Source organism: Notechis scutatus, chromosome 2, assembly GCF_049901735.1.
Source record: "Notechis scutatus isolate UNSWTSFEM ecotype Mainland chromosome 2, rNotScu1.2, whole genome shotgun sequence".
NCBI classification, from domain to species: domain Eukaryota; kingdom Metazoa; phylum Chordata; class Lepidosauria; order Squamata; family Elapidae; genus Notechis; species Notechis scutatus.
The window spans coordinates 93,576,306-93,648,394 of NC_142010.1; the positions used below are offsets into that span (position 1 = coordinate 93,576,306).

Here is a 72,089-nt window from a genome sequence, read left to right on the forward strand (position 1 = left end):
CCCAGCCCACCCTGCTGGCCTGTGGAGAACTACAATGCTGATCCAGCCCTTGAAGAAATCCAGTTTGACACCCCTGGAATAGAGTAACCAAAACCCAAAGACCTTGTTCTTTTCTTGTAGAAAAATTTGAATTTTCACATGTCACCTCCAAAAACAAAGAAAGGCACATCGTGATTCTTCCAAGCAAATTTCTTTATCATTCCACATCTAAAGGCAGAATCTTGCCAACTAAAGCAGACTATCAATCACAGAAAGTATATCCTTGGGAACTATTAGGGAGAGGCTGTCTTCACCCTTTTTCTCTCATACAAACTATCTGAACTGAGTTGTTTCTTATTCCTCTGGATTCCCTTCCTCCTAGAAATCCATTACATTCCATTACATGCAGAAGGGCCTTGGTAATGCTTTCATAATTAAATGGGCCTTTAAATGTGCAGCCATAAACACTTCGTTTGTCAACTCATTTAAAAAATAAATAAAGAGAATATGCTTAAATGAATGGATCACATTACAGCTTCAGAAAATAGAGCACAGACTTTTCCAATCAGCTGGTTAACATAGTTGGAAGGCACCAAGGGGAGAATGCTAGTACCTAGATAATTGCAGAGGTGGTATTCAGCAGGTTCTGACCAGTTCTGGAGAACCGGTAGCAGAAATTTTGAGTAGTTCAGAGAACCGGCAAATACCACCTCTGACTGGAGATTTTACAGTATTCTTACCCTGCCACGCCCACCAAGCCATGCCCACAGAACTAGTAGTAAAAAATTTGCATCCCACCACTGGATAGTATTAATTTACTACAAATATAGAATTCAGTCTGCCATTCAATGTTGAAGTCTGTCTCATTCTTAACCTTGCACTCGTTTTATTTCATGTATTTTGTTTCCAGTTTTGTTCTTAAAGAAAACAATTTCATGAAGCAGGTGTGAGGAAGTAAATGTACATTCTACCCTGTGATCACTGGATTGGTTCTGCTTGTGTCAGGAAGAAAGCGGCATAGAACTTAATATTCAGTGTTTAGCAATTTTGCCTTAATAGAATAACATTATTTGCTCACTGATGGTACCTTAGGAAAGGGCTTTGGCATGATGACATCCAACCAACTGACAAAGGAAGTGGTTTTGCCGCCTTGATGTTTTTTGAACAAGTGGAAACTTACAGCCAAGTTCTGCCACGTCATTTAATATTATGAATGTGATTCTTTAAAAATGATAATACACAGGGAGGAAAGAGATTGAACATTGTGAATTTCTGTGTATGAATTCAGGAGGCCAAATGATTTTTTTTAAAAATCTATATCAGTGAATATCTTCTTTGTGCTTACATAATTCCAAACTCTTTTCCTTTTTTTTAAACATGTGGAACACAGCTTTTTTAAATGAATAAGTTTTATGTATTAGCCTAAGATTATACAGATTACATTTCACTTAGTGACAGTTCAAAGTTATAATGGCACTGAAAAAGTGACCTATAACCATTTTTCACCGAAGACTGTTTCACACTGAAGCATTCCCACAGTCATGTGATCAAAATTCAAATGCTTGGTAACGGGCTCATATTTATGACAGTTGCAGTGTCCTAAGGTCATGTGATCACCTTCTGTGGCCTACTGACAAGCAAAGTCAAATTCACTTAGCAACCATGTTACTAACTTGACAACTGCATTGATTCACTTAACAACTATGGCAACAAAGAGTGTAAAATGAGGCAAAATTCACTTAACAAATGACTCACTTAGCAACATAAATTTTGGGGTCAATTGTGGTCATAAGTCATGGATTACCTGTGTAGCATTTATCAACAGAATTACTGTAAATGAATGAGCAAGCCACTTGGTTGTATGTTTTCAAGACTCCAGAACACAGAATGTGTCCTGACTTGATTTACTTTGGAAGAAGAGACAAGTGTAGATATTTTCAGATATAAAAGTTGTGCATAAAAGATGCTGACTAAATATTGCACTACTTTATATTTGATTTGCAAAAAGAAATCCCTGCATCTCCAGTTAGTACTAGGTTAGGATTCATAGTTCGCTGTATAATTCTGCTGATATTTTCTACTCCAGAGCCCATAATGTATTGTTATACTATATCTAAAGACTGAATATGCTCATTTTCAAATTGATTTCTCTTCTTTTATCATTCAAGAGTGAATAATATTCTCTCAATTAATTCCTACTGATGGCCATTATCATTGTTTCAAGTTTCCTTCATGAAATTCAAGTCATTGGCCACCTTATAACAAATCATAGTCCTATGTGTTGGAACCTAATGTAGTGGACATAATGAAAAGTTCCTGCTTATACATTTTTTCCCCATCCTGACAGGGAAACTTTCCTGTGCTAGGTACAGTCTTCTTCTCAAAATAATTGACTATTACAGGTATTTTTATATATGCAAGGAGGAAGAAAATAAATAAGCAGCATGGAGCAGAAATGCAGAAGACCTGGCTCTTCCTCCAGGTGTTGGGCTAGGATGGAGGTTGAGTTGGAAGGTGGTTTGGTCTGGCACCTGTGGGGGAAGTGTAGTTGTGTTTTTATTGATTTTTGTGAGCTGCCTAGAATTATTATATGAACTTGGAAGCCATATAAGAACATAAATAAATTACAAATATAGCAATACTGCACTATGAAAATACAAAGTGTGGGCAATGCATGAAGCTTAAACTGAATTCTAGGCAATAACATGGAGTTGTTATGCCCATTTGTCAATAGCATTGTGTGTTCTGGTTTTTGTTTAGCTTGAATCAAATATATTAATCTCTGCTGCAATATGGTCTTACTAGCATTTTATATCTGGCTGTACAGTATCTGGGGAAATAGGAGCTCTGTTTCTTCTCAGCAAATGGCTTTTGATAATGGTATAGGAGTAAATACTGGAAGGAGAAAATGGGCAGCAAGGAAGAATTAACTGAATTCAACTACACTGGACATTTTGGACCTACTCTATTGATTGAACTAAATAAAGTGTGTTGCTATGCTATTGAAGAATTTTATTAGTGTATAAAATAAACGGATTCAATATAGGCAAACAGAATGGTTCACCAACACATATTCCTGTATGTCTTGAAACTTTGCTTCATATTGATTCATTTGCTTACTCAAAAGTAGGGATTCAATTCACAAAAGGAGTATCATACATTAAGTGCTGTGTTCCTAAGAGTCATTCAATATCAGCCCTAATTCATGCATTTAGATAAGGATGTACTGAAAGAGTTAGTGGAGAAGCAATATAAATTTTCTTTGTAGAACACATGGCCTTCTTTACAAGATAAACCCTCTCTTTTCTTGCCTGTTCAGATAATTGACTGCTTAGAAATGAGGAATAGGAGCCACTAGACAAGGTCTTAAGAAAAGCCATCAGCACTCTGAAGTGCCACCCTAGACTGCAGCAAAGATGCCACAACTTTAGTCTTGGCTTTTTTTCAAGTTGGCTTTTGAAAACTAAGTATATTGAACCATAAATTCTCATCATCATCAAGCCCTTCATCCACAGAACTATATTGATATGAGAACTATTTACCAAGGAAAATAAGTGGATGTTGAATGTTGCAAATAAACCAGACAATTGAATAATTAAAAATGGGCATTGGAAGAATATCTAAAAGACAGTGAAGAAGATGCACTAAGACTAATATACTATGAAGACTTATAGAATACTGGAGAGACCAAAGTGGCTTACAGAGAAATATCAAATGCATAATAGAAAAGAGACATGGCAAGACAAACTATTACATGGCCAGCACATATAAAATAGCAGGAAAAGCAGATAGCAATAAGATCTAGCAATAGCTAAGAAGAGGAAAATTGAAGAAAGAGATAATTATGGCGGCACAAGATGATGTCTTTCAAACAAGTGCATACAAAGCCAAAATTGAGAAGACAGCAACAAACAGAAAGTGCCACCCCTGCAAAGAAGCTGAATAAACACCTAATTAACTGCTGCAAGAAAATCATACAGAGTGGCTAAAAACAATGTCATGATAAAGTAGCAACAATGGTGCAATGGAATATTTGCAAGGCAGTATCATTTGATCAGATGGCTGATTCCAGAAGGTTTAATGTTCACATGACAAGAACAGAGACATAGAATTGACTCAGTTGAGAAAGCTGAATTATTTTACACAGAATATTTTGGAGGGAAAGAGGAGGAGGCAGAAAAAGAAATGTCACTAATTGAATTCCAAGAGGACCGCCAAATAGCAACTGAAAAAGAAGAAGGTGCAGTAGGTTGAAAGGTGGAAGCCAAAAAACAATGTGAACCAAGATCTACGAAACCTAACTAAAAAATATAACCATGGAAGAGAAAAAACTGATTACAATTAACATAAATGGACTTAACTCAGTTGTTAAAAGAAGGAAAACTTTCCATAAATTAGAGAAATTAAAATTTGATATAATCTACCTACAAAAAGTACATATTAAAAAGCAACATGAACAATTGCTGATACAGCCAAAATTAGGGGAAATATTTACTTCTTTGACACAATGCAAGAAAAGAGGAGTGGTTTTATACATTAAAGATATTATCCCAGCGAAATTGATCTATACCGATGATGATGGAAGATTACTAATGGTGGAAATAATGGACAATAATATGAAAACACTCCTGATTGCAATCTATGCCCTGAATGACAATCAAGAAGAATTTTATAAAAAATTACATATGAAAATAATTGAACTGGATTATGCTAATATAGTTATGATGGGAGACTTTAATGGAATTGTAGATAATAAATTGGACAGAAAACAGCACAGCACAGAAAACAACAAAGCAAAACAGAAAGACTCTCCCTAAATCTTTTTTTAAAATGATAGATGAAATAAATTTAAAAGATACATGGAGAGAAAGAAATGCTAAGACTAAACAATACACCTTCTATCCAAATAGACATTTATCATGGTCCAGAATAGATATGATATGGATGTCAACAGAATTGTTAGCTAGTATTCAAGAAATAAATATTGAAACAAGTACTTGGGCAGATCACAATCCAATGACAATTAAATGGAAAGTACAAAGAAGAAGTTCTAGATGGACATTAAATAATACTATATTAAAGGAAAAAGGCTTCACACAGTGGATGGAGAAAGAACTGGCTTTTTCTTTAGAGAAAACAAAAAAAGAAGATACATCAATGCAGAACGTATGGGATACAATGAAGGCATATGCCAGAGGCTTGATAATAGACTATACAAGGAAAAGAAATACCATGAAAAGACTAGCCTCTAAGGCAGGCTTGTCCAACCCGCGGCCCACGGGCCGCATGCGGCCCAGGTCGCCTCGTAATGCGGCTCAACGCCCACCCCAACCTTCATGAAAGATCCAGCGAGGAGGAGGAGGAGAGGCAGGGGCGAGGCGGGGCGAGGTGAGCAACAGAAAAGGCGGGCAGCCGCAGCCCAAAAGTCCCGCCCCGCCACCTCCTGCTGTTGCCGCCGCCACCACCACCACTGCTGCTTCTGCCCCGCCGCGGCTGCTTCTGCCCCGCTGCGGCTGCTGCTGCCGCCGCCGCCGCAGCTTCTGCCCCCCCCGCCGCCGCCGCTGCTTCTGCCCCCGCCGCCGGCACTGCTGCTTCTGCCCCCACCGCCACCGCTGCTGCATTTGCAGGAGAGGTAGGCGTGAGGCGGGCGAGGCGAGCAACAGAAAAGGCGGGCAGCCGCAGCCCAAAAGTCCCGCCCCGCCACCTCCTGCTGTTGCCGCCGCTGCCGCCACCGCTGCTACTTCTGCCCCCGCCACCGCCGCCGCCGCTTCTGCCCCCCGCCGCCACCGCTGCTGCTTCTGCCCCCGCCGCCGCCGCCGCTGCTGCTTTTGCCACCGGCGCTGCTGCTTCTGCCCCGCCGCCGCCGCCACCGCTGCTGCTTCTGCCCCCACCGCCGCCACCGCTGCTGCATTTGCAGGAGAAGAGGTAGGCGCGAGGCGGGCGAGCTTTCTTTCCCCCTCCCCCCACCCCGCAAAATTTGGCTGGAAAATTATAAAATAAAAAATAAATAATTTTAATAATATAATAATAAATAATAATTTTATTTTATTTTGTTGTTTTTTTAATTTAATTTAATTTAATTTAATTTAATTTAATTTAATTTAATTTAATTTACTTTAATTTAATTTAATTTAATTAATTTAATTTCACCAGGGAAGGTGAAAGGTTGGACACCCCTGCTCTAAGGCATTAGAGGATGAGTATAAAGGACTTGAAAATGCCACAGAAAAAGGATATTAAGTTAAAAATGGATATAATTAAACATAAAATGGGACTAATAGAAAAAGAAGAACTAGCCCAGAAATCAGAGGTGCAAAACAGAACTACTTTGAAGATGCAAATAAACAAGGTAGATGGTTAGCATATAAATTGAGAAAGGAGAAAGAATCAAGGAAAATATTGCAATTAATAGATGACCAAGGCCAAGTCTGCTATGGTAGTAAAGAGAAGAAGGAAATTATACGAGACTATTATGGGAAACTATACACACAAGAGAATATTGATGAGGAAAGAGTTAAACAGTACTTACAGAATGCTAATCACCCCAGATACGTAAAGAGATTGAAACAATGTTAGAAAGCAATATAACGATGATGGAGTTAACTGAAGCACTTAAGAAGCAAAACAAAGGAAAGGCACAGGCCCAGATGGACTTCTGGCAGAATTTTATAAAACACTACAAGAATCGTTGAACCTTCCATTGCTAGAAGTTATGAATGAAGTTATGTTAAAGAAGAAGATACCCAAATCATGGTCAGAAGCTTATATTACACTTGTCCCAAAAGAGGAGGTCGATCCATTACAAATTAAGAACTATAGACCTATTTCCTTACTAAACGCAGATTATAAAGTTTTTGCTTCAATATTGGCAGAAAGACTTAAAAAATACTTGAACAATTTTATCCATCCTGATCAAAATGGATTTCTGCCAAAGAGACAAATTAAAGACAATATGAGAGTAATCTTGGACACTTTGGAATACTACGAGGCACACCCTGAAAAACAAATGGCTTTGATATTTTTAGATGCACAGAAGGCATCTGATAATGTGAATTGGCAATTCATGTTATTACAGTTGGACCAAATGGACTTTGGTAAAAAATTTATTCAAGCAATAGAAGCTATATATCATAAGCAAACGGCAAAGGTAATGATAGAGGGAGAACTGACAGATCTATTGATATAAGAAAAGGAACAAGACAAGGGTGCCCACTATCACCTCTGTTGTTTGTGTTAACCTTGGAAGTGCTAAACAGAAATATTAGAGAAGAAAAGGGTATAAAAGGGATGAAAATTAAAAAGGAAGAATTTAAGTTGCAAGCATTCGCAGATGATCTGGTTTTTCATTTTAGAAGACCCACTAGAAACAGCATCAAAATTGATAGAAAAGATAGAGGTATATGGAAATGTGGCTGGTTTGAAAATAAATAAAGATAAAACAAAGATCTTGACAAAGAATATGCTATCAAGACAAAAGGAAGAACTGGCGGATGTATTGAAAATTCAGGTCACGAATAAGATCAAGTACTTGGGGATACATTTGACAGCAAGATGTAGTACACTAAAAGAGAATAATTATATCAAACTTCAGCAGCAGATAGCGCTAGATTTGGCGCAATGGGAAAGTTTACAACTGTCATTAATAGGGAGAATATCAACAATCAAGATGAATATATTACCCAGAATTTTATATTTGTTCCAAAAAATTCCAGTTAGGCTTGGAAAAGATTATTTGAAGATTTAAATAAAATTGTGTTGAAATATATATGGCAAGGTAAGAAAGCGAGAATAAAGTGAAAACTTTTGCAAGATGCCAGAATAAGAGGATTTGGTTTGCCTAATTAGGAGTTGTACTACCAAGCTACAAATTTGATGTGGGTTAAGGAATGTAACATTAATAAATACTAGATTGTTGATATTAGAAGGACATGATCTGTTGTTGGGGTGGCATGCTTTTCTATGGTATAAAGGAACTAAAACACAGGGGTATCTTAGAAGACATTATATACGGGAGTCTCTGTGGTTAAACTGGGAGAATACTAAAAGGCAATGTTATTTGAAAATTCCAGAAAATGCACAAACAATGTCAGCAATGTCAGACTATTGAAGCATTTTCTTATCCTATAATATATAAAAAGGAACAAACAGTTAGATATGGTGAAATATTGAATGAAAAGGTGAACTTAAACAAAATGATTGTAGGATAGATTTGAGGTGATAATATGAACTGTCATAAAACAAATTAAGTAAAATATGGATTATTTCGTAAAACATGAATGAATAAAAGTATAGTCAAATGATTTATTAACAATGATATTAATGTATTTAATATTTGATTGAAAATATGAGAATATATACAATGTAATCTATTGTAGTGTTACATAGTACAAAGTGCTACATAGTATAAAGTACTCTATTGTGTCCTTGCAACATAGAGAATGAAGTATCTTTTTAATGCTTTACTATAGCTTAACAAATATTTTGCTTTGTGATATTTTGAAGGATCCAGTCTATTATTATGATCACATGGTTCTCAAGGCTCCTGAGATGACTCTTCTCTTCCTGTTTTTAGGGAATAAGGCATAAATATCCAGATTCCCAGAATGAGGTTCTTGATGTTATCTCAGCCATGAGAACAAACTGTTGCTGGGGTAGAGCTTGTATGGATTGAAAACCCGTACTGGGACTGAAATGTTTCACAGAACAAGAGGGACAATTTGTTTCTTCCTTTTCAAAGGATTTGAAAATATCATTGCTATGTCCACAAAATATTACCTCACCCAACAATGGTTTTGAAATTTTCAAATCTAACTTTTATTGCTTTATCTGTGAGAAAGCCACCTTAGAACACTGTGGGTTATGGCTTGTCCAAATGAAATTATTCTCCATTTCTGATTCATGGAGGTTTATCCCAAAAATCAGTTCCCTGACTTGCAGCAACTCTCTAGAGCAGGGGGGTCAGATTCACATCGTCATGGCGGCATGGTATGATGTATCTGGATTTTTTGCCCCTTTGCTAAACCGGGCGGGGGCATGGCCAGCACGTGACGCATCAGGCCCACAGGAGTTTGACAGCTCTGCTCTAGAGTTACAACATGGCAGTGCTGTAGAATGAAAGTCAGATCTCTTGCAGATACTAAGCTGGCTTTCAAAATAAAACCATTTTGGTCTAGTGCTTCGAACTAGAAACCAAAAGACTGTCAGTTCTAGTTCTACCTTAGGCATGAGTCGGCTGGGTGACTTTGATATGTTTGATGTGTCAGTATCTCAACCAATCCACCTCTCAGGGTTGTAGGTGGGAGGGAAATAGGAAGAAGAAGGAATATTAGGTATGCTTGCTGTCTTCAATTATTTTATAAAAGTAAGGTGAGATCATTCTTTTTTTTTAAAAAAAAAGTTCAACATACAGATGTGTTCTCTTCCTGCTTTCTCAGATACAAATCCTCTTAATGCCTCTGCCACATTGGTAGTTTAGTATAGAATATAATTTCACATTTCCACTGAAAATGCACAATGTCAGTAAATAAGGAGACTTTGTAGAAAGTAATCTATATCTTCTAAATAACTGTCAGTTGTAGAGTCAAATCTCCTGCAAAGAATAGATTGCAGTTTTTTAGAAGTCTCTACCAATTCAGAGAACTCTTCTAAAAAAAAAACAACCTGTTATTTCCTGTATAATTAAGTTGAAACTTCAGAAAAAGTTACTGAGCTCTCCCATTTAATTTTGATAGCTTAAATTTCACAGTTAATGACAACTGAATAATTTTCACAAAAAGGTATTTGTGACTCTTAAAGAACAGCTCAAACTGAGGAGTTGCTTGGAAACAAACTTCTTTTTAATTACCATGAATCAATCAGGTCAAAATATCTCTCCTATTTCTGAAATCTTTTGGACTACAGTCGCAGAAATCTCAGCCACCAATGGCCATTCTGAAGAGAAATTCTGAGAATTTTACTTCGGTGCATATGGGGATTCCCAAGTTAGAAAAACCTACTCGCTTCTGTTTCTTTTTTTAAAGAAATGTTTTTCAGCCATTTTGGCATTGTTACCCACCCTCTGCAGAAAGACATGCTCAGAAAAGAAGCTGCATGATACATACCCACTCCAGTCTTCTTTTCACTTTTATGCCAAGGAGTCATTCCTAGGGAGTCCAGCAATAAGCCGTGATTCAGGATGCTTGGGATGGACTGTTCCGATTATTACAAATGAATCTGAAGGTAACTTTGCTGAAAAACAGCAGGTTTGGGCTGTCTGGCTTTCCCTGTTCGTCTTCCTTCCTCTTTTTGTCTGCGCATTCTCCCCCAGTGTAAGTTTTTTACACTAAATGAAAGTGATACTTAGGCAGGCATGCCTTGCTTGACAGAAGAGAGGGGAGGAAGAGTGATGTTCTAGTCTAAGCAAATTACGCAGCATTACAGCACATACAAAACCTATCAGAGGTCAATTCCTCAATCAATCATTTGGGGTCATCAAATTAATTTTATCTGGAAATGGCAGATCTATCAAAACATGCTTTGGCAGTCATCTTGTTCTAAAGATATAACTTAACAATATAGAAGTTGCAATGTAGGCTCACACAAAAAGATGCTTCCTCTTTCACGGAAATTGTACAGCTTCAGCTAAATTTTCCAAATATTTGAAAAATTGCAAGGACTATGGAAAATTTTTCCATGGATTGTTTTACTGTTAAGTGGTTGTGACTTAATTTTGTACCAATATACCTGAACCAACATAATCAATAGGTATTATGGATTACAGCACAAATTCAGCCCTACCAAGTATATCTTCCCTCAGAAATAGTTGTTATAATTAAAGAGCACAACTAAAGAGAAGCTGTGTGGCCACAATAAAATTGGATTCATATAAACCCAGCTACCCTGAAATTAAGATTCTTTTGATAGATAGCAAAGTCTTGCAACATGCTAAGACATGGTTTTGGATAATGCGTGAACTGACATTATAGGTTAAATAGCTTACCAATATCAAAGACTTATATACAGCTTCACAATACTTTTACAGCTCTCTAAGCAGTTTAGAGTCAGCATATTGCTCCAACAATCTGAGTCCTCATTTACTGACCTGGGAAGGCTGAATCAACCTTGAGCCAATGAGAATCAAACTGCCAAACTGCAGGCAGCCAGCAGTCAGAAGTAGCCTGTACTACTGCTTTCCAACCACTACTACTGCTTTCCAACCACTGTGCTGGTGATACATGTGTGCAGGAGTGCATGGATTGCTATTGTGACAGGGTTGGTTGATGCCTGATGTCCCATGGGGTGCAATTGGTTATCAGGGTATGACTCTGGTGCAGCAGGTGGCTGCTGTCACTTACACGAGACTATTGTAGTGCTCACATGGCTAACAATTGCTGAATACATGAGGGGCTGTAGGAGCATGTCACAAATGCAGCATGGCTGTATTGTGGCCTGTTGGCCGCCAGCTCTTCCAGCAGCCAAATCAAATGAGGCAGTGGCGTGGGGGTCAGGGCCAGCATCAAGGCAACTTGAGAGCTCCAAAGAAGAGGGAATGGAGATGTCAGAGATACAGAGGCAGAGCCTGAGCCCTCATCAGCCCTCAGATGGAGAGTCAACAACCCCCAGGTCTGGAAGTGGCTGACGAGAAAAAGGACAAACAGCTGGGTCCAGTCCCTGATGTATGGATGCACAGAAGGCAGAGGAGAGCAGTGGAAATCTATGGCCCAATCCTTAGGACAGAACCACCGCTGCTAGTGAAGCTCCACCATAGCTCTGGTGATAAAAGGCAGGGGCGGAGATGAATAGGGGTGGCAGACAACTATTCATCTCCCTGCTGTTAGACTGCTGTGACACTTTTTGCCAGGGCTGCTGGAACTCCTTATAAACGAACCATTGATTTAACTAGAGGGTTTGTCCTGTTGGGGAGCCAGGTCAGAACAGGCTGCTGCTGGATATTAAGTGGCAGTCAGGGCATGGCACAAACACAGTGCATCCAGGGTGGCTGCTGCTAGGTAGGGTATGACATGCAAGGGGGTGCCATGAGAGGGAGTGCTAGGCATGCCATAGCCAGACACCTCGGGCAGAAAAGCTGCTGGAGTGACTTACCAGAGCAACTTGAGAGCTTGCCTGCTGCTTCTGCATTGACTCAGCTTATGGAATGCTCAGAGGGAAGGTTGAAGATGGTGATAATGTGGTGTGGACGCTGCAATTGTCTTAAATGCAAGCCAGCTGCGAAGTGTCTAAATTGTGATCATGTGACCAGAAGGCTGCTGGAACTTCAGAGAGGTTCATAAATATGATTGTTAAGCACCAGCGTAATTTTGAATGGTCTCTGAACAAGTGCTTGTTAACCGAATGCTATCTCTACTTTCTTCCCATACTCCAATGGATTGCTTGCAAACCTTTTACAGGTGTGTGTGTGTACCTCACTTCAGAGATAACTGTTTTAAGGAAGGAAAAGATATAAACCCACAGCAGCTCTTTACTAAATAGCAATAGCACTTAGATCCATATACCGCTTTAGTGCTTTACAGTCCTCTCTAAGCGGTTTACAGAGTCAGCATATTGCCCCCAACAATTTTGGCCCTCATTTTACCTACCTCGGAAGAATGGAAGGCCGAGTCCACCTTGATAGCTAAATCTCTTGGTCCTAGTGATCAATAAGTTTGAAGGTGCAAAAATCAAGTGTAAAAATTGAATGGGAATATCAAAAAGTCCAGATGGTGAAGTGACTAGGCTGTGACATTGTTTCCATTACATGAATATATACTCTACCTTCATTGTGGAGTACCTTTGCCTTGTAGATATGCTCACAGGTATGTCTTCTCCACCTTGATTGGCTATCTCAATTTGGTATGAACAATGTATACAAAAACCATACAAATAATTAGAAAGAAATCACAGCTCCTTCCTCAGCTCCAGACACCCAATTCCTTATTCATCACTTGGCATAAGGTTTTTCTGAGGCAACTAAGTTAAAATCTCTAGGCTTTCCCCCTTCTCTATCCTTCCAAGTTAATAGATGGTTAGCTAGCCTTTTGATGCCCTCAAGGGACATCTAGGTTTTATTTATATGTTGTTTCCTGCCCTGCCAGGCTCAGCCCTTGCCTCTTACCTGCATAAGGCAAGGTAGGAGCTCCACTCTGATTTTACAGCATCAACCAACTTTCATTCAAAATGAATCATTTCTTTAAATAATTATACAATTCAAATAGTTATAAAATTAAACATGTTTCAATTTGACATCAAGGTATATGAATTCTCTTTTTAATAGAAAACTACAATTTTGCTAAGGAAGAAGCAATCAGAAAAAAGTAATGCATAAAACTCTGACATTTTATGTAATATTTATGTAATATTTATTACAAGTGACTAAAACCATTTGAAAATTTTATTTAAATACATACAGACAAGTAGAGCAAAAATAGTGCTAGGTTACAGTCTCATTACCATATATTACATCCATTTATTTATATCTAGTCTTCCACGTTCACTTGGGATTCAGATAAAAAGAGTGGATGATATGCTAGTATGAATATACTGCTGGTAAGGGGCATACTTATTTTTTTTGTTATAGATTTGCAGTTTTCAAAATGTATTACATGAGACTTACAACTGAAGTACAAACTTCAAACTGTTCAGGTATTGTGTTCAGCCGATATTATTAAAAAGCACTGAACAAAATAATTTATCATCATTTATTCTGCAACCCGTTTTGCCCAATCAGGAACTCTCTAGACGAATTGGACTAGAATTTTTATCATGCCCCATCAGTACAACTATTGGTCATACTGACCAGAGATGGTGAGAGTCATAGTCCACATATCTGGAACCTTGAAGATTGGGGCAGGCTATTTCAGATGCATTTGAAAGGACCCACAAAAGTGACAAAAACATTCATTGTTGAGTGCATTGATTTTCAAGGTTTTGCTTGGAAGATACATATGTTATGGGATAAACATTCTTTTTGGTTTTCTTCTTGTGCTTGGCTATATCTTCAGCTTCACCAAGATGATTTTCTTCAATCTTTAAACCAGGGTCAGAGGTTAACCTACAGTTAAAGCAACCATTCGAGTTTCACATTAAATATAAACATTAACCTGACTTCAAACTACATTAAGCATGCCATTAGTTCCTAGTTCCCATATTACCTCGCTTTTGAATGCTATTCTTAGTTCATATCAAAAAAGGAAAAAGTGGATAGAAAAAAGCAAACACGTAAATATTAAAAACAACAAAGCAAACTATTTAGCTAATAAATTACATTACATACAGATATAGTTGGAAACTTAATAATAAACCAGATTTATTAGCTGATGTTTCACATCAGATTCACATTTGATGGATACACCTGAGATCTGTTTGAACTGAGCTAGTATAAAAAGTACATCAAAGATTAAGCGTATACTGTTTCAAACAAGATATCAAAAGAATCTGTCGCGTAAGTTAAGCTACTTTTTGAACAACCATGCACCTTTTAACACAAGAACTACCGGTAAGTAAATAGGTTAGAAAACGGCAAATAGTTATCACTGTGTGTGTGAGAAGGGGGTTCAGTTTATTGATGTATTATTAAATAATTATGGATATGCCGGAATGATATACAATATTACTATTTATAAATGACTATGGATATAGTTCTTAACATTGTTCTAAATCTAAAGTTATTTTTTAGTTTTTAAATAAGAGTCTACATAAGCATCCCTTTCTAGTGAATATAATTTGCCATCAACAAGGTGTCCTATGTCTTCAATGGCTGATGCTCCACATATACAGTCTTTCTTCAGTTGACACTCCATTAAACCTTCCATGTCTACCACAGAGTCCAGTTGTTCAAAACAAGCTCTTGAAAAAGCTGTTCTGGGATGTTGAAGCATGTAAGTAGTTAAATATTTTTCTAATTGGAAGGTTGATTTGTGCTGAGCCAGCCACTTCAGACACATGTAAATGCATTATATATATTTTGCAATAATGGAGAATCATTGATTTTTGTTAAGAAGTTCTTCATTTTAATTTGGTCAACTGTTGAAATATGATATTTAATATCTGATGTGTGTGTGTGTGTGTGTGTGTGAGAGAGAGAGAGAGAGATCTTCCACATTTGTTTTATGTTTTTCTATTCTAGTTATGCTACGTAGCTATATTTTTTAAATAGTTTTTCATGTATTTATTTTCCTATTTTAATTTTTGTCTGGTTCTTTCTTTAAAGCTTTAGATAAATTAAAATCTGTACCAATTTTTGGAATTTACATTGATAATACTATAAAGATGTAAGCAAATTTTTAATAATTAGTCAACACATGCATAGAATGTAGTGAAAAAAGATGAGTTGCAGCTAAATGAGAACTCTTCCATCCATGTCTTCCAAATAACTTTAATCCACCTTTAGGGAGATTTTACCCACATTTGCGGGCAAACCAACCTCAAAACTTAAGACTAACTTTTTCCATAAAACATTAAATGCCATTCCATAGACCTCCTCTAAATTTAATATCCTTCCTCTGTAATCCCATTATCTATTCTGCCTTCTCTAACCACTGAGGGTCTTTCTGCTTTACAGATCAATCTTTCCATTCCCATATACCCACTTCACATATCACTTATACGCATTCAATTCATACTCTATTCACACCCTGAACCGGCATCTACTTGCAACAATGTCCACGATGGTCTCCTGATAGTATGCATGTGCATCAAAACAGGCAAGAAGCAATGGTGTCATAATTAACAACCCGTGTGTGTCATTTTGTCTGTTTTGACCATTAATATGGACACAGCTGCCCATCTGCTTCAACTTATTTTTAAACTGCAACATATTCTTTAAAAGGATTCTTGGCATAGTGTTGACTTAACCCCATAGTTACATTCACTTAGCAAAATGGATGGTATTTACATTTTTAATATTTTCATAATTAGAGCCCTGTAATATAAACATTCAATCATCTTAAATGTAGGTTAATTCTAGAGTAGATATCCAAACAGAATTGGTACCCTCTATAACACATTAAGAGAATTTCTATAACTACTACTGCTTAAGTTATGTCTCAAAATAGAAATATATATTTATCTAAATTTAAAAAATCATTTCAGTGAATGAAAAATAAGCTCACTATTTAGCTCAGTAATTCTGTGACTTTATTCCTTCCTATCGGTCACGATCTTTTCAAGTTTACTTGCTGCACAATTTTGTAACTGGGAATTGGGAGCTGGCTAAAGAAGCTGCAGTATCTAAAGATAATAAAACTGATAAGTATGCAAGTTCTTCGCTTCTTGTACTTAATCCATCAACTATCTTGGTGTCTAACTGCAAGAAAGACCCTCCTCCATTGGAATATCTTACAGACATCACTTGCCTTCAGAACAGCTTGCCTTAAGAAGTTGTATGTGCTTTATCACTGGAGGTTTTTAAGAAGAGATTGGACAGTCATTTGTCCGGAATGGTAGAGACTCCTGCTTGGGCAGGGGGTTGGACTAGAAGACCTTCAAGGTCCCTTTCCAATTCTGTTATTCTGCTACTTCCCATAGGGGACAGAGGAGAAATTACACATTACACAAATTTCTAATGTGTCTTCCCGGGATATAAGGCAATGCTTAGACATCTCAAAGGAGTCACTGAGTAGCTAAAATGGTACTCAGATAAATGGTATCTCAGCCAACTGAAGACAGCTAGCTAGAGTTCTCTCTGAAGGACAGATGGAGAATTAAGGAATAGAAGGTCCATTTTAATAACAGCAGGCAGTTTCACCAAATCAGCATTCAGGTGTGAACAACAAATATCACCCAAGAAATTACTGCCAGGTATGGACCTGACTGCCCAAAGAAACACCTTTCTATCATTCACTCAGAACCAGTTACATTCTCTCCAGATAAGAATTCCTGCTCACTGAATACTCAGTATTCCTCCCTGTATTAGTGATACAGGAAGATTACCACATCCTGATTGAAAATGGTATAGAAGGAGATCATGAGGCCAGAGGTAAGAACTAAGAGAAGTGCTGGAAGCCAGAGTTCTCTGCCATGCTGAAGAACATTCATTCAAACCATCGCTGGTATGATAGCATATGTCACACCTGACATCTTTGGATTACCTTGCTATTAGCAGAGTGACAGATGATTTACCAAGTACATTGGCATTTTGTTCTGCTTTGGAGCAGGTAGTTTGTCATTAGTCATCAGTCTGGATTTTTAACAGTGACAAAAATGGATGGATGATGCTTAAGTATTCCCAGAGTGAAATATTATTTCACATCCTTGAGGGCCTGCATGTTTTAATGAGTACAGGCAGCTTAGCATGGATTTTCCATATAACGCTTTAAGTCATTCCATACTAGGGTGCCCTCTTCATTGTTAGAAGCTCAATGTTCATTGTGAATGCTGGTTTGTAAAGCTTAGCAAACATCATAGCAACACACTGATTTTGTGAAGGATTACTTTAAACATGATTCAATTTCATGCAAGAGTTAAGCAATGACATTTTTTAGAAAGATTAACTTATTATAAATATTCTAGTCATAAACATGTAGTAAAAACAACACACCAAGTGTGACTTCTCCAACAATCAACTCCCCCCTTAAAAAAAAATCAGGATTCTTTTAAAGGTCTTAAAAATAGCAAAACAAGTTGAATCCTATCCTTAACCATGTTAGATTCTGGAACTTGAACTAGCTTGAATCAGTTTCTGAAGCCAAGAAATTATTAAATTAAAACATTCTATTTCAGTGCCTTCTTCAGATTCAAGATTTTTCCAACTGCTCCTAAGAAAGGCAAGTTTAATGAACTCTCTACAAAGAATATACCTTTTCTTGTGGATCAGGAGTGGTAGAAATAGTTGGGTATATTATGCTACTATTGAGGGGGTTAGACTTGATAGTTTTGATTGTGGGGATTTATCATTTATATCCTGAGAGACAGGAGAAGTAGAGTGAGATAATACAGTGAAAGCAGTGGTTGCAGATATACTGAAGAAAGAGGTTAGCAGTTGAGATACTGCAGAATGCTATGGAAGGCTGAATTGAAAGGAAACTATTAGCACACAAAATTGATCAAGACATTGACTAGAAAAAGTTCCATTTTTCCATAGACAGAAGTTGTTTGACAACAGAAAGGGCATTCTTGGTCCTGTACTGGGAGACCATTTCAGACTATATGGGGAATGGAAAAACTGGAAGAGCTTTTCCTGGACTCATGAATACTGATATGAAGGCAAGATAGCCTTTTCTTATCTTCAGCTACTGTGCTGCATATAGCTAAATGGAACTGAAGAAACTCAGTATAATAACAAAAATCCTTATCACCACAATGCACTCTACATGGATTGCCTTTGGAAATCAGCTGGCTGATATAGGTGCAAACTACAGCTTCCTGTTTGCTGACTAATGCTCAGCATCATGAACACCAACTTTATGAATCTTGCACTGCAGGGGTGGGATTCCACCGGAATAACAACTGGCTCGGTGATTGTGCACTTCTCTAGGAATCTGCTCAATGTTTTTAATCCATGGAAGTCGAGGCCAAATTTTCCTTAAAACCACAGAACAGATTTCCACAGGAAAATAAAGGTGTGTTTTTTTTAGTATAAAATCAGCTCCAGCATTCCAACCCCACCAAGCTCTTATCATGTGCCAAAATTTTGATCATGTGACCAGGGAGGCACTGCAATAGCCTCAACCTTTGACCAAAATTTGTTGATACAAATTTGTATCAACAAATATCATGAATACTAAATCACTGGTTCAGAACTAAGCCAAAGGTTTCTGGCGAATGAAGTTAAATGTGCCCTATTGCTAACAATAGTTGCAGGGTTTGATTAAATAAAAAAGGTACTGTTTAAAATCTTCCAAAAGTTTAACAATTGAGATAAACTTTTACTTCTTAATATATAGATAGGGAAAATTCAGCAGTAGCCAAGAGACTGGCAAACATCAATTTATATTTCAAAAATCAAACAACATGGCTTAAGAATGCTCAAATTACTGCACAACTGCATTTATCTCAAATGCTGGTAAGAGATGTTTAGGATTTCACAATCTAGTCTTCAACAGTACATGAACAGGAAGTGCTAGATGTATAAGCTAGATTCAAAAAAAGCAGAGGCACACAAGATCACATTACTAATGTTCAATAGACAATGGAAAGAATTATGTTATCTACAAGAAATTGATAATTGCTTTATGGATTATGCCAAAGCTTTTTTCTGTGTAGACCAATTTACCCAAGCGATTTCTTTTCCTTACTGCAAAAATCTGCATGATTACTAGGGAACAACAGTTACAGTAAAATAAGGTGCAATTAAATTGTTTAAAATTAATTTTGCACACTGCTACTTTCTTTAACATACATGCAGAGAAATGATAGACCAGAAATAGAAACTGGAATTAAAAGTGTTGGAAGAAACATCAACAGCCTCAGATATGCAAATAGTGAGTCTGCAAGAAGGAAAAATTGAGGAATTTCTTGTTAAAAGTGAAAGATGCTGGTACAAAAGAGTTTCTGCTACTATTTATTAAAAATGCATATGTTAAAAGGCAATGCCAACATAAATAAACAGATAGATAAGCTGTTCAAGTCTTCATATTTCCAGATTCAAGCATTCACAGATATGGTGACTTAGTAAAACAAAGATGCCTGTTACTTGAAAGAAAATCTAAGACAATTTTATACAAACTACTGAGGTACAGAGATATCATAATGGCAATAAAGGTATATATTATCAAGACTATTATTTTCTCAGTTGCAATAAATAGCTCTGAAAACTGGAACACTAGAAAAGCTGAAGAAAAATCAACACCTTTGAATGGTAGTGTAGGAGAAAATTGCTATGAAGACCTTATACTGAAAGAACAAATAGATCATCAATAGATACGGTAAAATAGAATGCTTGCTGGAAGCACAGATAACGAAGCTAGTTTATATATTGTGGTCACATAAAATGAAATCTATAGTCATTGGACAATATCCTGACACTTGGAAAGTGAAAAAAAGATAAGAAAAAAATACAAGACTAGATGGCATCAGTGATGACACAATATGATCTTAAAAGAACTCAAAGAAGCAGTTACTGACAGACAATCATGTCGAAGGATTTGCATTCAGTAAAGTTTAGAAGTGACCAAACAATTGCAAGATGAAATCAGGAGATAAATTGACTGTTGATTTAGTTTTCAATGGTTTTTGTATATACGGTTAATATTTAAGGTAGATAAAGGTATATTTGGAATTTAGCATCACAAGACAATATTTGGAATTAAACTATGTACAAAAGATGACCATTTAATTGCCAAAATGCATAAACTTCTGTTAAAATTAGAAATGGAAGAACAAGTGGAAGAGTATGAGAAAATGAGCAAAGAACTTTGGCAATATTTATTATTTTATTTAATCATTTATTTATATCCTGCCCATCCTATTTTCATAAATAACTCAAGGCAATACATTCCTCCTATTTTCCCCAAAACAACAATCCTGTGAAGTGAATTGGGCTGAGAGTGTATGACTGACCCAAGGTCATCCAGCTGACTTTCATGGCAAAGCCAGGACTTAAACTCAAAATCCCTTCCTTTCTGGACTAGTGCCTTAACCACTAGACCAAATTGGTGAGAGAACAATGGGAAATATGTAATTGAAATAACTGAAAGACACATTATAGTTTAAATTTTATAAAATGATGTATCACTGGCACATGCCTCCAGAAAAATTATCTAAATGTATAAAGATACTGCATTATGTTGGAAATGTGGCAAAAAATATGAAAGGCCATTTTATTGTGTCTGGTAGACATGCACAAAAGCTAGAAAATCTTGGGATTGAATATATATAGTGATACAAAGAATTTTAAAGAGTAATATATTCAATTGAAGGCAGAAATCTAAGACTAATGAATAGACAATTAAAAAAAGAATTAGGGAAGGCTATTTTTATATATAATTGCTGCAAGACTATATGCTAAAAATGGAAAGATTCTCAAATACCTATGATGGAGGAAGAAATGGTAAAGGTAACAGAATTAGCAGAGAGATGGCAATTAGAGAAAGGACAAAATATATTTATTACTATGGTAACATAGTATGGACTTTTTACTGAAAACTAAAAAAAAATAACTTGTGCTATATGGATTTGAATATTAGAAAGAATGGAAAAAAGGAAATTATGTTGCAATCTTAGAGAGGGTAAAATATATTTGTAATTGCTGTTAAGATTGGAAGCCATTTGTTTATAAAATTATCTGTCTTTTTTTCCTTTCTCTTCTCTATTTCTTCCTTCGTACTTTTTCTACTTGTTATTTCACTTTTCTTACTCTTCTCTTTCAAAATTTGTATTGTTTTAAAAATATTTAATAAAAGTTACATAAAAATAAAAAGGTTTGTAAGTGACTGAACAACTGATCAGCAAATCTGTTTTGTGTTGCTGTCTGTACCTATTTATGTTCAGCTATGAGCTGCTCTGGTTGAAGTTTGGTTTATGGGAACAGTAGGTTTTGCTGCGGGTGTATCACCCTTCCTGCTTCTCAGCAGCTTTTCTGCCCGAGTTGCTGAATTCTATTGCTAGGTTGGCAATAATATTAACAAAGATGCTGCTCACAGATTTTCAAAACTTTGCAGTTGTTCTCACTCCTACCCACCTCCAAAAGTGAAAAAGTCAAATGAAATAAAATGACTGTCCAGCTGGCCAATATTAGCAACCTCCATTTCTTTGATGATGTCGGGGCAAGCAGTCTGGTTATTATGACCAGTTTTAAGACAACCATGCAGCCGAAAGGTAACGTAACACCACTGTATTGCAATTTTAACAATATAGGGAATGAGACAAGGAGTTGGGACCAAATGAAAATGCTAGCCAATGGTAACTGGTAACCAATGGGAATGGTTACCAATGAAGCTCTTGCATTCACACTGCAGAATCCTCCAAAGTATTTTCAAATATATCACAACAGAGGCAGAACCTATGAAAGCTCATTGCCCAATAAGCTATTGCACAATTTATTAAAGTATGATGCTAATCTGGCAGTAGAGCATATGAACATATGTTTAATTGCTCATAGTTATTATGAGTAATACAAATCCTTGTAAGTGCTTTGGAATGCAAGGAAACATACGTGAAATACCATTTTACAAGCCTTTAAAGCGGCCTAGCCTCTTCCCAAATTGGCATGATTTCATACTCATAGGACAGGTACAAATATTCATGTGAATCTAGGAAAAGGCACAATGTAACTGATCAAAAGGAGCTGCTTGTTACTGCCCAAATGTTTTCCGAAGTAGCTCTTCTGAAAGCATTTTAGAGCCCTAAAGAAATCCTAAATTTCTGTCAATTCATATGAAAGCTCTCATTACCAGGTTATACATCCAGACGTTCTGATAGCTATCTTGTTCTACCCACTGCTTCAGCATCTCTACTTTCACATATTACATACATTTGTACAGCCTTAATGCATCATTCATTCATTCATAAAGAAAAGAAAAAAACCCCTAGACTAATATTATCAAGTCAATATGAAATAACTGTGGGTCAAATTTCTATTCTGAACTAGAATATAAATTCACTTTGAAATGCCAGGATGGCACAATTACTAATGCAAATGAAATCTAGCATGAGCACATTAAGGTGATTTTTTTTAAAAAACAACAACAGTAAGGAATACTGAAGTCCATAAGATAAGCGTCCTTTCCATTTGTTATTATTTTGACTTTTTAAAGAACGTTGAGAGTTTCAGACTAGGCAACTGAAGCTGGGGTAGCACATTGCATACAATGCTGAGAAAGTAGATGAAGAAATGTATAGCATAATGCATGCAGCGAAAAAACAGAGATGCAGGTCTGTGCTGATTGTCTTGCACATACATATTAGTGGACACTGACCTGGTGGTCTGAAGCAATCCTGCATCATTCCCAATTTTCTTATGCATAGCTGTTCTGTCAAAGTCTTTCACCTCAATTTTCACAGTCTTCTTTCCTCTTTGTTCTATTGGTGGAAGAGGAACAACATTCATGGACTTAATTTCAAGGGTAGTTTTGAGATCAGCCTTAGTTTCTTTAGCCAGTTCCTTGTTTTGAAATGGCAAACATGAAGATTCACACAAAGAATTACTGATATTGAAACTGTCTGAAGGCCCATCCCTTGCATCCTTCTTGAGGCTGATCAGTTCACCCATTAATTCTAGGAAAGAGAATACAAAATTAAATCAGATTAATTTTTAGAACACAATTTATATAGGGGTGTTTGTTAGTATTTATATATGTATTCCTTAGTGACATACCATTTTACAAACTTAACAATTGATGGAAGAAAATTGCACACAAGAATTCTTTTTAGAATAGTTTTCACAATGAGTCACTGATTTCACTAAAGCATTCCCTAAGATGATTATATTTATAAGAGCTCATTCATTTGTTTGTTCACCAATTGTGTTATTCTCTTTTAGGCTAAGTAATATTATGCAAAGTGCAGAAAAAGAGGAAGAAGTAGTAAGAAAAGGAATTTAAAGGTAGAAGCTTAAAAACAAGAAATCTAATTAAATAGTTTCCATTAATTCTTCAGTACACTGTGCCATGTCTTTTTTGCCTTGAGAACTGTTCTTATTTTCACCACATCCATATAACGAAATATTGCTTCTCGTTCTTTAACTTCTTACCCATTAACTCCATCCAATCACTACTTTTTCTCAGTCACCTCAACCTATGCCCTCTTTCTCATATATTTATTTTGTGATTCAATCCTATTTATTCCTGGACTGAATTTCCTCACCTGGCCTATAATTAGTTAAGTAGGTCTCAATGTTTAAAAGTCTCCATTTCCCCTTCTTTTGTTGTGCTTTCCTCTCTTCAAGCTGTAGTTTAGGTAGAAGCGAAGTTTTTCTATCCTCCTGTGTCTCTTAATAAATCTACCTTTTACTCCAGATATAATGAATGCCTGTTAGCATTCATGACAGCTAGGCTGAGCCCATATTTTGCTTCCAAAATGGCTATCAAATTATCTTGCTGCCTCGTCCCCTCCTCCCACATACAGCAAGAGTCTTTTTATTCAACTCCCCTAAACAGATCTTCTGAAAGCACCTCCGTTGCTAAGGTCCTGATTCTGAGCTCAGCATGGCAAGAGTCACTGGGTAACCAAGTCCAAAACCCAGGAAAGCAGTCCATATCAAACATATCAGAATCCACGGCATGAGCATCCAAGACACATTAGTGGACACATTGTTCCAGCAACGTTCAAGTCCTCACAGAGGAATTAAGTAGGCAACACCAGTGCAGCTCTTTATGAGAGAAAAGACTGTCTCCTCACGAGTAATCTAGCAGATTGGCATTGCCCCTGTCTCCTCCACTTGGTTTTGGATCAGGAGGAGGTGTGGACTCCACCTTCTCCTCGTTGCTAATGGGCGGCAGCTTCTCTGGGTCCTTGCCTGGAGCCTCCTGACCAAATTGCTACAGCTGTGGCTTGCCTCCCTTATCCTGTTGCTCGTCCACTGACCTAGTTGAGGCTGCTCCATCGGACTAGCACTCTCCGGGGCCCAATCCTGACCAACACTTGGCTCCGTACTTTCCTCTGCAGACTCAAACTCACCCTTCTCCTCTAAACTCGCATCTAGAGAGAGGTCCAGGGATGGATCCATGACATTTACACATTTTATTATATTTAAAAGCATACCCTCCGGCAAGAGCTCCTGTTGAATGTAACATTTTTTCTTCTCAACACCTAATTCTCACTTCCATATAACAATGTGGTCTGAACCACATTGTCTTTATCATTTTCACTTCTTTCAACATACATGCATTCCTTACAACATACTACCGGCTATCTTTTTACTAGCATCTCACATCTTAAAATTATTCATGTGTTTACTGGTTAATAAAAAATTATAGCTTGATCTCTTGTTTTTTGTCTTATAGCCAAAACACAAAATTTAGCCACATTTTGTTCAATCCCCCTGATGTATGAGCACAATCTCAAAATGGTACATCTGATTTCTTTCTAACATTTCTTTGGGTTAGCAAGAATAACATGGTATGGAAAGCATGCAGGGCATAGCTCCTGAAATCCATTGCAAACCTTAATACAAATTTCCATCTGGGAAAGTAGAGGGAGACAGGCTTAGAATGGAGCAGCTGCCAATAATTTCAGATGCTGCCAGTTTGTCTTTCCCACAATGAATGCACTACAGGATTTTTTTTTTCTCTACAGCCCCAAGTGGATCCACACCATTTTTCAGGTTGATCTTTTTTTGGGGGGGGGGGGGTCAACTTTCCCCCCAATCCCTGGTTTAATGTCAGTCCATTCTATTTGTCAAGAGTTGTATGGACAGACATACCAAGTTCTAAACCCATTTACATGACTCCAACACTCAACCTGGTTGAAAATAATAAAAGGAAAAGGAAATGAGGACTTATCCTTAGTGATTTATTAGCTTCTTCACTGCAGTCAGCTACAGGGCCTGGCAGGCTCTTCTGCTACTGGGAGGAAGGCAGAAGCAACTCTGGGATTAAACCTGAACAGGCCACTCCTAAATTTCAGAGGAACAATCCTTCTGAATGATGGAACTCTGTTCAGGCCTCTTACTGCTGCATGGAAAAATTGTGAGTTAGTAATCTCATCAGATCACTCAGAATTTGGCCAAAAAGACTGAAAATTCTCCACAATGAGAATTTTTGCCTATTTATTGTCTATTCTGCACACCTCAATGCTTGTAATTTCTAGCTCTTTTTTTAAAGCCAAAGCTGCCCAGAGTCATTCTAGTCAAGCTGCCTTTAAATCTAATAAAATAAATAAATAGCTCTGAATTCAGTTTCCACACAAGAGGAATCTGGAAGTTAGCCTCTCAATTTATCAAGGGAAAATTACTACAATCTGAGTAATTTTCAAAGTCTTTGTCAGAGTCTTTTGCATTACAGACTTTATAATTTTTAATGACGTGTTATCAAGAAACCACTTCTTCCTTAACGTGTGAGTGTTGAAAAAAGAATCTTATAAACTTTTTTCAATTGCCTAGGAAAATCTGTTTTTGCAACACTCCAGCTCATGTATAAATTGGTTTGCTTCATCAGCTATTGACATTTCCTCTTCTTTCCTCCTATAGAACAAAACCTCAAGTGAAAATTACAATCTGAGTTACTTATGCTAACAAGCTGTGGACTATCCCTCCTACATAATGGGCCTTTTGGGGGGCATCAAGGGTCCATTAATAAGAAGAACTAGAAGAATAAGCTACATGGATCAAGTGCGTATTCTTCTTTAGATGGCAGGAAAAACAAGGGATAGTTAATGAAAGAAGTTGGCAACAAGTATGGTGTCCACGTCCAGAACTCCAGGTGCAATAAAATGTTCTCAATAATGTTAAAAACATTCATATTGGGGTCTATATTATCTATTACTACAAGGAATTTAAAGTGAGTCCAACTGCAGCTTGAACTAGTGCATAACTCACAGATGACATTCCCTATACAAATGAAGTTTATTGCTACTGAGAAAAAGGAGATCTACTCTGGCAGGGAGCTTCGCTTTCTAAAAGTGCTAGTGGTCTGAATCACAGGAATATTTCTCCCATGTTTCAGAGAGATCCCCTAAAGTGTGGAATTACAACACTGGGCTTTCTACATTTCCAATTGCTGGGGAAAGTAATAAAAGATTAAAAATAAAAGAATGAAAAAACAGCACACAGCTCTCAACAACACTTCAAACTGGAATCTGGAATCTCAGCTAAAGTGAGAATCTCCTATGCCCCTAATCAAGACAAAGAAGCAATACATTTTCAAGATACACTTCTCCACTGTAAGAAAACAGAAGTTTGTGCAGTTTGTTCTATGTCTACTTGCCTCAATGAATAACCTATATTGTTCCAAGGTGTCTCCCAGGCTTCTGAATTCTCAGCTATGCACAAACAATACTAAGCAACTCCCAGTTGAGACTGAGCAGTGAATGTAAAACTCTAAAAGCCTTTAAGAACCTCGGCCAGTTCCCACACTAAAAGGCAATATACGGATGAAAGTGGTGATTTACTAGGGAGCAGGGATAATTACCTTGTGGTTCATATTTGATTTTCAGTTCATCTAGCAGCACACACAAATTTATGTTCTTACTCTGACAAGTTTCAAGTTGCTTTTCAGTTACAGAAAGCTTTCGCTCCATCTCTAAGACTCGCTGACTTTCAAATAAAGCTTTCATCCTCTGTAAAGATAATTCATTCTTCAAATTTTCTTTCTCCTTACTAACAATAAGGAAACAAAAAAGTAAGTACTAGAAAACACAATTGTATAAAGTCAATATCCACATTGCAGGTCTCAGTTCCTTCCATCTTTTTCACTTCATCCCCATATACACACCACGTTAGGATTAAAAATGTATAGTACGTGAAGTAACATTAGCAGCCAAAACCATTCAAAAAGATTTATGGTGCTCTCAGTACAGAACAGTAATGGCTTTTCTAGCCTGTGAAAATCTGTTGCTTACAGCAGGGGTCCCCAACCACCGGTCCGTGGAACAAATCCTACCGGGCGCTGGTTTGCTGGGCGCCGTCATCTTGTTTTGATGAAAAAGTGCTTCCGGTGAGCTTTTCCGGGTAAAAAGCTCACCGGAAGCACTTTTTCATCAAAAAGATGGCGGCGCCAGCGCTCGATGAGCTTTTCCGGTAGAAAGCCATTTCTACCCGGAAAAGCTCACGAAGCTGGCGCCGCCATCTTGTTTGATGAAAAAGTGCTTCCAGTGAGCTCACCGGAAGCACTTTTTCATCAAAACAAGATGGCGGCGCCCAGCTGATGCCAGTACCGGGCTGCGGCATAAAAAAGGTTGGGGACCACTGGCTTACAGGAGAGAATACAGGGGGAAAAAATCAGAAAAAATTGAAGAATTTCACCCAGTAAAAATATAATTGAGTCTTTCTTATAAAGTAACATTAAGAACTTTGAAAATGGACAATATCGTGTATGATTAAAGTATTGGACTAAGACTAGGGAGAATCAGTTTTGAGTCCACCTTGAGATAGGGAAAGTCAATGAGTGCCTTTGTCTTGGCCTAGCTCTACTGTGTATGGTAGACAAAGAGAAACGGGGAAGAAACAACCAGAATTCTGAATTCATGTTAATATTCTAAAGGGCATTGTTTTTTTAAAAAATATCTGAAATATCTACTAATATTAAAGTTCCGTCTTTTTTGTTACAGACAGGTGTGCTTTTCTTCCTTATTTATTTTTTCATCCTCTGAAAGTTGAATCAGAGGCAGGTTAAAGAAGAGAAATTACATTCCATACTATATGCACTCTTCTAATGCACTCTTCCAGGTAAAATATTTGCACGTGGTTATTGGGTTCATATACAACAGGGTAAGCAAAATATGATTTGTTTAGCTTAGCATATCATAGGTAGGTTACAATTTATGGCTATAATTGAGCCTGAAATTATGATAATAAATAGTGCTGGTTGCTAAACTTCAAGTAACTGACTTAATTCTACATTTTTTTTTTTGCTGCAGTCATTAAGCAAATTACCATGGTCATTAAGAGAGTGCCACAGGTGTCAAGCAAACTCATTGTTCCCAATGGGAGCTTTTTCCAAAAAAAAAAACAAAAATCCAGTTTCCAGTAACAAAAATCATAAATTATGGTCATGTGACATTGGGACACTGAAAATCATAAATGTGAGTGGGAAAATGTGAATACCCAAAATCGGATCACATGCCCACTGGGACCACTTGGAATCCATGCCATAAGTACTTTTTGAGAAGGGTGTATGTGTATGTGTCATAATGTAAATTGAGGACTACCTATACATGAAATCAGCTCTTTTGTTTGAAATTCATATTGTGCCCAGCCATTATACCTGTAGCTTATTCAACAAACTATGTCTTACTTGGTGACCCTGAGGTGATTCCTCTAAGATGCTAAGGCTGAATACAGATCCTAATGTATTATGTTTTTGCTAAATTCACACAATATGCTATACCATAAGTCACCACTTGTAAGCAATGGTGGCTGATTTCACACAATATGCTCCATAGTATTACTTGGTTTCAATTTAAAATGTTGACATTATGTAACATATAACCAGCTTATTTTACTAAAATAGGTAATAGTTAACTTTAGCAATAGTTATTTTAACCAAGAAAGTTTAAAAAATCAAGAAAATCTAACAATTTAGCATTTAGGGAAGAAGGAACTAATACTTTAATCTAAACTAATATGCCATGGCTCACTCAGGCTGTCAATTTCCACAATTAGAATTCACAAGACTCACTCTGAATTTTCAAGTTTCATTTGAAGCAAATCAATATAATAGCCATTTTCAAATTCAGCATCTTCTGAGGCATTAGACAGTTTCAGCTCTCTTGAGTTCTCAGATACCTTCTGGGTAAACAATTATTTAAAAAAATTAAAACTAATACACTACTGGCCTTTGGTAATTTTAGTTATTTGTTAGTGGCAAAAAGGTATGGCAACAAATAAAAATATATTTGAAGAAAAATCATCCCATTCAAATGTAACACAATTATGCTATACCTTGAGGCAAAAAATATGACTGAATAAAGGAATATATAAATTCAGCTATCTAATAGAGGAAAATTATCAAACGATTAACGAAATTAACACACAAATAGGTATCTGTGGTATTTTATTGCTTTTATACTTCTTGAAATCAGCCTAGAAAACACAACTATGAAAAAACATTTTGGGATCTAATCCCAAAAAGGCTTGCTCATTGAATATTAAAGTTTATATAAATGCAAAGTTGTAACACTTCTCTTCTTTATTGTACTTCCTGGAACTGAGATTAACAGAGCACACTAATGTGTACTATTCCTTAGTAATGGAATTCTTCAAGTCTTTCAGTATAATATACAATCAGGATGAACGATACTTGGGATAGGCATAGATATAAAAACCACCCAGTCATTCTTCTGTATCATTGGAAGAAGCATGGCCACATTTCATTTTTATCCCAAATTTGGGCTTCTTTAAAGCAAATTGCTCCTATTCCATTCTTAAAACCACATTATAAGCTGAGAAACAGAAATTGCAAGGTTATAATTTAGTCATTTTGCCACTGAATATCCATGATGCATTGGGAAGCTCTCTGACACTCCTTTCCCGAAACCTTCTTGGTTTAAACATTGCTTGCTTGTGCCTCTTGCCTTAGGTGTATGATTTGACAGTTCTTGCTGCCATCATCTACCTACCTGGGGACTCCTCACTTCGAGTACTCCCCTCTAATCCCTGTGTGTCATAGAAAAATGGCCCCCATGTTATTTTCTGCATAAATTCTTATATGGGAGATCTATTAAGTCATTTGCTCTATTTCATGATTCTTTGTGCTGCGTGGGGTTTATTCTATATAATGCTTTCCAGTCTAGTTCTATATCATTCCTTCACCAACTGCCAATAAAGGATTTGATAATTTAGTCATGTACATACCATTGATTTTTCTAATTGTTTCAGTTTCATGAGCAGTTCTTCTATTTCACCATTCTTTTGTTGAAGCATGTTTTGTAAACGTTCCAACTGGTCATGCTCTCCCTGTGAACCTTTCATTCTTAGAAGTGTAGCCATCTGCAGCTACAAATCAAACCAAATTTTGGTCATTTTTTAAATTAGAAACACCTTCTTATAAAGTATATGGGTGGTCCTTGATTTACAACAGTTCATTTTGTGACCGTACAAAGTTACAACAGCACTGAAAAAAGTGATTTATGACCGTATTTCACAGTTACAATCTTTGCAGCATCCCTATCATCATGTGATCAAAATTCAGATGCTTGGCCACTGGTTCATACCTATGATGGCTGAGAAGTCCCAGGATCATGTGATCCCCTTTTGCGACCTTCTGATAAGCAAAGTCAGTGGGGAAGCCATTTAACAATCATATGAATGACTTAACAACTGCAGCGATTCACTTAACAACTGTGGCAAGAAATGTCATAAACTGGGACAAAACTCACTTTTAAAAATGACACATTTTGAGCTAGAAGGCAATTTGTTTCTAGAAAAGTAGCAAGTAACATTGATATTACAGATGAAACAGCTTTGTTACCTAAACTTGGCTTTCTTAATTCCATAGCTATATCTCATCTTAATCCCACAACAATTTTATATACATACAAAACAGATATGCTTAGCTGTTAGAAAGAATACAATTCCAGGATAAATGATCTAAAGATTTTTTCCCCTCTAACAAAATAAATTTTAAATTAACCATACCTTGACTCTTTGCAACTGTTCTCTGGTGAAATTATGCTGTTTTTGCAATAACTGATATTTTACTTTCATGCTAATTAATTGACGCTCCATTTCTACTCTACGATCCTCTACCTATGGCAAAAAAGAAAATATCCACTTAAAATTGGTTCACATTCTAATGTGTTTAATATTTATAGCAAGTTATAGTCCCTCAGGAAAGTTATAAATACATGAGAAATTGCATAAGATGCTTAGAAAGGTAAATAATGAAAGTTAATAACTTTGCCATATTATTTGCCAATTCAAAGACATGTAGCTTCGAGGTAATTATCAACTTATTTTAAAAGCAATTGCCAAACACAATTATTTCCAGAAGTCTGAAAGAATCTATGATATTACGTGACCATTACTGTTATCACTATAGGGATTAGTATCTTAGCTTATCTAAGCGTCCCTATATATTCAAATGCTACATACAATTATACAGCCAAATTGTTTTGAATAAAATATTGTCCTAAAGCAACAAACAAACAAAAAAAAACCCCTCCCAACCTGTGATAATTGTCACGGCTTTTTCAGCATTTAATCAGTACCTCAGCAAATAGAGAATTGCCTTGACTGGGAAAATCCTGGGCCTGCTGTAGTGCATGGTCAAGCTGAATTTGAAGATCACGGTTTATCTCACGGGCTTCCTGAATTTGAATAAAACATTGTTAATTTACCCAAACTAAACTAAATTTAAATTTACCCAAACTAAATGCATCTGATCTACACAACTCTCCAATCCCTTAAATATTCAAAATTTTGAAAACACATGATAATGGCATTACATGTCACAAAACATCAAACACAGCCAGTTTGATCTAGTGGTTATGGCATCAGGTTAGAAAGCAGGAGACCATGAAAGCCATTTGGGTGATTATTTGGCCAGTCACTTTCTCTCGTCCCAACCCATCTCACAAGATCGTTGCTGTGGGGAAAATAAGTCGAGGAAAGTGTTGGATATATTCACTACCTGGAGTTACTTGTAAAAATAATAAAGGCATGATATAAATAGTAATAGCACTAGCACTTAAACTTATATACCACTTTATAGTGCTTTATAGTCCTCACTAAGCAGTTTAGAGTCAGCATATTTCCCCCAGCAACCTGAGTCCTCATTTTACTGACCTCAAAAGGTTGAATCAACCTTGAGCTGGTCAGGATCAGTCTGCAGTACGCAGAACTAGCCTGCAACACTGCATTCTATCCATTGTGCCACTACTGCTCCATAGATAAATGTCTAGAAGCAATCTCCTTGTCAATCTGCTAAGATTGCTCTCTGATACTTTCCCAGGCTGCTGTCTTACACTTCAACTTATTTTAATCCTTTTTCAGAGCAAGGAGGCAGTGCTGGACTGTAGCTGCCTATCATTTTATTTCCCAAGACAAGACCAGGGTAGGTGCAGAAACGTTCTTGTAAAAAAAAAAAATGCAATCCTCCAGGTTGTGCCAAAGGTGCTTTTTTCAAGAGGCAACTGAACTCTCTGGTTTTTCTTTGAAGACGTTTTGCTTCTCATCCAAGAAGCTTCTTCAGCTGAAGCTAAAGACTTCAGAGCTGAAGAAGCTTCTTGGATGAGAAGCAAAATGACTTCAAAGAAAAACCAGAAAGTCCAGTTGCCTCTTGATAAAAGCACCTTTGGGAAAACCATATATATATATTCTTAAATTTTATGTATGTATGTATGTATGGCATTAGTATGTTTGGGTATTTTGTATGTCATTATGTATGTTGTGCTTTTGTAAGTTATGTATATATTATTCTTAGCAGAATCTCATCTGCCATCATCAGGCTTCTGGCAGATGAGATTCTGCTAAAGTTGCTACAACTTTGAAAGCACAACTGCAAATGAGAGAAAACCAACAAAGCTGAATGCCATACATACAACATACTACATACATACATCATATACATACAAAACTGAAATAATCCAAATAAAATACTAGGCGGGGCATGAAACCTAGATAGTACCTAAGAATATGACTTGGTAACATTTGTAATAAAGTTTCCTATAAACATCCTAAATTTCTTTTTTTAAGAAAAAAAAAATTTGGGCAACTTTAAGACTTGTGGACTACAACTTCTGGGAGTTGAAGTCCACAAGTTTTAAAGTTGCCAAGTTTGGGGACCCCTGATTTAAGACAAACCAGTATTTGTTCAGAATAGATCTAGAGAATTGCTTTTGATGTTTAAAACAACCTGGAAGGACAAAAATCAAGTAGAGGGTTAGCTTAATTTACCCTATCTACAAATTCAAACACATATATTCCTAACAAAATAAATAATAACTAAGCATATGTCCTTTCAGGTGAAATCTGTAAAAGAAACAAAGCCAGCAAAGCCAATTTACTTCTCATTGCTAAAAATATTTATGTTATAGAACCTGAACACAGCCCAAGGAATTTCAGTAAATCAATTCTATTTAAACAAACAAGCTTTCTTGAGGGGAGGGTATTATATTTTTTTTTTAAATTTCTCACTTAGTTTTTATTATCCTTATTGTTTTTATTCAAACTTCTAACAATTTGAAAAAAATATTCCATTTAAACAAGCAAGCCTTTATTAAATTCTTCACTATATAGCACAAGATCCTTTTGTCATTATAAATACCAATGTAATACAGTACCTCTAATGAAGTGCAAAATGAAAAGAGATCTCTTTCTCTCTCTTCCTTCTCTTCTTCAAGTCGAGCCACTCGATTCGTCAAATTGCTATTTCCAAGTTCCAGCTGTTCTTTACTGTATTGCAGATCATGTAACCTGTCCTCAAGATCTGTCTATTACAAAATTAATAAACACATAAATGATTTAACTGTCTGTTAAATCATGTCATGTCAAGTAAACAATTATAGGGACAAAAGCCCAATTCACAATGTTTAATTTCAATTACTTTCCATGATATTTAAACATGATCAACTATAGATCAGAAGCCAACAGGAAGAATTTACGGGACACTTAAAAGTTTCAGAATAAATCCCAGGCATACCTTTCCTTGCTCAAGGGATTGCAGCTCAAGCTGAAGACTGAGCATTTCTGAAGACATAGTTTCTTGTACACGTTCTGACATTATGTGTAGTTCTTCTGATTTTGAAGCAATCACATCTTTCAGATGGTCCACTTTATGCTTCAGTTGTTTCTCACTAAGTAATGCTTCCTCTAACTCTGATTTTAATTTTTCAGCCTGTAAAACAATGGTTTTCCAAGGGGGGAAATAATTTTTACATTTAACTTTCATTTACATGCATTCTTCTTCAAATTTACCAGCATATCCTCACTAACTATTGCTCTTCTATATACTTCATTTTTATTCCATTCTAAAACTTCAAAAAAACATACATTAACTAGGGTCAACTTTTTTTTTTAACTAACTTAGCTGGTCAGGCAATATAAAGCAATATATATATATATATATATATATATATAAAAAACCAACAACACTGTTTTTGCCGGAATTTCCTATCACATTCCTTAAGGAAGAAGGCTGAAAAAATAAACATGCAGTTGGATGGTTTATTTATTTATTTATTACATTTCATGTTTCTAGATTGCCTATCTCCCTTTGGTTTTTAAACACATCATGTACTTTGAAACAGTGGCATTATTTCCATCCCATCCCTCCTTTCTGCTCTAAAGCAGGCTTTTAAAAATGGAAGACATGTTATATACACTCATGTTGTTCTCTCTCTCTCTCTCTCTCTCACACACACACACACACCCACACAAAGCACATGCCCAATTCTTGCTATTCTATCAAAATGCATATAATCAAAATTCATGTATAGTAATAAATTTAGCATCGCAGAAATATACTCTAATTCACAATTGATTTCTCAATAGATGTATTAAGTCCAAAACATTTTAAAGACAGTTTAGCATCATTAGAAGGGAGCAATTACTATAAACAACAGATTCATCTTATTCTTTGTATAATGCACCTTATTTTTAAGCTCCTTTATTTCTTGCCCATGTAATGTTTCCAATTGCCTACGCAATGCATCCAGCTGTACATTTTGCTGCTGCTTAAGAGTCTCACATTCAATGTTTAAACTTCCCAACATTCGATTCTTCAATTCCACTTCTCTCTGGAGAGTATATTTTTCTTGTTCAAAATTCTGAAAAAGAAATATCAGAGTTATAACAAAGAAAGGCATCTGCTATAGAAGCACAGTGGTGAGAAAAAAGTGTTCACTCTGGCAAAGACTAAAAACCTGCAAATATCGTTTGTGCACATTTCTTAACCGCATCAAGGAGAAGATTTAGATGCATGCGCTACTGGATCAGTACAGAGGGAAAGTTTAAATTCTAGCTCCTTGCTCATGGGGAAAATTCAATAAATATTCAATTATTCATATAATGAATCATAGATTGGTTATACTAATAGTTGGTAAACAATTTACAATTTATATTTAAAGATGCTGACCATGTAGGATAGCAATGTTTTTCTTCATGATGGTAAAGGTAGTTGTTTCACTTATAACCATTCATTTACCACAGCCTGGGAAAAAGTCACCTATAAACTGTTTTGCACTTAATGTCCATTGCAAACCATTGTACCATCCCTTCAGTTACATGATTGCAATTTAGGCATTTGGCAATTACCTCACATTTATGACTGGTTACAGCATCCTGCAATGACATGATTACAATTTGTGACATGGTTTCTGGCCAAAACAAAAACCTATGAGGAAGCTGGAATTGCTTAACAATCATGTGAATTGCTTAATGACAATAGTAAAAATAGTCACAAATTTGTGTCGAGTCAAGTGGTGACTCAATTTACAGCCCCAACTGGGACCAGAATATCCATTGTAAGTCAAGAACATCCTTCTAATTGTAAATTTAATTATTTCCACAGTCACTGGAAGAAAACAAAACCCACTGTTAGTAAGAGAAGTATGCAGAATGCTTTCCTACTGTATATGAAGGTAGTCCTCAACGTATGACCACAATTAAGACCAGAATTTCCATTGTTAAGCAAAGTGATTGTTAAGTAAATTGCACCTATTCTTTTGCCATGGTTGTTAAGCAAATCAATGCAGTTAAGTGAATCATGTTGTCTTTAAGTGAATTCAGATTGCCCCATTGACTTTGTTTGCTGGAAGAGAGCTGGGAAGGTTGCAAATGATGATCACATGAGCCCAGGACTTTGCAACCATTGCAAACACATGTTAGATGCCAAGCAACCAAATTTTTATCATGTGACTGTGGAGATACTGCATTGGTTTTAAGTGTGAGGACTGGTTGTCACATTTTTAGTGGCGTTGTAACTTTGAACGGTCAATAAATGAACATTGTAATTTGAGAATTACCTGTAACAGTAACTATTAAACTCATTATTAATGTATGCAATACCATAACAATACTCCATTCAAAGCCTTTAAAATTGGTGTAGAAAACTATAGAGAACTGCATTTTTTAATGTTAACATGTTAATGTTATTTCACAGCAATAACAGTAATGCTTCTATGTCAGCGAGTAGAATCTATCAAAACATTCTTACACAGTGCTTAAAATTTTACCTCTGTTATGGTAACCATGTCATTTTGCAGTTCATCTAGCTGATTCTGCAGCAAGTTTTCACTTTCCACCAGCTTTAAGCCATACTGTGCCGCTTTTTTTCTTTCTTCTTCAGCTTCTTTCAGCTGATACTGAAGACGTGAAATTATGTCTCCATCTGTCTCCATTTTCTTTTAACACTGAAACTATATATGATGTACAATTCTTTTAAAAATCAATCTACTATGGGTAAAATCCATATATCTATTTATTGATGGGATTTAGAAGAGCCTCCCCTCTTCATAAATTATATACTCATGGTATTTAATCTTATGGATGACCTACAGACACACACACACACACAACACTGACCGGAGCTAGCCCTGTGAAAGGAAAACCACCTTAACACCATATCTTCCACTAACTTTGGACCTTGAGTTGGTCCAAAAGAATACCAAGGTTGATAATATCAAAGACTGCTAAGAGACTGAGAGTCAGGAGAGATGCACTTCCCCATCTGAAAAATTGTCTCAGGTTATTAAAAATGTGACCAGTGCTATCTCAGTACTGTATCCCAGTTTGAAGCCATACTGAAAGGGGTCCAGATAATCAGTTGCCTCCAGGGCCCTTTGAATCTTCAGTCCAACAACTCTCTTTACAATCTTCCCTGAAAGGGAAGCAGAAACGTGTCCAACTTTGGCTGCTCTGTGACAGCCAGATGATTTTCAGCTTCAAAGCCACCCCTTCTGCTACTACTGCCAATTCACTCAGCTGGTCTGTCACTTTGGACAAATCCTATGCTTACAAGGTTCCTAGACCAAAAATCACAGCACCTTCTCAACTAACAGAACATTGCTTTGCGAACACTACTCATTGGTTCAACACATTGTGGGTCATTATTGTGCCATAGGAAAAAATCTGCAATCTAAAAATCTTTGTCCTCATATGCAGACCAACTGTATTTTCATAAACAAGCCAATATTCACCAATCAATAATTTCCACAGCTCCTCCTCAAAGAACTGATTTCCCTCAGTGCCATATTTAATCATAGGTAGGCTATATGACAGGATCCTTAAAATACAGGATATCTACAGTTTTCTGCCAAACAAATCACCAGTCCATTAATGTATTATATATAAGTATTGCTGTTCTTCCGTAGTCAGCATGAAAGACAAAGGGTCTCTTTTATTTGGGGACCCAAATATATTAACTGAGTGGGAAGAAGCCTGATATGAAATGCCATGGTTTGTTTAACCATAGTTTATTAGATAATATAAAATCAGGTTGGTTCACATTACATGCAAAGCCAAACATTTATGGCTTAGGTTTATACTTGAATCCCGTTTCACCAATTCACATTAAGAATCACCTGCCTTTTTAACAAAATGAAAGACAAGGAAAATGCTTACTTTAGTTGCTAAACCGCCAATAGATATAAAAAATTTAAAAACAAGACAGTGGAAAGGTAGAAAGGGAAACAAAACTGTACACAAATCCATACAGAATAGAGGTTAGATTGCTATATAAATTGCCCAAACAGTACTGCTCGTTGAAACTAATTTGAGGCACACCTTCCTAGTAACTCTGAAAAGCTTATTTATCAAGTTTATAATAGTAACTTCTCAAAGGAAATATCAAGTAAACTGCAAAACTAATACAAACCCAGAGCATATCAATAGAAAACAAATCATTTTTACCCTGAAAGTAGTATTGGTTTTCCAGAAACAGCAATAGAACATGTCCTCACATCAATAACCAAAATTTAAGCATTCCTGAAATTTTTCATGTTCTTCTTTTAAAATATTTAATATGCAAGTATCCTCTAGAGTTATATTGCTTCCAAACCAAATTTTATTCCAAGCTAACAGACTCAGTTTGGATCAGACTCTGACCGGTAGACTTTAATTTTAAAAAAGTATGCCCATTCAATCATCTGAGGCATGATCTGGTAAAACAAAAACATTACATTTATCCTGTCAATAACGAATATATATCTTCCATCACTTTTTATCCATTAAAACTGTAAATGAATAGTTGTATCATAAATGTGATCAATGGTTTTATGAACTTCAAGACTCTGAATTTTTTATTTTCAACATTATTCAATATTTCATTATTATAATGAAACCCAATCAAGATTAGCAGAACTTAATGGCTATTGTGGCGAGAATGTTTATCTTTCTCCTTCTCCTGATTAAGCTATGTAGCTGCACAATAACAACATTAAACAGTGTATTTTAGAGTCTTCAGCAATGTGTCAACATTTTAAACTAGAAATCAAATAATAGTGAGTCATAGTGAACTAAATAAGACTCTAATAAGAACTTCTACAACATTTTACAACTTTACATAACAGAATTAGCTGCTGCAGGGTGCTTAAAATAGAAAATATTTGAAAACTATGTCCAAAGTAACACTTGGCCATAAGTAAGCATTAAAACTACATTCAAATGAATGCTGAAAACTAAAACGAAATCTTTTCAGTCCAATAACATTTTGTGAAGAAAAAACAAGAAACTGACCTTCAAGTACATTCCATCTTATGAAAGTATAAATTTAAACCAAATGATGCCTTTTTAACTGGGAAATGTTTACTTTTATCTTGAAGATCGTTCCTTGATTTTGTGACGTCACTGCAGGCTCTTAGAATAGCTTTTCTTAAACCACAAGGGGAGATAATTGAAATGCAAATCCTTTTCAATCTGTTCCTTCACTATTTCCATGGTTGCCAAACCCTACAAGGTTGTCAAAGAACAGTGGTTCTCTGTAACTAAGGCCAAAGAGTTCCAGTCTCATTTCTTCCAATACTTATCAAGGCAGCACTATTTATATGTTGTTATATTTCAGTTATTTTTGCTCAGTTTTAACAAACCTGTTACACTAATTCCCTAAAAAAACTTTTTCCACTAAATTGGTTATTTTAAAAATCATACACAACTAGAAAATCACAACTCTCGAATTTGCATAGGAAATTTACTAAGGACTATTTTAGAGCTAAGCCAAAGAACCCTAAGGCTATAATCCTAGATCCATTTACCAGACAATAAGAACTTAATTCAGTGAGAATTACTTCTAAGCAAACATGAATAGGACTTCCTTATTGAACCTTTTTCAAATTTAGTACATGGTTCCAAAACGTATAGCAATGAGGCTTTATGACGCTCCAGGTCTTGGATCAACAATGACAACCATGGGAACACTTTATATTTCATCTGCTCATTGAATCATTTTAAGGCCTAGAATGGTGTCTCGATTAAGAAAGCTGATCATTTCTTGGGTACAACTTATTTTTTTTAGATTTGTATTAACTACCTATGTTGAATGATCAAGCTCTGATGACCAAACCCAGAAGATTCCGGTTTTGGAAATTTCAAAAGATTTGTTTCACCTCGCAAAACAGGCACTCCATCTCTATGCTTTTTGTTTAATTTTTCATCCTACATGGATGCATGCAGGATGTTTCTTTAGGGTAAAATTGGCTAAATATTCTCCCTTGCCAACCTTTCTTTAACTTTTAATTGTGTATCATTATTATTTTTACAAAAATCCAGAATCCATTAGCCACAGAATTAAAATATTCCCCGACATGTGTTTACTTAGCTGGGAAACCGAGTATTTAATTAGTTATCTGCCACCATACTAGTAGTAAATAGTACGGTAACAGATTGAGTTTATTCTGTTGGGCAAACCCAGTTTGTGGACCTTTATTGCTTTGCATTAAATACGAAGCAGTTTCTCAACATCCTTCACTGCCACTACTATTGTTTCTACAATATTTACCAAGAGTGATGAAGATCTCACTAAGCAAGAGATATATGAAAGGACAATAACAATTCAGTAGGGCAGCTACTGAAAGATGATTATGTTTTTTTTTTTTGGTGTGGGGTGTTGTTTTTTTTTGTTTTTTTTTTATAATTTTTATTAAAAAATTAATATTTTTAGAAAAAATAAAAAAAAAGGGGGGGAAAAATTTTTTTTTTTTTTTTTTTTTTTTTATTTTTATTTTTTTTTTTTTTTTTTTACTTTGTTGGGGGGGGAAAATAAATGTTTTATTTTTTTTCATATTCTTGCCTCTGGATAGAAGAGGCAGGGATATGATAGATGAAAATTGCTGAAAAGTCCCTGTGACCCCTCCTTTGACATGAAGTGAAAATACATTTTAAAATGAATTGGAAGAGCAGGAGAGGGTTGTGGATTCTTATTTAGTAATTGGAATACTGCAGCCCTTTCATAGGGATTTTGTGGATAGTAGAAACGTGGGGGGAAATCTTTTCCCACTCAAAATACTTTTCTTCTCATTCTCAGTAAGGATGGAGGACTAGGAAAATAATATTTATGTTAATCGAGTCAGTGAATTATAGGTGGTTAAACTTGATTTATAAGTATAATCTGGAAATAATTTAATTTTAAGAGTTAGGAGAAGGAAATATGCTATTCCTATTATTAGCATCAGATTAAAAATTCAATATTTTATTGGAAAGGGGAAAAGAATATATTTTACAGTTACACCTGCATTTAATAATTTCTTACACAATTTCAAAACTGCATTTTATGAAATTTAATCTATTTAAACTTGCTCAGGCCTAGTCTGAGTAAAATTTTCACTGCATCCATTTTGAAGACGAGTCCCCAATTTCCTTCCAATGTGCCTTCAAACCTGAAACAATGCAAATACTTCAGTGCAAAAGTATGATTTCCTGTAGTCACATTTATTATCTGTCCTTAGTATCATGACCATCATGTAAGGCTTCTTAAAGTTACATTTCTATTATAAATATTATCATGAAAAATATCACCCAACTTTGCCACTGTATTTCCCACTTCTATTATAGCATCTTATTCTAATTATTCTCTTTTTGTAAGTACTTATGGTGTATTCTTTAAAACACAATTTGTTTTTTTAAAAAAAAGCACACAATTTGCTTAGTACTCAATAGGAAACTCCAGGCCAGGCAAAGAGAAATCAAGCGAGAAAATAGCCTTGAGTCCTTGCATAGTTGCAAGAGACATACTGTAAACCTGACCGTTAATTCCATGGGGTCTCATGTTTGTTCCCAAGCTAACAGACTAACAGAAAAAACAAATAGAGACCAATAACAACTCACAGTTCTAATTGTCTAATTATAAACACAGCACAAAAAATCATTGGTTGATGATTTTCTCTAGAGCACTAAAAATCTCCAGACCGTTCTCATCCTGGTCATTCATATTTTGAACTGTTACCAACAGGGAGACGCTATAGGTGTCTTAAAATGAGGACGAATAGACTGAGAAATTTTCTTTTCCAAGGCAATAATTTATTATTGTTTGAATCAAACAATGCATATGCGATTTAGTCCTATGTATATAGTGGCATTTTTAAATTATCTAACTTACTATATGTTTTAGATAGGTTTTAGATTAGGTTTTAAATTATTATTATTTTAATTATTTTAATTTTTAAATACTCTGTAGTGTGATTGTGATGTGGTGTTTGGGGCACTGTGCTGGAGCTTTCAAATTTCATTGTATTTGTAGAATGCAATGACAATAAAGGTATTCTATTCTATTCTATTCCATTCCCTAGTCATATTTCTCCATATCACCACATTGACTGTCAAGTCATATTTTCTTCATAGGTCATAGTCCAGACTAACTAATAAAAATATAAAACGTAATAGCCAATTGTACAATTTTGGATGGAATTTTCATATGCCAACAAGGAGATGTCATAAATATAGCACATGTATAGCTTAAATGAGTATTCAGGTGAAAAAATCAGATTTTACATAACTGTATCACATTTATGTACATATGCTTACAGGAAACTTTGTTAACTAACCTAAAATTGTGGTGGTTATATTACTAGGCCCCTATCCCAAAAGGTAAAGGTTCCACCTCTGTCCTTACAATATCTTTCCAGATATGTTTAGCTCATTTAACCATTTACCAGGAGAAAGGCCCATTTAAAGGTCCTATTCTGCCGAAAGGCTTAGAAACCTTGGATGTCTAAAGCTATTGCAAAGCTACTTCTTGCATGCCTCTTCAATACCAAACAGGGAAGTATTGTTTTGGCATGATATATCTGGAATAAACTAGGCATTAATGTTTATTTGAACTTTGGAGAAAGGAAACAACCAGAGATATTCTGCAGGATGGAACTATGAAGGCACCAAGTCCTCAAGGGCAGCACAAGTTGGTGATGTCCTTTTATCCCTTTCTAGGTTCAAGTCTGTGGAAAAGGTTAGAGCTAATCACTCTTTGTAATGAAAGAATCTCCCCTGTTCCATTCTCTTTCTCTAATTGTTTTAGCAAAAGACTGAAAGAGAACAATACTTCCTTTCAACCATCTGGTACTCTAGCATTCCAGACAATATAAAGAGAAAAGAAAAGATGTCTCAAGGTCTGTAACCGAGTTTCAAGGTTAAGAATTTTTAAAATATTAAATATGGTAGCAAAATCAGTTACAGTTAGAGTATATGCTTTAGATCAGGGGTGTCAAACTCGATTTCATTAAGGACCGCATCTGCAGGATGGGTTGTGTTTGACTTTGGGGGCCTATGGTGGCCGTGGCCGTGGTGGGCACTCATGTCGGAGACACCTGTGGTGGCCTGAGCGCTTTGCCAGAGAAAACAGGCTCCTGAGCTGGGATGGCCTCTTGCAATCCTGTCAGGGAAAATGGAGCTTGGGAGCGCCACACATATGGGCCAGTCATTCACAGTTTCCAGGGCAGCCCCGCAGGCCAGATCTAAGCACCCCACAGGCCGGATCTGGCCCACAGGCCTTGAGTTTGACACCACTGCTTTAGATCAAAAGAATCAAAATCTAAATCTGCATCTCCAATTCAAAAGAAACTTGAGCATCAGCCATATAAAATATCCCTGGACAGAAAGAAAAAGTGAAAAAAAGTTAGGATTGTGGAAAACAGTATTATGCAAATCAAAAGGAAATGGATCATTTATAGTCATAGTCCCAAACCAAATGATTTTCAGAATGTCTGTATGCATAATTTTTCTGTATATGAACAAATATATAATTATACTGTATGTATATAGAATTGTTTAAAATCCCTGTTCTATAACAAACATCTTTATAGTACAAGTACAAAATAAAGCTAAAAAATAGTAAAAAATAGATTACATACAAAAAAATAAAATAAACCGTAAGTTTATCAATTTTGCATATGAGGTAGAATTTAACTACCTTTATTAGAGTTGTGGATATTTTAAGAGTTAAAAACTATAAGTAAAATTAATCAGAATGAGCAGAACATTTGTTTCAGTGGTAGGATTATTAACTCTAACTGTATGCCAGCAAAAAACAGGCAATTATAGTAAAACCCTTTTCTGATTCTTGCCCTAAACCATTAAAGAGGATCATGAAATAATCTATGTTGAGTGCAGGGTTGAATAACTGGATCTTATTTAGGAAAGGCTGCTCCAAAGCATAAAGAAGGTTCTCCCCCTTTTTCCCCCCTCTATTCTTCATCCAGCCCTCCAGATCGATCAGGCTGAATCTGCTTTGTACTATTCCCTCAAAGGCAAATGGAGTCCAACACATGGAGGTGGGGTCTGCCTTTCAGCTACACGGACTGAAAACAGGGAAGAGGCGGAGTAAAGAGGAAACAGGTAACAACTCAAGTTGAGAGCAACTAATTTCGCTTTGGGGAGGAAACTATTCTTAGGAAAGTTGGCACTTTCTCCAGAAGTTTAATTTTTAAAGAATTAAGGTTTTTTTCTTTAAAAAATGGTTAATGCAGTCTTACTGAGCGCTAGTAGCAAAGACAAATCTGGACAAAAAGAAAAGGTCCTCTTCTTTTGTAGTTATTGCCGCTCCTGCATATACTGGCTGTTACTGTTTAAGATGTATCGCCGCTATGCGAGGATTCGTGCCGGGAAAACCGGCTGGCACCTACCTGCTTTGCCTTTACCTAAGAAGTGCAAAAACCTCGGCGAACCTGCATTTGAATTTTAGCTCGGAACCCGCGCCCAGCGGATTCGATCTCGCGATATTTAACGGCTCCGGCTTAGAAAGACGCTGCGCATGCGGGTTAGAGAATGCGCCCTGGCGGGGGGAGGAGGTAGACTTTTCAAAGGCTTTAGCTTCTCTTCGGGCAGCGATGATATGGAAATTGAGCATACTCGGTGATAGCCGACAGGATAACGACGTGATTTCCGAGGTGGGGTAGGGAGAAGGCCGTGGACTCCGTTGCCAATTTTGCAAACGACTTTGCTGCAAGGAAGAAAGGAGAAATCGGATCTTTGTAGATCCCCGTAAGAAAGTCCAGAAATAGTCCATATTTCACAAGAAGAGTTCTCTACTCGTTGTATGCCACCAGACTTGAAATTCTAGACCTAGAAAACCTTGAATTACGCCGTCTTCGATCTGATCTAAGTATGGTATATAAAATCATACATTGCAATGTCCTACCTGTCAATGAATACTTCAGCTTCAACCATAACAACACAAGAGCACACAATAGATACAAACTCAAGGTTAATCGCACCAAACTTGATTGCAGGAAATACAACTTCAGCAACAGAGTGGTCAATGTCTGGAATACTCTACCTGACTCTGGTTTCTTCCCCAAACCCCAAAAACTTTAACCTTAGACTGTCTACTATTGACCTCACCCCTTTCCTAAGATGTCTGTAGGGGGTGTGCATAAGTGCATTAACGTGCCTTCCATCCCCGTCCTATTGTTTCTTTTATTTTTCTTATATGTACCCATTTCATGTATTCATAACTATGTATATACTTATACCTATTATCTTATAAGCGATTGACAAATCAAATCAATAAATAAATAAATAAAACTTAGTAGGATCCACCTGACATGACAATTCAAAATACTGATTATATTCGTCTGCATAGAAAGAGCTATTATAACCAGTGATATCCAAGGAATTGGGGAAGGGAAATCTATATATAGATATAAAGATATAGATATATAACAATGTATTCTTATAATTGAGATCTGGATTGAGATAATCATCACATACTGGTGACATTAACAGAATGTAGCCTTCTAGGAAAGTGGCCTGTTTGTGACTATTTCAATGTTTCTTAAAGTGTGGGTCTTGGGACCACTGGGGAATCTGTGAAATCAAAATTATTTGCAAGCGTGTGTTGGAAAATAATACAATATTAAGATCCCATGAAATAATTTTTGAGTAGCGGTAAGATCAGTGAATGAATCACTTTAAATGTTTAATATAGTAAATGCATATTACAAACAAACAAAAGCTATTTGGGGATCCCTCATAATTTTTTAAAAGTAGAAAGGTGTCCCGAAAGAAGAAAGTTTAAGAAACATTCAATTATTTCATACGATTTCATATGAAATCTTATCAGGATCCATAATTTTGCATCGTAGCAGTTTTATCCTTTAAGCCCTCAAATTCCATTCAGTGCAGCTTGTGTCACCATGGATTTTTATTGGATCACTTAGGTTAGTCACACTCTTTAAGCCCAGACTCCCCACATAAAGGGCATAAAGTGTAATAAAAATATCCCATATAAGGGATCTTTGAGTTCTTGAAGAAAAGGGTAACAATATCTCTGCATTCATCCAAGTGCAACATAATTAAAAAAATTTAGGATTTTGGTTTATTACTTGTGCTTAAATTGGCCAAAAAAAAATTCATGGGACTCTGAGTATATTAAAATTAGAAATTGCATCCTGTCTTCCCTTTATTGGTGAAGCCTAAACAACAAATTGTTTCTTGATCATGAGGTAAACTCAACATAGCATTAGAGCAGCACTTGCTTTCAGATAGTTTTGTGTACTCTGGCCCTATATCAGAATTGCAGCCAAATTACATTATCTTTTTCCTTGAATGCTATCTTTAAATAAGATCCTCCACTCAAGCATCAAGCCACTGGCTCCACCTTGTGGCAGTTGAGTTCCATATCTTGACATACAACATTGAATCTAAAAGTTAAGGATGAAAATCCTGTTCAGCTATAGCCGGTGAAAGTTTTTGTAACAGTCATCTTTGTCATTAGTAAAGTTAGTCCTTGACTTAAAACAGTTCATTTAGTGACTATTCAAAGATACAACGGCACATAAAAAGTGACATGACCATTTTTCTGGAATGGTTTGGGCAAAACAGCGCTTTTTCATGCGTTGATAAAAATAGGATCACCAACATGATCACCCACATCCTATGATGGATAGGAAGGTACAAGAAGAAGACCATTTTCACCCTTATGACCATTGTAGCATCCCTATGATCATGTGATTTACATTCAGATGCTTGACAATTGATTCAGACTTATGACGGTTGCAATATCCCGGAGTCGTGATTCCCTATTGACAAGCAAAGTCAATGGAGAAACCAGATTCACTTAACAACTGTGTTACTAATTTAAGAACTGCAGTGATTCACCTAAGAAAGGTGGCAGGAAAAGTTGTAAAATGGAGCAAACTTACTTAACAAATTTCTTACTTAATAAATTTTGGGCTCAGTTGTAAGTCGTAAGCTGTATAATACTGTTTTCTTCATGAAGATAAAAAGATATGGAACAACATCAACTTCTTAAATGAAGTATTTTACAGCTATTAAACGAGTTTTAAAAGCAAATATTGATGCAATTACTACTATGTTTATTTTTTGCATGGGCTATTTTCAACAAAATTGAAGAAATGGCGGTTGGTGTGCAAATAATGAAAACTTTTAGCACATCTTTTATATAGATGTATTTTATACCGTCCCCAAAAGTGCATATCATTTTCCCTGAAGGCATATTGCTTTTTATAGATATATGAAATCAGATTGGATGTATCATTTTTTAATTGTTTTGTTGGATTGAGAAGTGCCTCTTGCAATGAGATGCTCTGAGTGGACATTCACAAAATGTTTTTGGGTGTTTGGGGGAGGAGGCTCAAAGATGTGGCAAAAAGATTTTTGAGGCCAGGGAGACCTCCAGATTGTGCATCACATCTGAACAGAACAGAGCCATCTTGCCCAGAGTCAAGAATAGAAACATCCAAGATCCAAAGAACCTGAAAACCACAGCCACCCAGTTTCACAAGGTTGAGTCATTACTGAACTTGGTTCTTCAACCCAACAGTCATAACTTGCTCTTCCCCAGCCATATCCTGCAGACATAGGACAAAAGTTCAATTGGATGCATGATGCAAAGTACACATGGATATCAATAATAAATGAATGATACCTTGGCTTACTTCATAGCAGTGAATGACCAGTGGTTTTATGGAGATATTGAAAGTGGGAAAAGAGTGGGACAGAACCCTGAAGCAGTCTGAAAAAAAAAACTTGACTGGAACTGACTTTGCAAGAAGGAAAAGAACTATCTTGACTTGGTGTTCCCAATTCCCAAAGGCTGTTCAGAATAATGTCATAGTTAATGGTATCAAAGGCTGCACAGAGCGAGGATCAGGGGTAGGTTTCTACCGGTTCTGTCCACCTCTGTAGAAACCGGTAGCTCTGAAGAGCAGCAGACATAGAACCGGTTCTATGTCTGCTGATGTTTTTGCCCACCCGCCTGCCCGGGCTATTACCTGACTTTTATTTCCTGTTTTTTCAATTTCAGCTGCCATGTGAGGCACAGTTGCAGTTTAAAAAGCAGGAAAAAAGTGCTTTTTGAAAGGCTGGTTCTCTGCACGCAGCATGCTGATGACAATTTACAGGCACGCGCGCAGCGTGCAGGGAAGCACATCATTAAATCATCGAACCTCATAAATCACCAAACCAGTAGTTAATCCTGTCAGATCCCACCCCTGGCGAGGATGGACATACAATCCCCACAGTGTTCATGTTGTGCACTAACCCATAGTTGCTTAAATTTAAGACAACTGGATTCATGAAACACTAGACGTAGACTTAAACCTAGTATAGCTTAATTATAACTTTGAATGTGAACACTATACCATAAAACAAAGTTTACTATCCTCCATGGCTGGATTCACAAAGTGTACCAAGCAAGTAGCAAGCAGGTATACCAAGCAAGAAAAGTAAATTATGATGTTGTTTGAAGTATGAATTCAGCCTGTAGGAATTTCAGAATCATACAATTGAATGAGTTTTTTAAAAACAGTATATAGGTCAACTTCCTGCTCAGTGCAAGAATCAGTTAAATCAGTCCCCATTTGAAAACCTGAGAATTTCTCCCTTTTTTATGCAGAGCATTCCAATCTTTAATCATTCCTTCAAAGATACAGTTTGAATTTCCTTTGTTTAACTTCACATCCACCCAATGTCTTGTGTTATTCTGCATTTCAGTCCAACTCTTTTAGTCTATTCTCCAGTCTATTCTCGTGTGCTTAATTCATGTTAATAGCTGAAATCTCTTAAATCCTAAAATGTTCTGGATTTTAGTTAAGCCTGTGTGCAGCCCAATTTAGAGAGATCCTAGGGTGCTTTTGCAGAGATCAACATTCAGGGAATCCTTCATTAAGATATCGTACATCAAAAACTACACCAGCTAAGCTACAATTTTTAACTTTAAGCATTCCTCACTATCTATCTTCTTATAATCTAATCTCTCTCAGCAGCCAGCATCTTCTCTGAATTAAAACATCCCATTTGCATTTCCACTGTACCATGGGTCAATCTCCTTTCCTTGTCCTTTTTTTTTTTTTTTTTTAAGTGAATCGTAAAGCACCAGGATGACACAAATTCAATGCTGTCTGATAAGTCAGACTTCAAATTTGTATCTCATAAGATCAAAATACTTTTAAATATTTGTAAGTCACAATGATCTCTCTTCTATTTTTCAAGCTATAATAGATATGTCCAGCTCATTTAAATTTTACTTACAAGACTTGGTTTATTGGCTCTATCATCTTCATAACCCAAGCCGTTTTCCATCTTCCTTTTAAAGTGTGATGCCCAAAACTGGACACAGTACTCCAAGTACAGTATCGGTGAAATGAAACCTCCAAAAATGGTGATGCAACTATTTGGCTACTGCATGACATTATTTACTCATGTAGAATAGTAGCCAAGTAGAAGCCCTAAAAGAAATCCTTCTGACACCGGGTCCTAGCAGACCAAATCTCAATCTGATAAGCATTCCTGATGAGATGCTGGTTAGAGCAGACTGGAGAAAGACAATTAGAAGGAAATTTAAATAGAAGGTGCTTTTTCAACAGAGCATACTTAATATGTGGAATTCATATTAACGTGTGCTATTACCACAATATCATGTTAATAACTACAACTTGGATAGCTTTTAAACACAGATGAATAATGTCTAGTGGCTACATTCCAGCCTTTTCTTTTTCCTATCTAAATATTGGGTTTATTCTACTACAGTCTTGGTATCTTGCTGTTCCTCCAGTTTTCAAAACATACTGAACTTTTATCACATATTTCAATATTCTGGGATATAATTTGTTTTATCCTATGAATTCAAGTAAAATTCTTACAAACCGTGTATCAGACCTGAACTATGTCCATCACTACTCCTTGTTTTTATGCAAACATAGCCAAATGACTTTCCCTTACCAAACCATATTTAAGCAAACTGTCAGTTAACACTTTACTGCAGGTTATACTTGTATCATTTAAATCAAGTTTTGCAGTGCAACAGAATGCCAACCCCTTTGGTTCATGTGTGTTACTTATTTCTGTAGTCATCCTTTCTCCTTTTATCCAACAAGATGGAAAAGAAGCCAAATGATATGTCTGCAGAAGGGAAAAAAAAGATCAAGGACATTTTAAAAAGGAATGTAGCTGGATAGAACTCTTTATTTTTTTTATTTGTGAGCTATAAGGACTAGACTAGGATAAGATTACTGCTATCCAGGTAAAGTCTACCTGTTCTAAATTCTTAGACTGATCTTTTGAGATCAGAGAAGCTTTTGGGTTCCTGGAGTAGGAGCTGCTGTAAAGCCCCATTCATGTAAAGATAATCCTATTGATGTGCCCCTTGGTGTAACAGAAAGCTCAAGTTCTCAGTACACACAAAAATGGGTTCTTGATGCCATAACTTATACCACTAAAATACTGGAGTTAATGTCTTTAATTACTGTAGCCACTAGAGCAAGATTCTGCAACCTGCAACTCTAGAGCCACATGCGACTCTTTAGGCCCTCTGCTGCGGCTTCCTGTCGGCTGATCCCACCACTGGCTGGCCCCACCCCTCCCCTCCCCATCACTCCTCATCTAGCCTGAGAAAGTAAGGATGATGGCAGGGGATGGAGACTCGTTCCATATTCCAGAGCAGGAGGTGACTGGGTGGGATTGAGTGATGTCAAGTTGGCACGCCCACCCAGTCACACCGGTTGTTAAATTATTGGTTCCTGGTGTTTTCTGTGGGAAACAGGTCCAAATGGCTCTTTAAGTGTTTAAGGTTGCAGAGTCCTGCACTAGAACCTTCCAACTCTTTATTGCAGTTCCCCAAATCCCTCCCCCCCCATTATTAAATTTCAACTTCCTGCCCTAATATTTTTTTCATAAAATGAAGGAAAGCTTCCTTGATTCCTTCCAAACATCTGGATCTCCGGTCACTGTCTGTCCCGTGCAAACCTATTTACCAATTTATCTGGGGTCTCACAAATGGTTTGGTATGAGTCCTTATCACTAATTGTTCTTCAGCCTTACTTTAGAAGAAGTGAAGGAATTCTTTTGGAACACACAGAATTTTGCCCTCTAGTATGAACACCCACAGAGTAGTGCTTGCATGTGACAAGCGTGAGTTATGCAAGCAAGTTTGGAACCAGGGAGAGACATTCCTGGCAACAATTCTACATTCTTGGAGCTCGCCAAAAGAGAGCTTGCAAAAGAATGGAAGTCTTCAGTCCATCAAGACCCAAAAGCAATCATTAAAGTGGTAACGAACAGCAACTCTCATGTGATTTACAATGTAAGCATGGAAACAGATCACAGACCAGACTGTGATGCAGCAAAGATCTGTTTATTTTAAATTGATTTTTCCAGAGTGCAGTTACTTGGGTTTAGTTGCATAGTATTATTCTTTTCAAAAAAAATTCTTTCAATTGTATTTGGAGCCAAGATTTATTGAAATCTCTCTGTACATAATTTATTTTAAGGTTTATGCTGATGCATATTGACAAATGGTGTGTTATGCTATATAATCAAAAAACAAAAAGGATGTTTTGAAAACTTGTTAATTCCAACAGAGAAAAGAGCTGTATGGAATTTTAAAGTCAAGATGATTTACTGCAGTATGAGCTTTAGCAAAACAGAGATTTTGTAAAACTGTGAAGGTATGGGATATATATTATACACATATGGAGGTCTAGAAAAAGTTTTTTTTTTACTGGATGAAACTTAAAGATAAAGGGCTGCATTGTAAGAACAAGGACAGAACATGTGTGCCAATTGCAGACTTTTCAGAATTATTGAAATAAGATAAGAAGTAACATGGCTCTTCTGAGCCGTCATTTTATATTTCTCAGAACCCACTGAACTTCAGCATTTTTCTCTATTTAGAAGAAGTAATCTTGCAAGCCATATTTTTCCCTGTGATATTCTATGAAGTGAAAGTTAGACTTAGAGAAGGCAAAATAAGAAGAGTGTTTTTAAACTTTGGTTTGTGGAATAGTCCTGGGGATATCATGGATAGCCAAGATTACAAACAAAAGGATCATCAAACAAATCAAACCTGAATTCTCACACAAAGCACAAATGACCATGGCCAAACTATCCTCTTGGGAACATACATACATACATACATACATACATACATACATACATACATATGGAAATAGAATAAGAAGACAAACGATACCCTGGTGGATGAACTTGATTACAGTGGCAATCAAGTGCACTATTGGGAAAACAGAAAAGTGAGAAATAGATTGTCATGGAGAAAAGCTATCTGTGGCTGCTATGAGATGCCAACTTGATGGTGCATGTCAATCATTACAAGAAATAACAAAACTACGGATTATATTCTAAAATAAGCTGAACATATAAACTTTCCCTTAAACTCAGAGAGAACAATATTGCCACATCAACCATACCCACTTGGCTTCCTGTATGCACCCTGGCAACCATGAGGCTGTACATCCCTGATTGAATGGCTTCAAAATATGATATAGTAAAGAAAGCGGTATGCATGACACCCTTTGTAAAACCCAAAGAGACAACAATATCATCTATTAGAAAATTTACTAAATATATTTTAAAGTCCAGCTACAGTTCAATTTTCCTAAGGAATGTATTAAAATATTAAAAATTGCATCTGCTTTTGTGGTTGTAGTTGGTCATCTCTATTCATAAAAAGGAGTATATATAAAAGAAACTATAATGCTGGCCGATCTAAGCTCCCTTGAAGGCAGAGTCCCCAGCCGCTTCGGGGCGTGGCATGGCACACACACACTCCCCTCGCTGTGAGGCCGCTTCTACCGGCTGATCGAAGTAGCTGGTGACTGCATTTGGGGAGCTTCCATTGCCCGAAAGAGACTGCCTAAAGGCGAGGGGACAAGAGGAACCACGCCACGCGCTGAAGCGGCTGGGGACTCTGCCTTCAGGGAGCTTCTATCGGCTATCGGGGTATTCTAGCCTAGGCTACCTGCAGGGCACTCCTAAAGGCAAGTTTTCTCCCCATCCCCCCTGCCCTTCCCCCGCCCATTTCTCTTCACCTCGTGTAGTTCTAACAAACGATGTGAGAAATGGCGGGGAAAAGCATGGTTTGAATAGGCCTAAATTTTGGGGGTGGGGCTTAATTTCACCTCATGCCTAGAAATCATGCTGGGCCTTCCTATTGGTGGAGGCCGTATTGTTGGAGAAACACAGTATATATCTATATCTACCTGCGGATGCTTTATTTGAACTTATACTTTTATATCTGTGATAGCATGACTTCTGTAGATGCCATATGCCAAATATAAAAAAAAGTCTTATTAGAAGTGTGCAGTAGCTCCATAGAACTTTACCAGAAGTTCTCCCTGATCTGTTGCCACATCTGTAGCCTTTTGCCAAAAAAATATGGACAACTCTGATGCTTACAACCTACTCTGGCTATTGTAGGGAAAGAACATTGGACTAAATCAAAGGGCCAAACAGATGTACCATTCATTGCTATTTTCCCTTGTTTCAGACTTGAATAAAATACTACATCCTTAAATTATCTGGTTTATTGTGTCATGTGAAAGTAACCAGTATTGCTTAATATGTTGTTGAATGATCCAGGCCTTTACAGACTTTCTTGATTCTGGACACATTTATTAACAGAGATATTCACTATTCCTCGGAAACTTTTGCGCTTAAGGCTGAACAATAGGAACACTATTTCATGACTCATAGGTTAAGGCTTTCTCACTTGAAAGCAAGATAATGAAGTGGACGGGAATGTGGGATGAAGTATCAACAGCCCGATCGGGAACTCTATTCAGTATATTGTAGTTGTAAGCATATGATGGAGGCAGCTCTGGCAGCTCTCAGCCACAAGAGAGCATTGCTGCTATTCCGATCTTTCCCATCTCATCATCCTTTCTGCTTGGGTATCATTTCTGTAAATCCCTTTCTGATCAAAAGCACAGGATCTTGGAAGACATCCACGTATCTTATTGGAACAGGATGCTACAGCACATTCTTGTCACTGTGGGTTGCTTCATTGTTCTGGGATGCCAAGAGCTTGATCTAATTTTTTCACACTTTTATGCAGTACCATGTGAAGCATTGCCAATGTAACTTGTACTCCTCTTTTCTGAGCCAGGATTCCTGAACTCTCTCATCTACTTCCCTGATGTTAAGCAGGCTCACGCATGCACAAACTAATGGAGCTCACTTTATAGAATTTTAAACTTCAGGCTACACACGCTTGTGACACTCTATCCACCATCATTTAGAATCTATAAAGTTTGCTTCCATTTCCAGGGGAAATTCTTTCTCAGAGCAAACAAATACTTTACTGGAAAGATTGTAGCTAAATTGTGTATATAGCTTAGGCTACAACCCATTAGATTATCAGAATTACAATTTTTTTTCCCCTTGGTATTCATCCTGAGAAAATATTAAGTTAACATCAATCACCTCTACTCTCTCTCAGTGCTTTCCCTTTAATTTCCCAATAACAAGATTTAGTGTGAATTTTCTATGAAGAGTAAATTTAAAAGTGTTTCTGATGGATATATAATACAAACTTCTGTTCAAATGATCTTATCCTAATATTTTTTTTTTCTTGAACAAAACTATTTTTCTGATCTCTGTATCTGAAAAACAATCTGGAGGAAGTAATGGAAAATATGCTGTTAGGCCTTACATTTTGTAGGATTACAGCCAGAGCATATTCAGCTCAGAACATTGGACAGACAAAGCTATTAACTATCAGAGTTTCCATCCTCCAACCCACATACCCATGATAAAAGACAATACAGCCCTCAGATGCTTAAAAGGGACTTTCTGGAATCACAGAGAGCAAAATGCTAGCAAATGACAACATTTATTTCTATCTGCTAGAGAAATTGAGGGCACCTTCAAAATATACTTCCTCTGCATCAGTCACAATCCTTATACAAGTAGACAAAGGCAGAAAGGGGCCTCTCATTTTAAAAAGTGACCACCCTTTCCTCACCAAACTTTTTTTTCATAGATTGCAGGCCACGTTTCAAGAAAATATGTTCAATCTTGGGGAGTGGGGGGGAGACACCTAATGCCGGAAAACAGTGATGGAGTCTTTCCTCTAGGCCTGCAAACCACCTCTGCCTAGATGAGGCCACCTCTGCTCTACTTTACTCAACTGTTTTCCCACACAAAAGGAAAATTCTGAGTGGAATTCTCAGTGGTCCCAGCGATAGAAGACGAAGATGATTGGCCTTATTGGACTCTCTTCCTCTGAAACTACCATGCTATCTTCCCTAGCCCTTGGTGTTATAAACTCATCAGACTCTGAAAGAACTAATGGCATGTTAGTCATGGATTGTCAACCATCTGAGACTATTCCTGAAACCACTGGCTTAGTCTCTGCACAGAAGGAAGCTGATCCTGATAATGAGGAGTTAGATCCAGGGGTGAGATTCAAATGTTTTAACAACTGGTTCTGTGGGTGTGGCTTAGTTGGTGGGTGTGGCTTGGTGATCATGTGGCTGGGTGGACGTGGCTTGGTTATTGGTTGGGCATGGCCAACTCAATATCACTCACATCGAGCCACACATCTCCTCGCCTGGCCTCTCATGACTGTGAGGATGCTGCAACAGTCGTAAGTGTGAAAAATGGTCATAAGTCACTTTTTTTCAGTGCCATTGTAACTTTGAATGGTCACTCCACAAAAGCAAAGTACCAGCAAAGGAGGGGAAAAAATCTCCAGAGTAGTTCCTGAGACAGGAAGTCCAGTCCTGCCAGGAATGTAATAAGGATCAATGGAGAGGCAGTTTCTGTAAGCAACACCAGAATGTTTCCTTCCTGCCTTCCTTACAGGATTAGGCCAGTAATTTCTTCTGGTTCTCCGAACTGCTTAGAATGTTAACAAGTGGTTCTAGCGAATAGGTGTGAACTGGTAGAATCCCACCCCTGGTTAGATCCCAATCTTGGATAAATGCCAATCCCTAAAATAAAAAAGAGTTTAAAAAAAGAGCTGAGCTGTAGAAATCTGTGGAACTCCTAGAAAAGTAATGATATCAGCTTCAACCAACTTGTGTTCTGCTCCAGTCTACAAGCAAAGATTCAGGAGTGTTACATTGTGTGTAAGCTTCTGTTTGATATACAGCCTCTGTTTACCTACTGAGCTGATTTATAATTAAACTAATTAAAGCAGTTAGAATCAAAGAGCTAATTCACTCCAGACTTTAACAGGACACTTTGGAATGGATTTTAGATAGGGAATACTAAATTGCAGAAAGAGCAAGAGAGTTTGAAAGATGGGTCCTGTTGAATCACATGTTTTTGACAGACAGATGGGAGAGATAGAAGACATCCCAATGCATATAGATGTGTGGATGGAGGGGAGAAGAAGGCAATAGAGAATGGCAGAATGATCCAGAAATTGTCAAAGAGGACTTCTCCAGTGGTGTATTAACCATTAAGCAGACTAAGCACGTGCTTAGAGCACCAGGTTCAAAGGGGCACCACAAAAACGTTTATGTACCCTAAACTTGGCTTTGTTTGTATAGTACGTACAAAGGAGGGTGGCACCAAGATTTGTCAGTGCTTAGGGCACCAGTGAGCCTTCATCTGCCACTGGTCTTCTCCAATTCTGCCAACAGATGTCTCCAATTGGATCCACAGGCTTCATAGATGGATATAGATCTTCCTTTATGCTGTCTTCATTCAGTAGAATGTGCTGGCCAGGAAAAAATAGAGGTATATTTGAAATAAAGCATTGTAAAGAAGTCTACAAAGCCAATGTGCAGTAGCATATTAAGTATAATGACAGTTAATAACTTAAAAGTCCAGTGATCAGTGCTGTATCATCTTTTTAGTGGAATGATTTTATAACCTAGACCCTTAATGTATCACCTGCAGCCGTTAATATACCCATGGATATGTCTCTTGGCACTCCTTAGTCAACTGATGTTATTGTTTTAAGAATGCTTTCATTAAAAGAAACAACCTGCCATTTTATAAAGGGAAAGCATCAATGTCAGACATATTTTATATTTCCAGAATGTCTCTGTGCCCCCATATAGACTGCAGTTTTCCTGAAAGGAAAGGATGGGTGGTTTAGAATAATGCCCACTTGTGCATAAAAATAAAACCACTAAGCTGAAAATGATAGAAAAATAGAAAAAAGGCAGGAAAGCAAGAAGGAAGTTGGAAAGCATACAACCCACAAATCTGCCCTCTGGAAAAGAAATATCACAATTATGGGCAGTAGCTAATGGATGCATGCTGAGGTCACTTGCACTCATTTTGTGTGGATGCCCACAACATGCTTTCCAAATATTCCCACCTCTGTTACAAAGGTTGGGGATCTTTGAATTACATAATTCTGGGGATTGGGGAGAAAATTCATTTTTCCCCATTTTCCTGTTCCTTCATGTTAAGGTATAGTTGGCAGCAAAAGGCCTCTGGAAAATGATCTAGTCTCATATTCCCTTATCACCCCACAGAATCCCACAAATTTTGGGGCCAAACACAATCTTTTGTGTTTCACTTACTAGTGGGTGAATTGCACTCTCCCCATTCCAAAAAGTTAAGCCTTCCTGGCAAAAATATGTTTTTCTAGTGGTTATATTCATCTTCTGTGTGGGGGAGGGGGGAGGGAGGGAGAGAGAGAAGACAATATGAATATATTATGCCAGGAAACTAAAACAAGATAGAGCGAAGACATCAGCAAGTATTGCGGGCCCAATTGGCAAAAAAAACCCGCTCAAGACTATATTGGTTGGAAATATGCAGAAGAGGCCTTCATCCTGCAGTGGATAGACAAAGGCTAGAATGATGACTTTCATACCTTCAAGAATGACCTTCTCTTTTTATGAAAAACATGGTAGAGATGATAAATTACCAAGATACAGAGCACAATGGGTGGATGTTATGACAAGGACTGGATGAGTGTCTAAGGGAATGTTACTGCAAATTCATTTTATGTTTGTTTGTTTCTTGTAGCACTCCAATTTCTCGATCCATGGATCATTATAATTTCTGAGTAAAGCATAATTAGAAGGAATTCAGACCTCCATGTTGCTTAATTGAAAAATACGTTTATGGAATAAATCAGTAACAGTGTGCTTTGTGAAAGTGGCTTTGAACTGTCTAATTGGATTAGCAGCAGATGGTGGCTTTTCAATTGTCTTGGCTTAGAGCGGTTGACTGCTTAGAAAAAAAAAAGACCACAAAACAACTTTTATTGAAAATGAATATTACTTAATCTGAGAATATCTCTTCTCATCTGCCTGTGGCCTATTATGTCATTTGAGTAATTTATAGCTTTAGCAATCATTTTACTTTGCTTGCTAAAACACAGCATTGTGTTGACAGACACATTTTCCCCTTTAGGACAATGTGTTCTCAAGTAATGGCATTTCTATAAAAGCAGTATTTGCCTTTCTCATTTTGTCCCCCCCCCCTTTTTTTAAAGGTTCAACTTTATAATATAGAAAAGTTTGTTCAAATAGTTCAGTTTTGAAGCTGCTCAAGGGATGAACCAGGGAAAATCCCAAATAAAGTCCAGGCTTATTATTATTCAGTATGGATTTGCAGACAGTTTTCATGTAGCAATCAGTCCTTGCCTTCATGGTCTTTGCAGGTCTGTAAAGCAAAGGAAAGTTGAAGTAAGATTGTAAGGTCAGTTGTGACTTCAGTTAATGACTCTTTTACTAAATGACTGAGTTGCCGGTCCTAACTGTAATCACTAAACAAGGACAAATTGTGTATGATGGTTTTGCAGTATTAGAAGTGTGTTACATGGACTATTTAGAACTTTTGTCATTGTATGTATTTCAGCCACCATTGGTTCTTCAGTAGGTCTCCCACCTAATCTGAAGTATATAGAAAAAAATCTTCCAACAAAAGAAAACGTGCTTCTGAAAAACAACATAAGACACAGTGATTGTCTTCATACAGTATGGAGACCGTAATTGTCTAACCATAGATATTAAATAATCCATAAGAACTAAGTAAACTCTGTGGTTTCTTCCCCAAACCCCAAAAACTTTAACCTTAGACTGTCTACTATTGACCTGACCCCTTTCCTAAGAGGTCTGTAGGGGGTGTGCTTAAGCGTACTAACGTGCCTACCATCCCTGTCCTATTGTTTCTTTTTATTTTTCTTATATGTATCCATTTCATGTATTCATAACTATGTTTATACTTTTACCTGTTATCTTATAATTGCTTGACATAAATAAATAAATAATAAACAAACAAACAAACAAACAAACAAACAAACGGTATGCTAAGCCATAAATCATAGTTTCTGAACCCCTAGTATTTGCATTCACACAGCACATTTTGATAACCTTACACACACAGCAAGTCCTAGCTTAATATGTGAACTCTACTTAGAGAGCAAACAACTGCAAATAACCAGTTGCTGTGGCTCTAGACTCAGAAGGACAGTTATGTTTTCCAGGGAGGATCAGAGAAAAATAAGAACAGTTTAAGGTGCCTAGTAGACAAGTTCAAACCAAATCTGGATGGATATTTGCTGGGGATCCTTTAATTTGGATTCCCGTACTGAGCACTGAGATCTGATGATTTAAATGCTCTCTTCCAACACTTGTATTCAGTTACTTTGATTCTATCTGGCATTTATGGTACAGCCTGCCCTGACTTTGTGTATCACTACACTAGCTACTGAGCCAGATCTAGAGTACACACACGAGATGGAAGTATGACAATCGACTGAAGAGGCTAGATTAGAGGATCATGGGGATGTTCCTCTGTGTTCCCACTCATCATCAGGCTATTTGGCTGGTGCATCTGGAGTGTTCCACTACCTTATCAGTAATGGCTATGGAATAGCTGGTGTATGGCCAGCATAGCAAATCTTCTGCCAATTCCTATACTCCCACAGCTAGCAAAGCGTCAGTGTACGATTACACCCTAAAGGATTTCTACAATCCACCCTTCCTGTTTTCCATCACTTTTTTCCGGCACGCAAGTTTTTCAATAGGAAAGGACATTTCTTCAAAGCAAACTTCTTACTTGCAGCTGTGACAGTATCAATCTATGTGTGATTGAAACAGTACAGAAATAGCTACATTGGCTTGCTCTCAGCTTGAAAGCAGGAAGTGGTTTTCCAATTGCTGAAGCAAAGTCTTTAAAAACTTTTCATTTAAAGTTTTGTGTTATCCTCCTATAAACAAAAGTGGTTTTGTTTATTTTTTTTAAAGTAAACTTGTCTAGTCCCATGGTTTGCCAAGTGCATTTATTCATGCCAGTACGAGTTGCCTAGTTTTGCCTACAGCTCTTATGCAACCCTTCTCAGCATTGAGTTTCTTAAAAGTGGATCACAGTTAAACCTGTTGAACTGTTCTGTCCAAATTCCATTATACACAGGAACCTTTTAACGTAATTTTTGAATCAAAACTTTACATTGTTCTACCTACCACAACGATCCTGAGATGGTTCTTTGAAATAATTGATTGCTTGATTCTTTCTTTTACAAAAAGTAAAAAGAAATAGTAGTTTATCTGAGATATACTTCAGATTTCAGCTGAAAATGTGTGCCCATTTACAGATGTTGTTATGATCACTCAGGAATCTTCATCAATTTATTCATTTGTGGCTCATTTTTCTCTCCAAGAATTTTAAAATAACCTATATTTTAAATCCCAAAGATCCTATAGGAGAGGCTAGGCTGAAAGACAATGGCTGAGTTCACACTTTGTACTATGCCCAAACCTATTTTTATTTGGTCTGGATTCAGTGAGAGATTTGCAATACGATTAGGCACCAGCCTTTTTCTTCATGCTTCTAATGACATACTTTCATTATTTTATATTTTGAGAATTTTTGATTTTAGTAAATATTTACACTGGTCCAAAAATTATGTACCACAATTTGTACAATCATGTACCAATTACCTACCAGGGATTTGTAGTTGCATTTTGCCAAATGGACATGGATATTCAATTATTGCAACAGGAATAAGCATATGATGCTCTCCAAGTGTTTTAGATTTCAGTTCCCATAACCCACAACTTTTTTTGCCAATGACAGTGTACTCTGGATGCTGTAGTCTAAAATTACGAGAATAATTTAACTTGCCTAGCTCTTCACATTTACTTTTGAGGCAAATAACAATCTAAGGACTATTATGGAGATTGTCAGTCACCCAGGTCATCGTTGTCCCAAAAGTGCTTTCTTCAAAAGGCAACTGGACTTTCTTTGTTTTTGGCTTGAAGACATTTTGCTTCTCATCCAAGAAGTTTATTCACTTCTGAACTGAAGAACATTCTTGGATGAGAAGCAAAACGTCTTCAAACAAAAAACAAAGAAAGTCCCCTTGCCTTTTGAAAAAAATACCTTTGGGACAACCTGAGGGTGAATTTGATCTCATTGTAGGCCTGCAGTAGAATATAATCAAGATGTAGCAGAGGGTCTCACCTACAGTAGAAGTGGCAGGTTTTAATGTCAATCCCCTTCTTTTAAAATAAATGCTTATATGAACCACAGCCAGTTTGACATAGTGATTAAGATGCTCCAGAAAAACCCAGAAGAGTTCTAGTCCTCCCTTAGCCATGGTGCTGATTTTGGGCCAGTGATTCACTCTCAGCCCAACCCACTTCACAGGCTTGTTGCTGTGGGAAAAATAGGCAGGAGCATTATGGACACCACCTTGAGTTATACGAAATATAGATAAGATTATACATCTGATAATAAAAATATTTATTAATAAATGTCATGACTCTTCTTCCTGTTGTTCCCATTGCTAATCTTATCTCGCATGCCTAATGATGGCCATGTTCCAACTTGCACATAACCACAGCACATATATATGCTTTTCTGCGTGTTTCTGCTATGTTCCTATGACTACTGTCACCATGGTTTTCTGCCAATTCAAGGAGGGGAGAAGAACATTTTCACTTGGCATAGGGAAAGACTCTTTATCTCACTGCTGGGCATGGCACGTGCTATGTCAATATCAAGTAAACCACATCATGCCTTACTACAACTACAGTATGGGAAAGAAATGTTAGGGAATGTTCTTTCTCCTTCTCACTTGTTTCTCATGATGTTATTTCCCTTACCTTTTCTCTTTCCAGAGAGAGAGAGAGAGAGAGAGAGAGAGAGAGAGAGAGAGAGAGAGAGAGAACACACCCAGCCACCATTGAAATGATATGTTGTTATTTTGGCCCAGTTATGGTTGGATGACTTTAGAAACCACCATAAACCACTTCTGGAGAAATAATCCATGTAAATGTCTTAAAGATCTTATATTACACTTGTAAAAACTGCTTTCGAATTTAAATGGTGCAGAATATCTTCTACATCTTTTATTTTTATTCCTTTTCAGCTTCTCAGACTCCTTATGTACTTTTAACCCAGAAGGAAATATTGTTAGAGAATCTCTTATTGTTTCTCTTATTCTTTTATTTTTCTTATATGTACCCATTTCATGTATTCACAACTATATATACACTTATACTTATTATCTTGTAAACAATTGGCAAATCAAATAAATAAATAAATAAATAATAAATAAACTTCCAGATAAAATCCTGTTAATTGTTCCTGTTTCCTCATTCCTGAGTGTGCTTCTTGGAATCTGACTGCCTTATATTTCTATTATATTTTCTAACAACAGAGGGAATCCAGGGTAGTGCGTTCCAAATATCTGACAGAAGATCACACAGAAGATCAAGATCTGTTTTTTCTCATTCAAAATATAAGATACAGGCTAAATCATTACAGGAAAGCAGACTCCAACTGAATGGTAGGGGGAAAATTGTTCATCACAATACAAAGAGTTTGAAAGCGATGTTGATTCCCAGAGAAGCTAGAACTCCCTTTCACTGGACAAGTGGAGGCTAGATTGCTTTAATTTGGATACCCGTTCTGACCAAAACAGTAGAGTTGATGGCTTAAATGTCTCCAATCATGCTAGTATTCTCAGGTTGTTATACTTGCCCTTCTCTGCTTGATAGCTGTAAAAGCAAATTAGCAGAAAGTTAGTCTCTTTCCATATTTCTCTTCATCCCATGATCATGTTCTAGTTTCCTTACAAGCAGATATACTCTAGTTAAATAATACCAGGTGGGTACAGGTAGTCCTCAACTCACAACAGTTCATTTAGTGACTATTTGAAGTTACAATGGTACTGAAAACAGTGACTTCTGACCATTTTTCACACTCAGGACCATTTCAGCATCTCCATGGTGACGTGATCAAAATTCAGATTCTTGGCAACTGATTCATATTTATGACAGTTGCAGCATCCCGAGATCATGGGACACTTTTGCGACTTTCTGATAAGAAAAATCAATGGGGAAGCCATGTTACTAACTTAACAAATGCAGTGTTTCACTTAAAATTGATGGCAAGAAAGGTTGTAAAATAGGGCAAAACTCACTTAACAACTATCTTGCTTAGCTACAGAAATTTTTGACTCAATTGTGGTTGTAAGTTGAGGACTATCTGTACTTCCCTGCCAGTAGTTAACATCCCATTATTGTAAAATGGGCGTTCCCAGAGAAACCAACTTGGGGCCCACAAATATCTTTTTAGGAAGGAAGGTGTTTTAATTTTCGTAGGCATTTGAAGAACTAGTTTGCCTGATTTTATGTTTTCATGCTGTTTTTGTTTTATGTGCACACTCATCTTCCCCCTGAGCTGGTTTTACCTCAGCCTTTTTAAAAATGTCTTTTTATTAGTTGACACTTTGGATTTCATGTTTTTCCTTTTATGACTTTCATCTATTTGAATTTTGCTTTATATTTTATGATTATAATCTATGAAAAAACTATTTTATGAGGCAGTCTAAAGGCTTAATAAACCTTGGTTGTTGTTCAGTTCTAAACTATAATTAAGAAGTGGTTTAATAAAACAACAATTGCAGCTTATATTATTTTAAAGTAAGAATGTAATACTTTCTCCCGCAGTGTGTAGGAAGTTGGACTCCATGGCTAATTCTTCTTAGGATTCTGTGATCTATGACTGTTGCAATAATCCCGCTTCTTATCTTTCTGACCTATCTATCAATGTTACATTTCTTCCACTTGCTATATGAAGCTGAGAAAGAGGACAAAGAAATTGGGCTGTCACACTATTTACAATTAATGTCAAATTATATTGGAACTGTTGAAAAAGAAGCAATGAATCATGGTCAAGTTCTTGCAAGGCATCAGTGTTTTAATACAATCTTGTGCTACTGAATGTATCCAGGTTTTAGGCAATGTCATGATGGTACAAGTGTTTTCAGTTGTGCTTCATTATTCAGTTGAAACACTTTCTAAAAAGGTTTACTGTTAAGTAGTGATAGCAAAGAACACAAGCACTTAAAATTTTCCATGTACTTTATGTCTCCATGATGCAATGTGCATATTAAGATTTCTTAGACTCAGAGGCTAGCCTTTGATCTGATAAATCTATAGTTTCACCGTCAAGCCATGTAGGGATATTCTAATAGAACTTTGAGATCAGAATACCCAATTTTCTGCCACACCAACTTGTGTTTCTGGATTGTTTAAGGAAACAGTTAAAAGGCATCAGTTTTCAGCTTCCTAAATAGGGGAAGATGGACAGAGAAGTGGTCTCTATGTAGAAAAGTACAGTAAATCTCCCTGTCTTTGATTTACTGCAGGAATTCCAGACCAACTTAACACACATTGTCCTCCCTTTGACTACAGAGTCTTTTCTTTACATCTATCTCTTCTCTGAATACTTAAGAAAAGGTTGGTGAGAGGCAATTGTAGAATGTAAGTGATAAAAGTAATGATAATTTAGTCTCACCTAAAGGGGTATCTTTTGGTGGTTCTTTGATCCTCCCCACACTGCAGTCCAATTTATTTAATTAATTAATTTATATGCCATCTTGAGTAATTTAGTTTACAATAGTATAAAAACACAAATATAAAACCTTAAAAGCATTGCAATTAAAATTTACAGCAGTTAAATAAATAAAATAAATAAAACCAAGAGCATGGACAATGTGGAAGTGATGGTTCGTGTTGAAAAATATTGAGAGTTATAGTTTAGAAACTTCTGGGTAATGTGGATTCCTCAATATTATTTAGTCATTTCTCAATTTTTCCCTTTTCTCTCTGCTCAATAATTGGTCCAAGATTAAGACCTAGCAAAAGATGGTATCTTTTTCCAGTTCAAGAATAGAAGACTGCTGCATTATCAGCTTGGGACTTAGCTGAACACTGGAACGAGATGAAAATTGACCATGTATGACACTGTGTACTCTATGCTATAGAGTAGTAAACTGTGAATTTTGGAAGCACAGCAATCCTTTGTCACCTAAGCCTACTGCCATATTAATAGACTTAGTGTAGTTACTATGTTTTAGAGTTATAGTTGCACAGTGGTTAGACTGTCAGTATTGCAGTCTAGCTCACTGTTCACTGCCAGGAGTTTGATTCTGACTGGCTCAAGGTTGACAGCCTTCCAAAATGAGAACCCAGATTGTTGGCAGCACTATACTGAGTCTTGTAAACCACTTATAGAGGGATGTAAAGCACCATGAAGCAGTATATAAGTCTTAAGTGCTATTGCTATTATCATATTCAGGGACAGCAAGATAATTTAGAACAGGAGCAGAAGGAGAATAGGTCACATGAGATATACAAGAGGTAAACAGGCCATATGAGATATTGCTTCTTTATCAGGTCCCAACCACCAAGAAAGACATGTAGAGTTACTTCTGTGTATTTTCTTGCATTGTTCTTCACCTATAGAGAGAATCTTGCCAAACTAAAGTAACTACTTGGCTCATTAAAAATATGCTCTAAGAATTTCTAGAGTGGAGCTATCTTAACTTTCCTTCTCCCAACAAAATTATTAAACTTGGCTGCCTTTTGGTTCTCTGGAATGCCGTCTCTCCACCTGGGAATGCAGATTACATTCCATCACATACTTGTTGATGAAAGACTGCTATAAAACTACAGTATGACCCTGAAGGAGTCCATATATTAGTGCTATCATATCTAGGCTGCAAAAGTTTAAATTATCATTAAATGATAGCAAAGAAATATCAAAATCCTAACTGTCTGGTGCCATTTATTGTTCATCTAAAGTTCTGCACCCAAATCTGGTGTTCGATAGATAAATACTCTCAGAGCATCCCAAATGCAAGAGACAATTATGCTTTCACAAAATGTTTCTTTTCAGGCATTAATATGCTGATTGTGCTGTGGAAATAAAGAAATCTAAACCAGAAATTATGCAAATATATCATTTTATAAAACATGAAATGATAGCATGCCAACATAAATTCAAGTGGAGCTTTCTGACAAACAATAACAAAGTTCAACCTAAAGTAAAACAAATCACAGAAGTTTTTTTTTTTAAAGTTCTAGTTAGCTGCCATCCAAAGCATCCTTGATCGTTATTTTGGTTCTTTTAAGGTAAATTCCACATACACTTCTCAACAGAACACTTTGACGGATATTATAATGGGAGGAAGAGCAGCAGAAGGAACAGCAGCAAAATCAATAGAAGACTGACAAATTTAAATAGTAATAGGGATTTTCTAGTTAGTGCAAAAGGGCCTTGCTGCTGATGCTGGGTGGGCCTTAGATTTGAACTAGATGACAGAATTTCTGAACATCTTAGTGGCCAAAGAAAATAAAAGAAGTCTGAAAAAATTATAGACTGTTATTCTAATACAGGGATGTGAAACTCAATCCCGCAGTGAGCTGCGGCTAGATTTTGTTTACCGTTGAGGAAGTGGGGTGGGCATTACTTGTAGGTGGGTGACTAGGTGGGTGTGGCCAGGTCTGGGGCAGCAGGGACTGGTCCCTTGCCACCTCCAGGGTGGCTCATGGGCCAACTCCACAGCCAGTTGAGGGCCAGATTCATCCCACAGGCCCCCTGTTTGACACCTCTGTTCTAATACAACAGGGTAATTTAGTCCATTGATTATCAAGGAGCTTATTTCACAGATGAAGAAGAGAAGACATGTGAAGAGTGATGTAAATGCAGTTAACAACTAAATATATATATATATGTCTATATATATGTCTTCTCTTCTTCATCTGTGAAATAAGCTCCTTGATAATCAATGGACTAAATATATGGACTAAATATATATATATATATATATTGACTGAAACCCAGAAGGGTTGGGAAAGTAATTGACAAAGTAGAAACAGAAAATGAACTTGTTCTCAGTGACAGGAGTTTAAAAAATACACTTTAAGTAGTGGGTTCAGGACAACTGAAGATCTTCAGAAAACACAAAGAAAAGAGACCACCATCAGTGAATTTGTAAAAAAGCCACAAATGTTGGTTTTATACTTTTTGGTTTCTACTTTTAATTGTAAGTCAACCAGAATTGTTGGAAGTTGGGCAGTCTGTAAATTGTATCATTAAATAAAAATAAACAGGAAGATAACAAAAACAATGTACAACAGTCTGAATTCCAACACACAGCTTTTAAAATAATAATTCATGCATAATGATTTGATTCATTCATTGTGTTAAGCAGTGTTTGTTTGCCATTTTGCTAGATTCTGGAATGTTGTTTATTTAAATTATGGTTTCAAACTAAATTAACATATTAAATCCCATTGATGATTCCAACAAATCATAATTTTGTGAATTTGGACATAATGACAAACTTCACTTTGTTTTACAAAGGAAGCTTGGGCGTCTGAGTAAGTGCAATATTTCAAAGAGAAACAAAAGGAAATATGTAAGCTTAAAGGTTTTTTTGCAAGCATATTCGTGTAACAGGAAAATACCAATTTGCACACCTGAGTCAGGCCAAAGAAAGAAGAAACAATTAACCAGCAGAATAAAAAAAATAAAATGAATTTTAAAAAGGAGCATGATTATGAAATTACTGCTCTAGTTTTAGTTTTATTGGACCTGGATGTAGGGTGTGATCTTTGTGGTAGGCTTGCTCATTAGATGAATGGTTATCTATCTTTCCCTAGGGAAAATTCACATCCCAATGTTGTGCCTCATCATCTAATTAGGAGTGTGGGAAATCATTGTCTAAATGAGCCTGTCATTTCCAAGCCAATTATACTTTTGCTTTGAGCACAAGAATCCTTCTCCAGGTAACATTGCATTCAGAATGGGACTAGGTTGGGTGGAAATATAACTTTGACCTGGTGGTATCTCTAACTAAGCTGGCTGCATAGCTCAAGATTTATTACTCCAATGGAAATGAATCAAAGTATGAAAAATGAAAAATACTTGATTCCTCATTGGGTCTTGTCCATTGAAAACTTTTAGCTTTAGGTCTGTGCTGATCCTGAGTAAACATCCTCCCACATTTCACAACACCAACAGGATGCCAACTTTTGTACAGAGTTGTATTGAATTAGCCAGCCCCTAATTGTGGTGAAGTGGAATTAGTCTTCCTGGAGAGACTCTACATAGGAAAAACTCTCTCATATGCTGTAGTCATAGTCACAACGACTTTGGTTCTTTAATAGTGCCACTGGCCTGCTTTCCATTGGTCAGATAATCACAACAGGAGTCAACTATAGTTCTCAGGCTAATTAGTCCCAGACATTGGACTCAAGGGAAAGTTGAAGAGGAAGAACGCAATCCCATTTGCCCTGTGGTGTGAAATCAGTCTTCTGCTCATGCAAGATTTATGATAATTCTCACAAAGTATAAATAAATAGTGCCATGCTTTTAAGGGCAACATGATCACTAACTCAAAAATAACTTCTCCAACATTAAATTGAACGTATTCCCTTATAGCTGCCTGCAGGATTATACTTTTAGTTTCCTGATGGTTAAACCAAGATGATGTACAAACTATAACCTGTGATATTTTATACAACAGAGAAGTATTGCATCTTTTATAGTGATGTGCATGGGAGAAACAAGTCTATAGGATAAGCATGTATGAGAGCGTGTGTAAGTATGTGTTATATTATTCAATCAGGAGAGACAATGATAATTAGGTGGGCTGCATGCTGTTATTCAAGGAAGTTTTATGGTCATGACATACATTAACTTCACTGAAGTAATGGAAGCTCCTTGATGCATACCAGATCTTAGAGTCCATTTAGAGACCTTGGAAGTTTTCCCAAGTAAACAGTTTAATAAGCTCAGCAAGGTTTGTGTTGCATGCACACAATGTGAGCGCATTTAACCCAAGTGAGAAACCTCTTAGATCCAATTCCAAAAGAAGAGTTGCCATAGCAACGTTTGGAGACAGAATACAAATATCATGCATAAATACTTGTTTACTTTCAGTCAGCTAAAATCGGTCAATATTCAACTAAGAGGAGTACATTGTTATTTTATGTGTTTAGCTCTACAGCTAACATATTAAGATGGCTAAATGGTGGTAAATATTTTTGCGTAACATATGTAGGACATATATGCATAGGTGTACAACAGGGTGACACAATATCATCTATCCTTTTCTTAGCCTGCCTTGAAGAAGTATTTCACAAACTAGACTGGGCAAAAGATGGAATAAAAATCAATGGCACCTATTTAAATCACTTAAGATTCACAGATGACGTTGTTCTCTTTTCACAAGACCCAGAAAAGTTAAAAAGACATATACAAAAGTTGCACAAAGCAGGAAACCCGAAAAAAAGCCAGGTTATGTTTAATAAATTCACCGAAGAAAGAAAGAACATTATCTGGAGAAGAACTAGACATGATAGACCATTATAAACACATACTGTACACCATAGTCCATGGATCTCAATGGAAGATGATACAATAAAGGAAATTGAAGAGCGTGTTAAATGTGGCTGGCGGGCATTCGACAAGTTGAGCGTAATTTTCAAGAACAACCTCCCCCTATGCTGAAAAGTTTTTGATCTGTGTGTGCTACCTACTCTAACATATGCTAGCGAAACACAGGCACTAGCCTCACTAGTGATACAAAAGCTACAAATGGCACAAAGTGCCATGGAAAGATACATGCTCGGCATCACAAGACAATATAGAAAGACCTGCATATGGATTAGAGAACAAACTAAAGTATATAGTATCATCAAGAGAAAAAAAGAATTGAAATGGAAATGGGCTGGTCATATGGAAAGAAGAACTGATGGCAGGTGGACTAAGGCAGTCTTAGAATGGATTCCACATGATAAAAAATGTCCACAAAAGACACCTAAAACAAGATGAAGCAATGACATCAGCAACTATTGCAGGCCCAAGAAAGGTCAAGACTGCATTGGTTGGAAACATGCAGAAGAGGCCTTCATCCTGCAGTGGATAGGTAAAGGCTAGAATGTCGATGGGAATGATATAGCAAATTGATCAGAATGAAGGTAGATGATTCCTGCTAAAATAAAATAGGCCAGGATGCATCCAACAAGCTCCATAGTACCAGGATTCATGCAGTTACTCCAATTAAATCATGAGCCTCGAGCCACACTTCCAAAACTGCAAAGAAGATTACGTATCTCAGAGTCAGATATCTGTCAGGTTTCCAGCAGTTACTCCAATTAAATCATGAGCCTCGAGCCACACTCCCAAAACTGCAAAGGATTTATTAGAAGTTAACATGCCAGCATTAGCCTGGGCGCAGCCAACTCTGAGATACATAATTCACTGTCACCCTTGATCCTGCCTTTCCCCCCACCTCTCTGGGTGTATCATCCAATGAAGCATGTCCATAGCCAAGAGTAATCAATCATGCTGTCTGTTATGAACTAACAAAAAACCATTTAATAAAACTTATTAACATTATGTTAAGCAGGCTTGAAATCCTGCACTCTGGATTGGCCCACGAATAGCGAACTGGGATTGGTCATCACGGAGCAACCTGATTGGTTATTAGTTAACATCTTTTCATTGGGCAAAAGTTAAGCATGTGGACACAGGTCATTGGTTAACAGGTCAGTAGCTAGCTCTATAAAAGGGCTACTGCTGTCCAAGAGTTTGCTCTCTCTTGTTCTGAGTCTTAATAAAGAGTTGAAGTTCACTAAGTCACTGACTCGTCTCAATTACTTGCACCCATGCCCAGAATATAACACTGGCGACGAAGGTGGGATGCAAGAAACGATAGAGCTGATTGAACACTAAAGAGTGCCAAGCAGAGCACGTGGCTGAACACGCACCAACGAAGGCAACATGGCCAGCGGTGCTATACCACCCGCTCCATTCGACCTGGCAAACGAAGACTGGGACTCATATATGGATCGGTTCCAAATGTTTTTGGAGACCAATAACTTAAAGGACGCGACAACCGGCAAGAAACAAGCAATATTCTTGACCCATTGCGGGCCGGCCGTGTTTAAAATGGCAAAATCATTCGCAAAACCGGCTGAAGTAAAATCAATGGACTGGGACACCTCGCTCCCCTCCTAAAGGCCCACTATGCACCCGCGGTGCCCACACTTGTTCGAAGACATGAATTTTACCAGAGGGACCAACGGAAAAGCGAAAGTCTCGCAGACTACATCGCTGATCTCCGGAATTTGGGAGGCCTCTGTGGGTTTTCCAACCTCGAAGAAGCTTGCGAGACCGCATAGTTCTGGGATTAGATGACCAGATGGTGCAAAGCAAGATCATGGCCAAAGGGGACATCGATCTTGCCGATGCCATTGCAGACGCTACTGCAGCAGAAGCTACCAGGAAGTCGGCTGCTCGAATGCACCGCAACAACGCACCGCTCCGTCAACTCGCAAATGACACCTCGCCGCACCCCGAGAGGCACTCAACAACGGCACATCATGAAGACCTGGAATCCCCATCAGAAAGTGATGAGGAAGAGGTCAACCGACTCGGTCCGAACAAGACCAACAAACCCAACAATTCCTGCGACAAATGCAAACCACCCACGATCCGAGTGTAAATTCCTCGACGCACTCTGCCGCTCCTATGGAAAAAGAGGCCACATTGCAAAGGTCTGCAGAAGCAAGCGAGGGTCCAGTCCCAAGCGCAGGAGAATAATTGCAGCCAGTCTTCAGGATTCGAAACCGCGAATCGGAACCACCCGAACCACCAATGGAACAACCACTCCTACAGAAATAAAGCACCTGCCTCTTCC

The 72,089-nt window shown here is 37.0% G+C and overlaps 2 protein-coding genes across 2 annotated transcripts in view; both read right to left on the reverse strand.

Annotated features, from left to right (window-relative positions):
• The window catches only part of DOCK2 (dedicator of cytokinesis 2), a 316,367-nt gene extending 306,108 nt beyond the window's left edge, over positions 1 to 10,259 (reverse strand). The window contains exon 1 of the mRNA XM_026688575.2: positions 10,080 to 10,259. Within this exon, the coding sequence (XP_026544360.2) occupies positions 10,080 to 10,119 (40 nt within the window). The 5' untranslated portion in view covers positions 10,120 to 10,259. The remainder of the gene's footprint in view (positions 1 to 10,079) is intronic.
• A 2,936-nt stretch (positions 10,260 to 13,195) lies between these two features.
• Positions 13,196 to 36,893, reverse strand: SPDL1 (spindle apparatus coiled-coil protein 1). Its single transcript, XM_087955483.1, has 11 exons — positions 36,661 to 36,893; positions 35,077 to 35,253; positions 34,128 to 34,322; positions 33,769 to 33,918; positions 31,696 to 31,794; positions 31,124 to 31,234; positions 30,341 to 30,481; positions 29,166 to 29,275; positions 26,958 to 27,145; positions 22,809 to 23,106; positions 13,196 to 14,005 (listed from the first exon to the last, which is right to left on the reverse strand). The coding sequence occupies exons 1-11, from the start codon at positions 36,823 to 36,825 to the stop codon at positions 13,852 to 13,854; spliced, it is 1,788 nt and encodes a 595-aa protein (XP_087811609.1). The 5' UTR covers positions 36,826 to 36,893; the 3' UTR covers positions 13,196 to 13,851.
• Positions 36,894 to 72,089: the final 35,196 nt, after the last annotated feature.

What these genes read in the sequence shown, in the direction of transcription:
- SPDL1 (XM_087955483.1), bottom strand. Translation starts at nt 36,825, where the DNA reads ATGGAGACAGATGGAGACATAATTTCACGTCTTCAGTATCAGCTGAAA. An exon ending in TAAAGGAGCTTAAAAATAAG is followed by an intron (nt 34,323 to 35,076) that starts GTGCATTATACA and finishes ATTGTTTTACAG; the next exon opens with GCTGAAAAATTAAAATCAGA. An exon ending in AATCAAATATGAACCACAAG is followed by an intron (nt 23,107 to 26,957) that starts GTAATTATCCCT and finishes TCTCTTTCCTAG; the next exon opens with AATTAATGGGTGAACTGATC.